The sequence below is a fragment of the Uloborus diversus genome, unplaced genomic scaffold (genome assembly GCF_026930045.1).
Source record: "Uloborus diversus isolate 005 unplaced genomic scaffold, Udiv.v.3.1 scaffold_1303, whole genome shotgun sequence".
NCBI classification, from domain to species: Eukaryota; Metazoa; Arthropoda; class Arachnida; order Araneae; family Uloboridae; genus Uloborus; species Uloborus diversus.
Genome location: NW_026557992.1, coordinates 1 through 52556, shown reverse-complemented (window position 1 = coordinate 52556; position 52556 = coordinate 1). Strand labels below are relative to the sequence as shown.

Below are 52556 nucleotides of genomic sequence, written 5' to 3'. Positions count from 1 at the left end.
TCAGCTGAAGAGAAATAATGATTGAAAAATTTATTCCTTTTACGAATATTTTTCAATATACATTTACAGAAGCAGAGTATTTATTTATTTTAAACTGCTCTTGTAACCAAGATTGCTGTTTTGACTTTTTTTAATCTTGAAAATAAAGATGGAATTGTGTAATCATAGGTACAAGTTGCTTGTTTTGAAAAAAAAAAAAAAAAACTAGAAAAGTACTGTTTTGAGGATATCTTAAGATTGGGTCTTGGAAAACAATACCTAGAAAAAATGGAATTTGAAAACCGGAATATTGAAGAAGTAATACTTTTTATTTAGCATATGCTTATTTAATTATAATTTTAAAGGAGAAGAGAAAAAAAATCTGGAACATGTCTTTGAAACTGAGATTGTTGTTATAATTGCAACTGGAGCGGGGTGAGAGTTGGTTTTCACATTACTAATCCTAATATGGAAGATTATATATTCTGTTATGTCTGCTCCCATCCCCAAAAGCTCAATTAGCACAACAAACCTTTTACATTTTGTAGGGGTGACCCTCCCCCCGAATATCCGGAAGACTCCCCCTCCAAAAGCAAGAGCCCCCCCCAAATAAAAAAATACCCCTCAAGCCCCTTTAAAAATTTCAATGGCGCAATTAGCGCCATTGAAATTTTTACCCCCCCCCCCCCCCCCCCATTTTAGTGTTTTTTTTTATTCAATTTGAATTAGCAGATTTTTTCATCAAGACTTTTGGATGCCTCTAAACCTTTCGCACTCTGCACTTCATTAGACACGGCAACAACATAATATTCAATCCACGATTACGAACTATTTATATTTTTTCATCTGCATTTATGACGGTTAAGATTTTTTTTTAGTATCATTATTTTTTTTAAGTTATTATTATTATTTCGATTATAGTTTCTTGGGAAAAATATATTTCATATAAGACATTCTTACTAATATAGATGGTGTTATATAGTAAATCAACAAAATTTACGGATAATTTTTATCAAATTTATGTATTGGCTGTTTTAACCTCTTCGATTTTTGTTTTAGACACTGTAATATTGAAATATGCAAAAAATACGACTTACTTTTTTGCCATTCGACTAAGCTTTTTGCACCGGAGCATTCTGCAATTTTTCCTTTGTGTACTATTTTTTAAAATTCTCGGAGAATTAATTTTTAAGAACATCAGGATTTGCTTCAAGAAAATCTAAAATTATTTCGGCGTGATTCTTTGTAACGTAAAACGTATTCTTTGAAGAATAGCCATTAGCGTGCCAGTCGTCAAAGTTCGCGCTTTTCCGTCCAAGAATTAAACAAAACAAAACTAGCAGCACTGAAAGGGCATTGGTTGGAAGAAGTCACGTGTACCTCCTGGCCGAACAAACTAATCGAAAAAATTGGCGCCTCTTCGAAAGACAGCTGCGAGCTGTTCAGAATTCAACGTTGCGAGATTTTTTCGATAACATCGATCACGTGACGGGAAATCTCGAAGTCGAAACGTAAGTAGTTTAGAATGACCACCCTGGTCCATGTGGCCCGTTGTTTGCTTAAAGAATAGGACCAGAAAGTTGAATTAGAGTGCCAGTGTCCTAAAGGTGGAGCCGAATATTCAGATATTGGATTCTGAAAAACATGCATTTAATAAGATACGCATCTATTAGTTGATAACAATTTTTTACAACCCTTTTTTTTTAATCGATATTTTTAAACGTTATTAAAAAAAAATGAAATTTTATTTTTGTCTTGCGAGAATAGTTTTAATGTGTAATGCACGGACAATGACCGAGAAAATAAATAGAAAAAAGAGTATTTAAATTATAGTTAAGAATAGACTCAAATGAGGCTCAAAGCACGCGACCCTCTACTGCTACTAAAATTTCCTCTCCTACCGCATTGAAAATTATTCAAACACTTTACAAAAAATAATAATAATAATTCCTAAAAACCAGTAAACTTATCAAAGAGCAAATATTACCTATTGACCCATCTGGATTTTGTTAAAGGATTTTTCGAGTGCTTTTTCCCGATTTAGACAAGGCAATAATTTTTCCTTTTAGCAAATTACTACCGGGAAGAGCCATTAATTCTACACTGTCTATTGCAAAAAAAAAAAAAAAAAAAACAGAAGTATTTTAAGTGTAGCTTTTAATTAAAAAAGTTCTATAAAATATTCTTTTATTAAACAATGAAGTAGTGTTTCGCATTATTTACACATTGACGTTTGAATGATATCCACAAAAAACTGACGGTTGCAATATTGTGTTGTTTTTCTGCAGAGACAGTGAACAAATTTATGCATTTGAAAAATTCATAGACGTAACTCTAATGTAGAAAAACCACGTTATAATTGGTTTGCTTATTTTGTTGAACATTTTTTTTTCTTTTTTTACGAAGAAACCAACTTGCATAATTTCTGTTTTAAAAAAATATACGGTCCCCTAAAGTGAGAAAAAATGAAGTTTTAAGCATAGTGCAAAAACTACTGAATATTTTGAGCTCAAATTTTGGATTCCCGCATAAAAGTTCTTCTAAATTGTTTTTCTGTTAAAATTTAATATGGTTTCAGATCACATTTTTTTCAAAAAATATTAAAATAATTCATAAAAAAACTAAAATTACATTTTAGGTGTTGTAACGGGCGTTTTTATTATTGGGTCGATTCATATTTTGATATAAAAAACAATCTTTGCCGTGCCTAATCTAGTTTTTGTGTTATGAGTAAAAATATCAAAATACGTTTTAACATTACGAGAGGAATTTTTCAAAACTCGATTCTGAAGTAACGGCTGGATCGAATTAAACAAAACTTTGTATACAAAGTTTAAAAAAGGTGCTGATCACAAATATGTGATAGAAAAGGGGGGTTCTCATTGAAAATTTTTAAGTTGATGCTCGTTTTAATATGAAGACGACCCCTTAACAACAATTTTTTAACATAATTATGTAGAACATTTTATTCCTGAAACAATAACACCTTACACGTGTCTCTAGTGTAAATAGTCTTTGAATACGATCGAGTGTTTCGTTTTTTTTTTCTATGACTGTACAAGAAAATACCACCAATCGAACTCTAACTCATCCAGTGCACCTGATTGCCTCTTTGCAGTACGTAATAAATAATATCGTTTTGATAACACTGAAAATATTGGGAAAAGCTCGGAATTCAATTATTAGAGAAATCATTTTTTATGTATCGATATACATTTAAAATTACTATTATTGTTTGTGACCATTATAAGGAATAAATGAATTAATTAATAAAACTTTTGCAAGAAAACTCAGATTTCAGTTTAAAAGAAGAACAAATAAATTTCTTGACCATGTCCAATTTTCCTCTTGCCTCCATTTTTCAGTTAAGAATTCCTTATTTTTTTCGAAGTAAAATTAAAATTACAAATTTTTTGTTCCGCAGTATAAGAAAACAGGAGGGTTTTTCGTGATGATATTTTTTCCTCCACATTCTTAAATCAGTATCTAATTTCTGAAAATCCGTTTCAGAAATTCTCGCTGTCCTAAGTGTTATATTTTTTAAGTATATACAGGGTGATTCTGAATTCATCATCAATATTTGGTGGGGAGGTGGGGAATAGGAAAAGAACACTATTTCACATAGGAAAGCATGGGCGCAGACGTCATGTAGTAGGGCAATATGAATCCGGTTAAATGATGGAAAGAAAACATAACAAGAAAGTGGTAAGAGAAAAAACATTTATTTGTGCATCTTTTGTACAGACTTACAAGAGGTGCTCGAAATTCTGACCATTTGCTAGATTACATGCCTCACAACGACGTTGCATGGACAACCGAACTTTCTGGAATATGCCTGGCGTTTCCCGGATGTTTGCGGCGGCAACCGATATGCGTGCTACAAGGTCCATATCACTGGCAACAGGGGTCTCGTACACCATGGTTTTCATGGCACCCCATACAAAGAAGTCTATTGGAGATAAATCCGGTGACCGTGGTGGCCAACAAACCGGTCCACCGCGACCAATCCATTGAGCTCCAAATTTTCTGGTCAGGTAACAACGCACATCATTTGCGAAATGTGCTGGAGCGCCGTCATGCTGGAACCACATTCGCCGGAGAATAACAGCAGGAACCTCGTTCATAAGACCCGGTAACACAGTCTGAAGAAATATGAGGTAGTTTGCGCAATCTAAACGGGATGGTAGTAAATACGGTCCCAGCAAACAGTCGCCGACGATCCCAGTCCACACATTGACGGCAAAGCGTTGTTGCGCAGCTCGAACTCTCGTACCGTGTGGATTCTGATTAGCCCACACATGCGAATTGTGTATGTTGAAGACACCTTCACGAGTGAAGGACGCTTCATCTGTGAAAAGAACATACGTTGGGAAATTGGGATCAACGGCTGTTCTCTGCATGAACCACTGACAAAAAGTAACACGCTTGGGATAGTCCTCTGCTTCCAGTAACTGCACTGTGTGCAAATGAAAAGGATGTAAACGTTCCTCGTGTAGTATCCGCCACACTGACGATTGTGAAACTCCAAACTGGCGAGCAATACCTCGTGTGCTAGAACTTGGCTGTTCTTCGATAGACTGTAGGACAGCTTCCTCGACTGAAACTGTCCGTGTTGATCGGCGCCTGCCTCGATCAACATTAATACCAGCAAATGATCCAGTTTCGCACAGTTGTCGATGCACACGTGAAAACATTTGATGCTGTGGCACGCGCCGGTTGGGGTAGCGCTCTGCATACATTTGCCTAGCTCTAAGACAGCTTTCTCCTGCGGCACCGTAAGTTAGATGCATATCTGCAAGTTCTTGAAACGTGTACCGGTTCATGTTACTTCTGCGAAGTCACCTTGTCGAATGACGACTGGCTGCACACGGCTCCCATGAACGGCTGCGCGTTCATGGGAGATGCGGACACACACCGCCCTCTACACCGTCATGCGTTCGTTTGTGCCCATGCTTTCCTATGTGAAATAGTGTTCTTTTCCTATTCCCTACCTCCCCACCAAATATTGATGATGAATTCAGAATCACCCTGTATATATAGTAAACGAACATTTTAAACGTTTATATTCATTTTCATGGCATTGCTGTCTTAAAGTTTCGGAAACTTTTTGAGTGTAAAATTTTGTTTTTAAAAACTGACGCGACCTAGAAAGAGCCGTCATGAAATGAACCAATTATATTTTAAAGAGAGGGAGAATGAAAAAAAAAAAAACAGTTCATGGACAGGCTTGATCTTAATCTTTTTTACTTTTTAAAATAATAGTTTTCAATTGATAACACAAGACACTTAAATTTTATATTTCAACTTATCTAAGTACGTTTCAAACGTACTTAGATAAGTTGACGTAAGTTTTCATAACTATCAACGTACGTAAGTTTTCATAACTATATGTAACGTCGAATATTTTGCAATAGCATTTATTAGTCGTTTCGCCTCTCATAGATCATGTTACAGTTAATTCAGAATCTTAGATCGTAATTCTATATTTTAAGATTATACACGAAAGAAAATATTTTCGCAATAAAAAGAAAATGAAAACTGAAACGAGTAACCTACTGTTGAAAAGATCCTTGACTTTATATATCCAATTTTGCTGCCGCTTCAAAATTACTTGTTCACTAATGCTAAAATCTGATCCAAATGACTCTTCGACTCATGTAAATAATAGCAATCGGACCTCTTTCTCTGTCATCTAACTGGATAAAATTTATGATAGTTGTCCTCCTTTGTCCAGTAGAAACCCCTTGCTACGAATCCCCAAGCATCGCAGATCCTTATCCGTAAAAAGCATCTTAAAAGGCGTCATTTAAAGCTATAAAACAAGTGTGTGGTCTACATGAATGCTCCCTTTTTTCTGCTTACCATAAGATAGTTAGTCAAAAGCTCTTGTTACAGTACAAGAATACTTCGAAAGACCCTCATAAAATGCTTTATGGTTAGAATCTTTAGCTTTTATTCTTTGAAAAAAAAAGTGCTCTTTATTTTTTAGGCTTTATAACTATCCTGATATGTGAAAAAACTAATTACAGATAGAAAACGAAAAAGGTTACTTCGATATTTCTCATATTACATTCCAAACACAAAATAAAAAAGTTTTCCAATTCTATGTAAACATGAAAATCTTACAATTTTCAGAAACAACTACATTTGTGAAAAACAAAATTTTATGTGGGATAATATACAAAAGGCAAATAAAAACTATGAATGCTTTTGATGTAACTTGCCCTAGACGCATATGTGCGTCAAGAGATCAAAAAATTTAGGGGGTCTGTGAAATTTTTTGACCCGTAATTACTTTAAACGTATCTCACACACAGGGAAAGATGATGGGTTTTCAGTTTTTTGTTATAAGAGGTCAGTACTATTTGTAAGTATTGACAATATGAACCTAATTCTGAGTATAGTAGTATGTATTGATTTCATGGTGTGGCGTGGGAAATATTAGGGTCCGGTCGGTCCCACCACGTGTAAAATTTTCAAATTAGAAGTCTTAAAAATGCATTTCAGCTTCATTTCTTTCAAAAACTTGCAATTCCACTTTTGGTATCACCCCCCAGACAGTCAAACCCTAGGCGGACAACTCCCCCCCCCCCCCTGCGCGACGTCACTAGTAATAGCTTTGCGTTTTACTTATTAACAACATCGTTGTAAATTCCTTCTTCAAACTCAAACTTCGTTTCGCTCATAATGAACTGTATTGTTTCATTGATACAAAGTTTATTAATAATAACCTTCAGAAGTCAGCAGGATAAAGGGGGGGGGAGGGGGGTTTCGAGCTTCATCTGAGGAAAAACACAGATTAAAAAACTTCCGAAAATGATATAAAGGCAGCATAAAATGTAATAATATAATAATTTTATGCACCCCCCCCCCCGCTAGGGCAATGATGAACTTCCTCCAAATGCTACGCAGCGCCCCCCTCCCGAGAACGTGACCCCCAAAATGAGACTTAAAAAATATCTTAAGTTAACCTCTAACAATTTCAATGCCGAAGACTATGCCATGACCCCCTTTCTCTGTGCACACCTCTGGCTAAAAAGACAGTGAAGGAATTAAATCCAGTTAAAAAACTGGAATATGTTTTGAACACAAAGCTTGTCAACGGTAAAGATCTTGAACTTTTGTTATGATTTTAATTGACAAAATTTAGTTTAAAATCGAAAAATGTTTTATCTTTAAAAATGTTCGGCATCTTGTCCAATAATTCCCCAAATGTGCCCTGGGGACAGGCGCGGATCCACGGGAGGGGAACTGGGGGAACGTTCCCCCTCCAAAATCCCAAGTGTACCTGAAAATTTTCAAAAGAGAGTACGGGAAAATAATTCCGCGTTTTTCAAAACTTGAACTATAAGAAAGGCGCCAGAAAAAGTAAGGAGAGAATTTCAAAAGCGGATCTAAAAAGAGGAACTGCTGGAATGTCCCCCCCCCCCACACACACACACTTTAGAACGTGAACTAAGGCACCAGGAAAAGCAATTAGGCAACAACAGAAACGGATCCATGGAGGGAACTGGGGGAACCTTCTCCTCCCCTCAAAACCCCCATATATACCTAAAAATTTTCACAATAGAGTGTAGAAAAAATCTTCTGTTTTATAGAACTTAACCTCGAGGAAAAGCTCCAGAAAATTCGTCAAACAATAGCAGAGGCGGATCCCTGGAAGGGAACTGGGGGAACGTTCCCCTTCCTCTAAATTCTCATGTGTACTTAAAAATTTTCACAACGTATTACAGCGAAGTTCTCCAGTTATATAGAACTTTAGCTTGAAGAAAGGCGCAAGAAAAAGATAGGAGAGAATTGCAAAAGCGGATCTAAAGAGGAGAACTGGGGAATGTTCCCCTCTTCCCTGCATAAAAATAAATAAATAAATAAAGACAAACCTGTTTAAACTGTTTTTTGCATTTATTTGGTGAAGGATTGATCATTATATTTAAAGCTACTGCAATTCAGTGGCGCTATTAGAGGTGGAGGCTGAAGGGGGGGGGGGACACAGGGCGACAGGATCCGTGATCCCCCAGAAGGCCGAGTAGAATGTTTTTGTAAAACATTTCCTATAATTAAGGAGAACAATAGAACGTACCTTGGAAACAGTCGCCTTTTTTAGTCGGTCTAAAAATAAGAAAGTCTTCATAATGTCGGAAGTCCGCTTCCTCTGCCAATACCTTTAAAGCGCGTCTCAAATCTTGTTTTCAGGACTTCAATTTTAAAAATTTTAAAGGGGAGAACTACCTAACACCTCGCATTCTAATAACATCGAGAATCGTTTAAAATTGCTTTTTTGGAGCTTCAATTTTGAAAAATTGCCAAACCCCTGACGTTACCAAATATGGTCTACAGTCATTTTTTTAAGATGTCGATAACGAAAAATTTCCGGACAAGGGTCCGAATGCTCCTGTAGAAAATCTGAACATTAAAAAATTAAGGTTTTGAAAAATTTAATGGGGAAAGCGTTTAAATCCTTTATCACCGAATATCGCTCAAAAACTTCGTTTTCTAGGACTTCAATTTCGAAACATTTTTTTGGGAAAAGCCCCAGAACCGTACTGCTCGAAGTATTGTCAAAGTTAGTCTGTAACTGCGTTTTTGGAAGTTCAATTTCAGAAAATTTAGCGGAGGGATTTCCGATTTAAATCTATTTTACGAAAAAACGGAGGCAGACCCCCAAAAAAATCCCATCTCTGACCCTACCGTCAAAAAATATCGCCTATAATTGCGTTTTTAAAACTTTAATTTCCGCAGGCGGCCCCCAAACCTTTCTTTTTCGTAACATCACCAGAGGCCGTCTAAAACTGCGTCCTTAAGACTAAAATTTCAACATTTTTTTTCAACAACCGCCCTATCAGATGGTGAAAATTTTAAAAGTGCACCCTCTATAAAACTTTTGTGGTTGAACCACTGGTGCAAATATTATTTCCTTTAAGCACATACAAATAGAAAAATGAACAAACTTTTTAAACTAATTATTTAAGAATTGTACTTTTAGAATTTGTAATGAATACATTTTTTTCATAAGAGGCATTAAGAAGCAGTAGATACGTTGTAAAACTCAATATTTATGGTTATTTTTTAATGAGTAATTTCATATAACTCCCCCACCCCCATAAACATACTTGCTAGAAAAGTTCCCCTCCCAAATCCATAGTCTGGATCCGCCCCTGCCTGGGGAGCCCTGCAGTACTCCTAGGATCACATCAAAAATTAGCTATTTTTTCTCAACTAATTTAGACTTATTTGTGAAACTTTTTTCTATTTTTTACAGAGCCTCTACAGGATAAATAAGGGCTATTCAATGCAGATACACGACTCGTATTTATTTTTGACTGTCAGTTACAAGTCATACTTTTATTTTGGGAAGGGTGCCATGCAAAAATCTTAGTTCGAAAAAGGGCGCCTTGACTCAGAAAAATCTAGGAATCACCGTACAGTCCTGTCCTAATAGTTTTTTTGTGAAGCGACGAAATATTCGACATCTGTCATCGTGTTTATCCATCCACTAAAATATTGCTTTTATGCGGCTTATTTCTACATTACACTATTTTTAATGCGCAGATTTCAAAAATTAACATTATTTGTCTTCTTACTTGCTTCTATTGCAGGTATGATCGTTAGCAGAACAGGGAGTCATGCTATACGCTCTTTTACAGCAACTTAAGAACATTCAATAAATCAAACCATTCTCGTATACTTGACCATAGATATGTGCTGTCACGTTCCCCCTCACATCCCTTTTTTATTGAAGAAACACCATGGGTCTGCTTTTGTCCTCAGAACTGAAACTTGGAGCTGAAGATAAGTCACAAACGATGCCCTGGGAGCAGACCATTTACGAAAAGAGAGGGGATTAATTGCCTTTATGAGGGTAATGAAAGGGAACGTTTATATAAATAAGAAGAACATTGCTTTTGCATGTGAAAATATTCTCATGCAAAATCACTTCTTGGTTCCACATAATTTATTTCCATTTTGCTAAAACATTGTTTTGGAAAATAAGAAAAGAACAGAAGGGCGCCTTTCGAGAGGGCGCACCGGGAAAAGTCCCGGTCAAGTCTATGGCCAGTCCGGGCCTGTCCTCGACTCAAAAAAAAAAAACGTAAAAAAGTGTTCCCCAGTTTTAAATTGTCAAACATACGAAGATTTTTTTTTTTTTTTTTTTTCACATTCTGAGGCGCCCCGATGAAATGATCACAATGATCACCCAAAAAAATTTTTATTCGGCAAATTTTGCTGACGATTCGGCAAATACCATGATTGAAAAACATTTGACTTTCATAAGATGTGTGAAAGTAATCATTATGAAATTACAAGAAAAAATTCTCTGTGGAAAATGAAAGAATGCTAATACGTATTTTACTTTCAAGAATAACAATTTAATTCAAAAAATGTGTTTTATAATAGCGAATTTGCCGCTCCTGAAAAGTTTGCCACCCTAGGCAACTGCCTACTCTGCTGGCCCCTGATAACTTACCAGAAATTTTATTAAAATGAAGTTTTAAAAACGCAATTTTCGGGGTAACGAGACATTAGGTGAGGGGGTGGATTTAGGAATCTCCCTCGAAAATGTTTCAAAATTTAAATTTCCGGGTAATTTTTGCAAATTAGGAAGCTAAAAACGCATTTTGTCTATTTTTGATGATGTACGGAGAAGGGTCACGTTTCGGGCGCTGGCCCCAAAATACTTTTTGAAAATAAAGCTTAAAAACCCAAATATTCTGTCATTATACATTGAGAAGTTAGAAGAGGAGGGGGTGCTCTCCTAGTTCTTCAGATGTCCAACCTAAAAATGCACCTTCAGGTAATGTTTGCTTAACATTAAAGGAAGTGTGAAGGTGCTTAGAATCCTTCCTTCCTGGAAATATTTTGCCTTTGAGGCTCTAAAAATTCGATTTTTAATTATATTTATACATAATTTAGAAAGGGATGGAAGATTCGTGAGCTGCTCTAAAAGAACTCTTTTTAAAGCTATCATCACGATATAAACTAGAAGGGAGGGGGTCCTATCAAAACTCATTTGTAATTGAAGTCCCCAAAAAATTCATTTCAGTTGCTTTTAAGCAAGTTAAGTGATAAGGACTGGATAATCTAGTTTCCGTTGACATTTTTCTTTATCTTTTACTAATCATAAAGCTGAAACTCTGTCTGTCAGGATCTCTGTGACGCGCGTAGCGCCTAGACCGTTCGGTTGATTTTCATGAAATTTGGCACAGAATTAGTTTGTAGCATGGGGGTGTGCACCTATAAGCGATTTTTCGAAAATTCGATGTAGTTCTTTTTCTATTCCAATTTTAAGAACAAAATTATCATAAGATGGACGAGTAAATTACGAAATTATCGTAATGTGGAACCGTAACATGGGAACAAGCCAATTGGTGAGAAAATTCACCATACATTATTTGTAAATATACAGGCGAACCAAAAGACCTTTTAATTTTCTATTACGAGCAAAGCCGTGCGGGTACCACTAGTTCCAAATAAAAGACTTAAAATGCAATTTTTTGCTACATATCAAGGCATTTGTGAAAGGGCATGGGAAAAGGGGGTTTAAAGCCATAAAAAGGAAAATTTAGGCTCTCTTTGGTCTTGTGAACAATAGGTATACTCTGAGAACCGCAGCATTTAGAGATCGTGCAAGTGTCTGTAGATGGAATCAAGAAATGATGTAAAATTTTGGAAATTAAAGTTTCATTTTGAGGATAGGGATATAATTTATCTCCCAATTAAGGCCTATACTTCTTTTTCAGTAAAATAAATGTGTTAAATTTTGTTATCTTCTCATAATATTTTTTTCTAAATTACTACAATCACAAGGCTTTGGGAGGGGCCCTGCCTACCAATACCTTAATACAGCTTCTGGATGATCCGGAAATGATCCTATTAGTATCTTATAATACGTTTTCTGGATGATCGATTTCATCCTTATCCAGAAACGATCTTAATGGTATCCTATAACACACTTTCTAGACGGCTCTTGATCCAGAAACGCTCCTACTGATATCTTTACAATAAAGCTTTCTGGATAGATAATCCAGAAACTTAACCTATACATGTCTTATAAGTCTCTGGATAATAGTTTTCATCCGAAAACTATCCTAGTTATCTTTTGATGGAGCCTCTTCATCTTTCTCATAATTTAAAAAAAAAATGCACAACCGCATACATAACACTTCAATGAATAAAACCAAACCATTTTTTTTAAAGTTCTTGGCAAAATAGGGTTGAATTTGGATTAACTATATTTTTCATTTTACTAATTTTTATGTGTAGAAACACACTGAATTTTTACTTCCGGTGGAGAATCATCAGCGTAAAACCATGTAGATAACATAATCGATTTTTCTATTCAAATATAGTTTTTTAACATTTCAAAATTACTAGTGCACACGAGTAAAAAAAATAGAACTTGTTCAGTTAAAATCAATCGAAGACGAGTTTTAAACGGACTTCAGATCGAGTAAAGTTAAATAGCCTCCAACTTTCTTTCTCACTCACTATATTTCAACTGCACAATTTTGCCTTAGCAATACAAATAAAGAAAATTTGTACTCAAAACAAAACAGATTATATATATATTGAAAAAAAAATGAGTAGATTAGTATAAAAAAAATATCTTCCACATGTCTGAAAATTTTTTTTATCACTATGCCTGCCCACCATTCTAAAGATTTAAAATTTTAAAAAAAATGATTTTTTTTTAAAATAAATTTGCTGCTATTATAGCGAATGCATTTTTGAAATTTAAGAGTTATTTTCCCTCATTGCAACAAAGTTTCAGAAGATGAAATTCACTTAATGAAAAAGTATTTAAAAGTGCTCACTTTAAGTTGGGTGTAATCTTTAAATAGTGTGTAAACATTTACTTAAAAATGCTGATTCTTTTAATCATGAACCTTGTTTGAAAGAAAAGATAGAACGCAACAAGTACAGAAAATATTTTTTATTAAAACAATAGGTAACCAATCGAAAACAACAAGAGGGAGGGGCATCTTGCATTGGGGGGAGTAAATTAACAAGAGGGAGGGGCATCTTGCATTGGGGGGAGTTTTTTTTTGTACTGTCCGAACTTTCTGTAGTCGGCACGATCCTTTGCATGGCGTAGCCAATTTTTCATAACATTTTCCACATCTGCTCTTGTAGTTTGGCCACTTTCTTTAAGAACAGCTTCTAAAAAAAGAAATTGTACATTTATAATTCTAATAAATATGTTCTAAGTAAATCAGATAATAAACCAGGGGTTGGAGTGGCGATAAAATTTTAGGACAAATAACTTATAAGTCTTTTTTAAACTTAAACGTAACTTACAAGTTTGATTTTTGTATAGGATGATAAAACTTTTCAAATTTATTCTTGAAATCTACAATGAAATGCATTCAATTTTTTATTCTTCAACACAGTGACGCATTATGAAGTAGTAGTATTACAACATATCAATAGGATAAATGTATGTCCAATTGCTTCTTTGCTTGCCTTGTTTCATCAAAGCGAATAACAAAGAACGAAAAAATATCCTTAGTAAGGAGGAATTTAAAGTAAGGTGCAAGAGTCCAAAACTTATTATGCACTTAACTTTTATCAGATAATTTAATACTTTTTGCTGTCTCAGAATCAAAAATATCACTGTAAATTACAGATAAATCATGTAAAGATTAAAATGAATATATATGTATTCAAAAGTAAAACTAAGAAACCCTCTGCTTTTGACATTTTATTTTTGAGTAAATTTGGAATAAAAGCTTTGGATTGCTTCATCATAATAAATTTGTTTCCAGTAGAAGACCAAGAACAAGGAATTAAAAACGCAGCTTGATTTTTCAAGCTACTTGTCAACCTCTTATGTCTCACAACATCAGCATGGGACAATACCTGTGAAAACCCTTAATTATCAATATTAGAAAGATAATGTACAAACAGAACAAAAGGCTTTGAATTTATCTTTTTCTGCACGCCCCATATGCTGATCTTGCATCCATTTCTGACTGCTTCTTCAAACCACAAGGAAGAGAATTTCGTTTTCCCCCATGCCATTTTAATAAAACATTCCTATTTACATTTTTAAAGCTAAACGTTAGTGCCTATGTACAAGAAATATTCCAACTTCACTGAACAGAAACACAAAGCAAACTGACTCTTTGTAGCGTAAGAACAAACTAATGCTCAAACTGCACATAAGATAAGCACTATAAAAAAAAATTCCTTCCCACCTGGGGACAAATAATTTAAATTTGGTGAAAATAAATTTTTTGAACAAGTGTCTATATTTGGGTTCTAACTCAACACATTGTATTTCAATTAGCTATGATACCTTTCACCCCCCCCCCCTCCTGCCCCTGGTTCACATATTTTTAAAAGGGGAAAAATCAAAAACATCACAACATAATGCTTAACCTTAAAACTCCTTCTCTGCAAAAGCACAACTTTTTAATTTCTTTATTATTTTATTTGCAAAATTTTGTTGCAGAAGAGAATGAATAAAACAAACAGCTTTTTATTGAGAATGTGTTTTGGTTAACTGCATGCTCCCCCCCCCCCGACCCCCCAGAAAAAAAGCAGCAGCAAACTTATTTCTTTTTTTAGAGAAAATTTCTTATAGTCTACAAAGTTTATTTTATTGTAAAATATAGGCATATTATGAAAAGTTCCATTTTTAGGTTAAATATTATTTTCCTGCGTAAATAGCAAATAAATAATGAAAACTTTAGGAATTTTTAGGACAACTCCTACCCCTCTAAATAAACAATTATACAGGATGCATGTCAGCGTAGGCGTAATAGAAACAGGGAGTTGAATGCCTAGTCTTCTGTGCATTATCACTTATATTTTTAATGCCTTCCAATAAGGAATAATAAATTCAAAATTAAAGGATTTTGAGCTAACTTTGTGTTTGTGTGAAAGAAAATTAGCAAATTCAGGAGTTGAAATATTATTCCCCCCCCCCAGCACTATTATTAACATTATTCAACACAAAGAAAAATGCAGCAGTAACGATCCCTCAAAACTATTGAAGTAATAAAGAACACAATACGCAATATAAAGGCACTTGTCACTTAAGACAATCATTCAAATTAAAACTGTACTATATTTAAAAAAAATCTACATTTATGGAGAAAATGCAGGCTAAAATGCTAATTAATTGAAAAAGTAATGCAGAGAGCTTTTATCATGCTTTTTTTTTACAGGTAATTATAAAAAAAAAAAAGAAAAAAGATGTCTCTGGAGTTAGTCTTGTAGTTTAAAACTCTGGAAGACCAGAAACATATCCATAAACTAACTGAAGTACTTGGGCCTGAGTAATTTTACAATACACAACTGAAATTTTGAATGATCCAGAGTTTAAGCCGTCTCAGTCTAACAGTAAGAAGCGCATGGAAAAAACAGACGCTCAAATTTGGAAGAGGGGCAATATTTTTTTATACACTAAATCTGTTAAATAAATTTGAGGAAAGTGATAGGGTAGCTTAATACACTTTAACACCTCACCGAATTGTTTTAATTTCAATCAAAGTGATAATGCTGGATCAGATAACAATTTATAGACAGAATTTATAGCAATGTTATGAAAATAAATCAACTATAAACTGAAAAACTACTAACCAATAACAAGGTCAGCGATTTTCAGACTCATAAATTTTCTTTTTCCTCCTTTGCTGCCAGTCCACGAAAACAGTTCTGCAGTTTCATCTGTGAATAAATGTTTCAGAATCCTCCTGGTATGATCCTGGAAGCAACTGCCCCCAAAATTCTTGCACTTGTTAAGCTGTAAAAAAGAGTACTTATATAAAAATGGCTTGTTTTAAGTAATGTGCAGAAATTAGAATTTCACAAATGCTGAGCAAACAGCTTTTTGTACTTGACACTTTAAACCAGAATTAATTCAACAATTAATAAAATGCTTATTAACAATATATTCTATCGGAAGTTACATTAGGTTACAAAAACTTGTTTTAAAATAACCTATATAAATATACTGCATTAAACATTCTTCAAATATGTCTAGCCTTGAAACATTTTGATTTTGAATTATATTTTATTTAATAGTTATAGGTACAATATTTCAGTTTTTTAAATAGATACATTAATCTGTCAACACATTTAACCTATTTTGTATTCATTGATCAAGATCAACAATAAACCAGACCTGTAAAACAAGCAGGTAATAATTGTCAACACATAAATTGAAGCTATATTTCAATGAATTCTTTGTGAGTAAATCAAAACATGGGGCAGAATTCATATCAGAACTTCATATTTTACAAGAGATACTATGGAAATATTTAAAAAAAAATATGCTTGATGATTCAAGATTTTACTATGAATATTCAAATTTAGAGGCTCTTAACAATCAATTATCTTCTAAAATTGAATACTAAATTCGAAACACAGTAAAACCAAAAGTGTGGATTCCCCCCCCCCCCCCCTCCCCCCGAAAAGTCCAGGCTTCCTTAATTCTGCTGCCCTTGTTCAAGACTATACATGTAAAGCTCAAAATAGCCTCTAACACTGCTCTTGCCTATGTATAACATTAGAAACACTTACTCACAAAAATCGTTTTGAGTTTTGGATCTTTATGGAAGCCCTAAACAATAAATAATATTCCAAACACTTTCATAAGTAGAGTCAAATACATGTCATAATTGCAAGAAATAAAATAATCATGTTTAGTGGTATAAAATAAAGTTTTACTTAATTTTTAGCTCAGATTTTGCTAACAAGTCTCCCAATAGCCAATTCCTTATCATGACCTATTTTTCCATGGTAGTGCATTGACAAATCATTATACTTTTGTCGAAAAATTAAGCTTACCAAGTAGTTTTTGTTGCTCTCTTCTTCTAGCAACCTCTCTAGATTTTGAACACCTTCAAAATCTTCCAGAGGAAGTTTAACATCTATGTTTGTCACAGCTACAGAAGATTGATCTGAAATACAAGATCATATAAAATTTACAAACAACCTAACTCATATGTGTGTGTGTGCATACACAGGGGTAGAAGTGACCGACTTGTCACATATAGGACATTTTCCGCAAAAAATATAGGACAAATATAGGACACATTATATGAATATTTTTGCTATGAAAAAAGAAATAATACATATCCTATATTATTTATTTATTCTTATCAATGATTTTGTTTTAAAAAAAAAAAACCTCAAATAAAATTATTCCTTACATCTGAAATGACTTTCCTGTAGTTGAAAGAATAATTTTTGAAAAAAACAGTGTACTTTATAAACGAAATAATTAAATAAAATTTGAATAAAGAAAATTTCTATTTTTTCTTCCTCACTCATGATTCAAGTACTAATTCCACTGTTATTTCATTTTATATCTAAACTGAACCCTTTAACACTTGTGCTAAGAACAAACAGAGCTTGAGAAGGATCCTCTTGACGTTTTTCAGAGTCTTCTTTATGCTTGAATGTTTTAGCATGCTGCCTCAATTGCGAAAATCCACTATTGCTTATGGGCACTGAACAGTTGCAAAAATGGCAAAAAGCGGTAAAATTATCTTTTCCTTTAGTTTACCATGCACCAAAATTTGTAGAATTAATGTGCTCCTGGTTCAACAACAAAAAACGGAAATATAGGAAATATACGACATTTTTCAAAAATATAGGAAATATAGGACGATTTTGATGCTTTTCTTGAAAATATAGGAAATATAGGATATATAGGACTACTTCGACCCCTGCATACATTTAACTAGTAAAGCCAGAATTTACAAACACAAATGTGACGACCAGAAGCAAGCTCTGGGCCCAGGTAGGCCTGTTCTCATTAATTTATTAGTCACTAATGAAAATCAATGGCCCTTCTTTAAGCTATCTACCCCCTTGCTCATTACAGCCTCTTCCAATAAGCTGTTCCAATGCTACCCCACTAAAGGAACAATTTTTTTTTCTAATTTTAAGATGAGCCCAAAATTTTGATGGCTAAAACAATGACCTCGTCTAGCTTTCCGTTCAAAAATTTAACCAATTAACATCTTTCATTTTGATAAATTTAAACAACTGAATCATGTCCCCTTTGACCCTCCTTTGTTCCAGGCTATACATGCTGCGCCTTTAAAGTTTAGAATCAATCTATGTTTAAAAGTCTTTTTACTAGCCTAGTAGAGAGCCTTTGAACATTTTCTTGAAAAGAAATTTCTTGAGGTATGGAAATTGAGCAGCATACTCCAAATGAACTCTGATCAAACCTCTATATAAAGACAGAAGAACCCTCATATGTTTGAAATAAATCTATTGATAAACACTAACATTCTATTAGCTTTGTTACTTGCCATACTGCAATCCTGCCCTAAACTTGAAGTAATGATCTACAACACCCAGATCAATAACATTTTCTGCCTGATTAATGACTGATACGCTTATTTTAATGACCTAAATGTAGCTGTTGGCATTTCTCCATTAACTGCCACCACATATCTGCCCATGGGCGCCCATACACAAAATTTTAAGGGGGGGGGGGCTCAAACTTTCCCCATGGTTTAGCAGAACATTTTCCCCATGGAAACTGATTTCAGTACAGATTAGATATTAAAATTTGACATTTTTAATAACTTATTCATTAATAGCTGGAAAATATTTTTTTTTTTACATTTTTGCAAAGAAAAAAAGCACTAAAAGCAAGGAAGTTCATATTTCTAAGGGGGGAGGGCTTGAGCCCCCACTTGCCCCTCTATATGGGTGCCCTTGTATTTGCCTACTTATATGATCTAAATCCTCTTGCAGTTTTATATTTGTTCATTTTTAACAAGCCCCATTACTTGACCTCCATTACATCAATAACAAAACATGTTTTCAGAAATATTTTCATGAATATCATTAATAAAAATACCTTCTGTATATATATATATATATATAACATGCAATTAATTGATCTGGATATCCACAGTTGGAACAAACATAACTAGTCAGCATTGTGAAGGCTACCTATATCTTAATTGCAGCATTATGACACCCCCAATCATAGTTCATTTCAAAAGTAAATGTTTAGCAGTTTTGTATTATATAAATAAATAATAAAGTACTGCTTCTCTCAAATTAATTTATAGCATTATGATAGCACAAAATGGTAAAAATCTTAATGACACTTACTCCTACTGTTGTTTGACTGCTCAACGAGCAAGTCCAATGTCGCTTTAATCTCTTTTACTTCCATCCTTAGCAGATGGAAACTCCTCAGCAGCTTCTGGAAAAGATCTGAAATAAATATTAATTATGAAAATAAATACTTAAATCAACAAAGTTTACTACGCAATCCAAATCAAATTTGAAAGGGATAAGACCATTTTGTATTGTTAAAATAAATTTTTCATACTTTGTTCACTGCTGGAGATCTGCATAGCAGGCGACTGATGAAGCGCATTCTGGCTTGTAGTTGGCGTTGCAGGAGCCATAACAAGTGGCGAACTTTGGCTTGAAGTCCGTGGCAGATGTACCGGTGCACCTGGTTGCACCGGTGCCTTGGGCAACATATTTACAATTTTTGAGGAGGGTCTTTTGGTGAGCAACTCATCATCCAATTCAGAGGACGAGTCGTGAGTTCTGGCCCACCTTTTCCTCTTTCCCCTGCCACACTGCTCCGAATCTGTAGTGGAGAAGTAGACCTTCTCCACATCACTAGCGCCCTCAGCCTTTTTTATCTTTTTTCTGGCATGTTCAAAACTTTCTGAAAAAATAAAAATAAAATATGCTTACCCACAATGAGAAGTTTTTGATTCTTTGCACATAATTCAGAAACACTTTTGAGAAACTCAGAACTTTCTATTGGGATATTTTAAAATTTCAAGCTAATTTTCAAGGTTCACAGTGTGCTTTTGATTGATGGAAATGACCCCATTACTAGTTCACCGCTTTCTGATTTTGAAGTTATTTCATTCACTGAAAACTAACCCTATCAAAAATATTTGCATCAATGTGATAGTAGACAGTCAACTATCATTATTTTGATGCTTTGTACATTTAACTGCCCAATATAAAAATCATTCTCTGTTGACTACTCATTTCATTATGCTTTGTTTTATTTTGAAAAGTTGACATGTAATATTTTCAGTAGTACCAAGACTTAGCTCGATAAACATAGTAGTTAAAATTCAAGGGATCAAAATATATAAAATTTTAGGAGTTTGAATTTTGCAACTAAGCATTAATCTGTCAGGTCGGCGAGAGCTAAGACCCAGCACACTTTCCCTAAAAGATGACACTTTCCCTAATAGATTCCAAGCACGCCCCCCCCCCCCCCAAGTTTCCGACTAGGCAGTCCAGGGCTCTTGTGGGCCCTGCAGTTACCCAGGGTGGCGACAGGAACTGTGAAGAAAAGTTCCCTGACTTTTCCCTGATTAAGTTCACCAAATTTCCCTGATTTACGTTACCAACGATAATGGTTTTCTTTCTTGGTTCTACTTGAAATCCATTGTATGTTTGCATCAAATGCAGTATTTTAAGCGTTTTAAGTTGTGTAAAGTTGTTGAACTAAAAATATATTTTGAAAAGATGCTACTTTTTTAATAAAATGGTTAAAAAAAACCATACCAAGTCAATTTTTTTGGAAAAAAAAAACCCCTACAAAACAGTATATTAAATTTTTCTACATGGAAAGATAATAGAAAATTTATAAAAAAAATTTTACTTCCAGAAAACACTTAGCATAAGAATTTTAAGAAACCATTAAAATCACTCTTAAAAACATATGTGTATTTACGATAAAACTCAAAAGTAATTGAAATTATTTTGAACAAAATTTTCAAACAGTATAATAATTGTTGCAAGAATAACAAGTAATAGTGAACAAATAGAAGTAATGTAGTTATTCTTATATAACTAATTGACATATTTATGTAAAACAGATGAAACCATTTGACATCCATTCATAGGAAGCTTTTCTCTAATCAAAAACATATGTTTTAATGAATGAATACAGCATTTTAACAATAAAAAAAATAAAGATATTTACTTAAGTACACAAGTTAACTCTATTTCAAATGATTTAAGTATGTAACGAAAAAAAAACTTAATTATTTTTGTAACAAACAACTTTGAAATGCAAGAAAAGAAACAGAAAAAAAAAATCAATTAGTTAATTTAAAAATATATAAAAGAAGAATACAACTAGATTATGAAACAAAAGAATCATTTAAGCCTGAAGAAAAGAAAACCTTTATAATCTGAGGCGATAACAAATAGTATAACGGCAAAAAACTAAGTTTTTTTATTGAAAGTTCAATTTTAGCAATTGAATTAAAAACGCGAAGAAGTAATAACTTTTAAGCTTTTATAAGTATTAATTCAAAAACCAAAGATTTCTTCTTGAAATTGTGATTACAGTATGCTAATTATTTCGAGATAATGGAATAAAGGAAAAGGAGCTAAGGCATTAATGAAGGCTTCCTCTTTGCCTGTATGGTTATTTATTTTACGTAGCATTGAAAGCGTGGAAGGAAATTTCAAGCTAGGTAAAATAAACAAACACAGAAGCAATCTTAGGAAGTTCATCCTGTGGTTAATACGTAAGATTCAATACTTTGACATTGAGGAAAAAAGATGCACAAATATGCGGCAGTGTATAATCGCATTTCATTAATTTTACTTTTTTTTTTCAACAGAATTGGCGGAAAATGCGTAGGGAATTAGAGTACTTAATTTTATAAAGCAAAAAAAAAATTTTTTTTACTTCATAAAATCAATTTTCCCTGATTTTTTGTTATTTTTTCGAAATTCCCTGATATTTCCCTGATTAAAAAAGTTCCCTGACTTTTCCCTGATCTCCCTGATCTGTCGCCACCCTGTTACCAAGAGAGAAAAGTCTCTCAGTTACTGAATCCCAATATCGTCATAAATTGTGACCTGCCCCATCACTACCCTTGCAATAAAGGGAAACTCTATCATCGATAGGCAACCGAAACGAAACACTGATCTACTTTCCAAGTTGTATGAAAACTAAGATCAATCTTGGGGGGGGGGGGGGGCTGACCCTCTCCTCTTTGCACGATGGGTCCTGTTAAATGCCGAAAAAAAAAATTTTATCTTCTTCAAAATTTTAAAAAGTTGCACCAAGTTTTCTCTGTAAATCCATGGTAATTTTTGTGGACCTTTGTCAAGAACAAAAGGCAAAATTCCTCGTAAAAATTTAAAAAATGTGACCTTTCAGAGACAATCTTTTTTTTTTAAAAACTGTCCAAGTCTGATTTAACAAACTTTTCGGGCTTTTCTATTATTATTTAGCGATTTCTATAAATGCAGCATAAAGAAAACAAAGCTTTTAAAGATTAATATTTCAAAAAAAAAAAAAAAAACTGCATTATATTGACAACTTTTGAACGTAGATTCAATAGCCAAAAAGAAGACATTTCTAAATTATGTTGCGATAAATTTACCGAAGTTTCCGCAGTTAAAAAGGTGTACCCTTGTTATAATGAAATCATTTCAGATCAAAACTTGAAATCGAAGCAAAAATGCCCTCATCTCATTTCTCTACAATGGTTTTGTTTGCTTTTCTGATTCCTTTGTGTTGTCAATGCCTGAAGGCACTTGAGGGGTGTATTTCGAACAATGAAAGACATTCCTCACTGACTCCTCTGATGAATACTATCTTCCCCCTTCCACACAAATTTCTGGTTCAGCGGTCCCCTATTCTGGATGTCACATAAATCCTGTCAGTTGTAAATCTAGTTTGTGGCTAAAACGTACAACTGAGCAGGATGCTTTCGTCACAACCAGGGTGCAACATTTTGTGCTATCTATTGGGTAAAGGGAGTTTTTTTCCTACACAGAAACACCCTTAAATATACAGAGATATAGATATGTATGCACATACAATATATCAAAAATTATATAATTAAAAAATTAGCTTACTGAAACAGGGTTGGCAAAAACCCGGGTTTTTTTAAAAAAGCTCATAGACCCAGGGTTTTTTTAAAAAAAACCCCAACTAAAGCTGGGTTTTTTAAAAAGAAATGTGGGTTTTTTGTCTTTTTTTAAGGGAAAATGTGGGGTACTTGTAGCATATTGTAGTGTAAGTATATGGACAAAGCAAAAAAATCGTCTTGGAGTAAAAAAAGCTGGGAAATTCAGCGTTTTCTGAAGAAAAGTAAAAAAGACGATAAAACCCAAGAATGGTGAAGTTTCAGATTTTTTAGTTTCCATGATTGCCAACAGTTAAGAAAAAGTTACTTCTCGAGTTATAAAATCTATTGTTCGTTTGTAATTACTACATTTTTTTTTTCATTTTACTTTATTGTATTTCATTTTGTTACGCAAAACTACTGTAGAACCTCAAATAGTTTAAATCCATTTTTACTAAATTTCAGCTTAATCGAAACATTTCTTTGAATTTTATGTTACCTGTTTTTCTATTTCTGTGTACAGAGTAAGAAATATTGAACTTTTTCGTAAGATAATGAAAATACTGTACATCCTATTCTGTTTCCTGTCCGACCGTTTGTGAAACCTGTTAATTTCTAAAAAATATACCTTGTTTATTTGAGATTTGTGACTTGTTGGTTGGCAGAAAATTGGTTTGCTTTAATTCACATGAAAACCTTTTAGCTAAAGTAGTTTCCTCTGTACAATCTACAAATATTGAGAAAATCAGACATGACAGGACTTAGTCAAGATAATTTGAGTTATTTATTGACCAGTTAAAGAAAAAAGTTAAAAATATTTATTTAAAATCTTTGAAGTATTTTTTAATGCTGTTAAGAGTTAAAAAATACAATTAAAGTTCAAAATTCATTTTTTATGTCCATTGGCTGTGGTGAAGAACAAATAAAAAAGAAGTTTAAATTGTTAAAGTATTTAAATTAATTAATTTTTTAAAAACTTCTCGGAAAATTTTAAAAAACCCAAAAGTGGGCTCAATAATGGGTTTTTTTTAAATGGGTTTTTTTCAAAAAAACCCATTGGGTCCAATCCGGCCAACCCTGTACTGAAACATTATTTATGAATGACTAAAACTAAGGGTTTTTTCAAACTTACCTTTGCTGAAAATAAAGCGCAGAGTTTCATTCCTTCTAGTTTTCTCTGTTCTCTGTTAATCTTACAGGGTTCATACACTTTTGGTTAAAAAAAGTTCCCTGACTTTTCCAGGTTTTCCAGGTTGTTTTTTAGAAAATTCCAGGTTATTCGCTTCATTCAAAATTTAAGTTTAAATAGTAATATTTTTAAAATAATTAAAATTGTTCAAAGTAGCGATGCAGAAGAACTGAAACTTCTCCCCTTAGATTTAAAAAAAAAAAACTTGTTTTTTTTTTTTTCGTTTGTTTTCTCTGTCAAAATTTTAAGTTTTTTTTAAACATTTTGTTCAAAATTGTTTTAATTTGTTTACTATTTGTTGAAAACAGAGTACTTTCAAATTATTTTAGCGTTTCTTTGATGTCACGCGTAATATTATAGCGTTTTGCTGTAGTCCTGCAGCAACCTTTTAGCATCCGCTTTTGGTTTACAATACTTTTTATTTTCTTATAAGTAGGTTACACAAAACATATTGAGCAAAATGCAATGCTAAATTTTCAGTATAAATATGATTAACTTGTTGCATCAATCGGCATACCATGTAATGCATAGTAACAAAAATCAACTCCGCCAATCATAGGCCAATGCCAATAATCTTTTTTTTTTTTTTTTTTCCACATATTAAAGGACGCTTACATTAAAATTTCAAACTTTCTTTTCCAGAAAGTAATAGTTAATTTTCAAAAATTCATAACTTTTTGCACATTTAATGTTGTTTTCAATATTACACATTAATATAAACGTCCAATTCTGTTTCTGGAAGTTTAAGTCTACTTCCATTGTGCAAACGATCAAATATGGCGACAAAGTGAAAAATTTAAAATAATAAGTAGATCTTTGGATTTGTAGTATAAAAGTAGTAATAAATAATTAATAATCCTTAAAAAACTACAATAAAAGCAAAATAGTCAGTATTTAGCACATAAGAGTCTAAATCAATTTTTAAAAAAATGTTATGAAGATTAAATTTTGCATTTTTTCCAGAAAATAATTACAAATTATCCGGAAAAAAGGGCACAATTTGTGTTGTTTTCAATAGTTTGCATTGCAATTAACATCCAATGCCATTTTCGGGAACTTAGGCACTTGAAAAAGTCTTGTGTACTTCCATCTTGGGAATGACCAAATATGGCGGCTATGCCCAAAAATAAGAAATAACTTTAATTTGTTGCATGAAGACAATTAAAAAATAATAAATCTTCATGATACTACAATTCATTGAAAAGTTTTTATCACATTTGCGTCCGAGGCAGTGAGGATAAGATTAAGTTTTAAGAACAAAATTTTTCATTTCTCAAGAAAATTATTACAAATAATAATAGAAAAACAATTTGCAGACCATTTTTTGTTGTTTTCATCAGTTTTCAATTAAAGAAAACATCCAATTCTGCTTTGTTTTTAGAAACTTAGGCATTTTTGGATCGTATCTACTTCCATCTTGTGAATGACCAAAGATGGCGACTACGTTTCACACGTAGCTGAAATGATTTTCCGATCAAAAAAAAAAAAAAAAACGATTTCCCCAGATCGACCCTCCCATCTACAGGTTGTGCTTCCGAAGCAGTAAATTGTCTTCTCTCCTGTTGAGTTTGTGCATAATTGCTGTTCACCTGATTTTTTTCCCCTTGGGAACTACTGAGAGCCAAAAATGGCGGCTGCTGAAGATTTTTTGGGTCGCCACTTTTTTCATTGCTTTAAAATTGTTACAATTTTTTTTAAATACATCGATAAAAATGAAGATTAGATCTTATAAAACGAAATTCCCTGGGAAAAAATTGGGAAAAGAAAAATTTTGGGGACACATTTGGAAAATTCCTTGACATTTTTGACTAAGTCATTTTCCCAGATAATTCCAAGTTTTCCCGGAGCGTACGAACCCTGAACCGAACAGAATGTTGTGGCAACCCATCTAAAACGTTAGGCAGTAGAAAGAAATGCGTTCCCCTCACTGACTCCATGCAAGAAAATCTTCGCTCTTTCGGCGCATTTTTCGTTGTGAAAAAAAAAACGTTCATTTTTCGATTGCAGTTTTTAAGTGCCAGCGTCGGTTTAGATAAAAATTTACAATTTTTTTCGTGAAATCACAATAAAAACGAAGACTAGATCTCATAGTACTTAATTCCTTGGGAAAAAAATGGAAAAAAAAAATTTGGAGGACAAAATTTGAAAACTCCCTGACTTTTCCCTGACATTTTTGACAATGTCATTTTCCCTGACAATTCCCGGTTTTCCCGGAATTCCCGGAGCGTACGAACCCTGATCTTAGGAATAAGATAGAAAACAATGAACATCATGGTTATTTTTCTAACTTAATAAAATTCATAAAATTATAAAAATAATAATTCTAATGGCTAACACACAGAATTAATATCTAAATTCTAGAATAAATATAAGAAAGAAAGTGATTTTAGGATGAGATTGTTAAAGATTACCATCGTGATGACCGCGTGGGATTATCAAGTTCCAACAAATTTTTTGTATCAAATCGTTTTGGTACCAAACCATCTAACTGCCGGCATCCACCCCAGTCGAATATTGAGGGTCGGTCAAGCAAACTGAGAGATAGAGCACTAGCGCCACCAGTGGCGCTGGAATAATCCGGTCACTTTTTCGCTCCGCTGCCAAAGGAGACGAGGCTCCTTCCTTTTTGCCACCCTGCTCATGGTTTAGTTTAATGACATGAAGCAAAAATCTTCTGGAAGCAAAATAGTTTACAAAAAATAAATTTAACAATAAAAAATAGACTTCATTTAAAAATATTTATATTTTAACTAATTATTATAAGTGAACTTTTTATTTTACTTCATAGCTTTATACAACAAAACAAATGCCAACATGTTTTTTGAAAATATGCAAGATGAGCGGACAGAGGATCCACAGAGGAAGGATGTCAAAATATCCGCTCCAACTAATTACGACAACGCCGTTTGCACGGCTGGAAAAAATGAGTCTATTTCCCAGTCAACGAATCTCCCGCCGAGCGTTCCAATTTTGGGGCCTTGTACGGAGGTGAGTTCTGGTTCCTTTAATGATTCTTGTCTCATTAAAGATTACTTATCTAAGATTAATTTAATTAAGTTTGAATTATATGATAATCCTGAAAATGCCAATTATGAGGAAATAATTAGTTTTACCAATGATTCAATTAATGCATATTTTGACATTACTTCCTTTAATAAACTTAATGATACTGATAAAGAAATTCTATATGATTTACAAACAATCAGATATGATGCATCTCTGATTAGGTACAACAAACTAAATGCTATTATGTTTAAATTACAAAGTAACCTTGACGAACAGCTTTTACTTAACGGTAAACTGCAAAATAAGTTAATTGCCGCTGAAAGAAGACGTAAAGATGAATATGATTTCCTCATGGAAAAAATCAATGAAAGTAAATTTGCAGAAGTTGAAAAACTCAAAAATAATATTGATTTGCTCAAAAACAAATAGGAAATCCCCCTGAAGAAAAACGGATAAAATCCATAAATACTAACTGTAAACCGCAGGACAATTCCGAAGCTAAAAATTCTGCCAACGGCAGTAAGAAAAGAAAAATAAAAAACAAAAAGCCCAAAAGGCAAAAGAAACGGTTCTGAATACCGAAATTAACACAATTGAAGAAACTATGACTCCAAATATCAAAAATGAAAGTAAAGCTCAGAACACTACTTTAACTGAGCAAAAAAAACCCAAATGATACAAATGACACAAACTCCCAAATTAATGACATCCCTGGGACTCAAAACCTTTTGAAAGGGGAAAATGAAAAATTAAACACTGATTCAGATGATAATGAATCATGCATAACATCTCATGACAAGGATGAACCTGATCCAAACACTTCAGAAAATTTAACTCCTGATAACGAAATAAGCTCATTTCAGGATTCTGAAAAACTAAAAAGAACTCAAATCCCACCCATTTGGGTAGATAACATAAAAAACACAGAAGAAAAACTAAAAATTTTCTCAAACATTGCAAATGAAATCATAACTGGAAAAATTAAGAATGATAAACTATTATGCTATGCACCTAATATTGAAGCATACCATAAACTCAAAGATTTTCTCACAGAAAATAAAATGTCACACCACACTATAAGACTCAAAACTGAAAAAATCATGAAAGTTATCCTATGAGGCCTCCCAATTAGTGCCAACCTAGATTGGATAAAATGAAAACTTGAAGAAAATAATCTTTCAATCATATACCTATCACAACTACACAAAGGACCAGAAAAAAGAAAACTTCCATTGTTCCTAATTCACTTAAATGAAAATAGCTCAAATAAAAATATTTGAGAAATAAAAAAATTTGGGAGATTTTCCAATCTCCACAGAAAAATTGAAAACATTAAACAATATCAAACAATGCTGGAACTGTCAGCAATACAATCACTTCTCATTGGGATGTAATCGTCCCCCAGTTTGCTTAGTATGCGCTGGGGAACACAAAACATCACATTGCAGCAAAAACAATACAAAAATAACCCCCAAATGCATTAACTGTGGTGCTCAACACACTGCAAATTATTCAAACTGTCCAGCTAGACTGGCAATCATTGAAAAAATTAGATTTAAGAAAAATCTAAAAAATAAAAATGAAAACACTATTCCCAGGACTTTAAAAATTCCTCAAACTGAAAATACTAATGAAGTCCTAAACATTCCAGAAAATCCTCTTCTACAAACTCTAACAACCACTATCAAAACAATAATACAAGAACTTGGAAAAATGAATATCACTCCAAGTTCTAATATCACAGCAACACCACCATACTAAATGTTGCTACGGTGACTCGACCTTTCTCTATAATTACCATTAGTAATAAATAACTCATTAATTATCGATTTTTTCAATCTAAAAAAATAAAATTAAAAAGTTAATAACAATTCCCTGAAAAGAGGCCAACCGGCTTTGCAGTCAGTCAATGAGAGCGCTCCCATTGCATTCTCCCAATCAGAGAATTTGAATTTTGTACTAAATGAGATGCATCATAATTCGAAATTATTTAAATTTTAAATTTAAATACTAAATTATCCCAATAGTTAAACACTTAATAACAAATAAAACTTTTCTGAAGCAGTTCACTAGATGGCGCAAGCTTAACTTGTGACCGTGATGATACAATTTAAAAGTTTCTCAACTTTAAATTGACTTAACTGTAATTTTAAAAATGAGACAAGATAAAGGGACCTGAAATCCCATGATCTATCCCCCATTCGACGAATATATGCAAGATGCTTACAACAGATCTGAAAAATTTGCAAATGGAAGTAGAGTATACAACTTGGATGAAACTGGAACATCAACAGTACAGCAACCAAAGAAAGTTATAGCTTGAAAGGGAGCAAACAAGTTAACCAATGTACTAGTGGTGATAGATGTCAACTAGTTACAACTTGTTGTAAGTAATAAGTGCATTTGGAAACACAATACCACCAGCTACGGTATTTCCTCAAAAGAAATTTAAGGAACACATGATAAGCTGGGCTCCTTCAGGAACTCTTGGTTTTGTTATAGGTTTAGGATGGATGACTAGTGATGTTTTTCCTCGTATCATGAAGCATTTCATACACCACAGTGAAACTTCTATTGACAATCCAACACTTTTGAACTTCAACAATCAAAAGAGTCATGTAACCATAGAAACACTCAACATGGCACAAGAAAATGGGGTTAGTACTATAGTTACCATACCGCCTCACACAAGTGACAAATTTCAATTACTAAAAAAGTGGGCATTTATTCCTCATTCAAATCAAACTACAATGATACTTTCGATTCATGGTTGGTTCATGATCCTGCCATTCCATTGAAGGCGGATACAGACTACCATTCCCCACCCCGGAATAAACTTGCGGTTTTGGCACTAAAAATTTCTAAAACTGCTTGGGGATCAATAAAAAGCACTGAATCGACCAGGAATAAGATACTTAGTAGAGCATAAACGTTACTAATTAATTTCATAAGGATTGGAATGAAACAATATTTCAAATATTTACATTTAAAAAAATTAAAGAATTGATAAGATTACTGAAACCGGTTACACTTTATTTATCAAGCGCTAGAACACAATGTGGACGAATAACATGGTCGACGGTTTGGGGGGGAGGGTCATGACCCCTATAACCCTCCCCTTGTATCTGCCACTGTCCAGGGGTCTGTCCAGGGTTTTTCACAACGTCCATTTTTTGTGAAAAATGAAATAATTTTGTGAAAAATCAATTAATTTTGTAAAAATCATCTAATTTTGCAAAAAAAAAAAAAAATTGTAAAACCAAAACTTTCAGAATTTTGCTGGCGCAAATACTGCATCATTGGAACTTAAAGTTGAGTATTTAACTCTATTCTGTTGAGAATATCATTATTGAATGTTTTTCTAGTATTTGGGGGGGGGGGGGATGCGGCATTGCTTTCTTGGAGATGGCCAACCCTCAAGTATCAATATTTATTTACCATTGTACATTCTGTTCAATTGTACTAGAAGTGTTTTTTGTATAGTATTAAAAATAATAAAAGGGATTTCATTTGTTTACTTCTTAACAAAGCGTACTAAACATCAAAAATTCGAGAAATCTGATTTCCATAGTGGATGCAGAGAAATCGCAATCCTCAAAGTGAAGGCATCAAAAGTACAAAAACAGCTTGTAAAAGAAATATTTTTGATAAAATTATTTCAGAATTGTCAAATTTGAATCAAAACACTTCCTAAACTTTAGTTTAGTTACTGGTCTCAACACAAAAAAATGCCCTATTTGTGGTTCTATGCTCACTACAAGCTATATCTTATCAAACTTTATAAGATTGAACTTCTCACTTTAAACTTCTATGATAAATATGATAAACCACACATGAAACAATTATATGATTACATAATAAAAGAAAATATTAAAGTTAGGTCAAATTGAACACAGATTTGCATTCTTTTCTACAGCAAGGCAATGTACCATAACAAAAAAATTTCTACAAGATACAGAAATTTAACACTTAATTGTTTATAACAAGAAAAAATATTTTTGCACTTTTTATATGAAACTTTTTTAACTGACACACTGAAATCAGAGCTCGACCAAAGTCAGTGTTTGACACTTAAATTGTTTTGGTTCAATTTGAAGTAGTAAGGTCTCTGAAAAGATGTGATACACTTATGTATCGCAAACGTCACAAGATTTTAAAAATTTCTTTAAAAAAAAAAGTCCTACAGTTTTGCTTCAATTAAATTATTCAAGCAAATCATAGTTAAATATGATTGAAATACTTTGTTAGTATTTGTCAACGATTTAGTGCTCAAAATGTTGGTTAACCAGCAAAAATAGTGTCTGAATGTCACACCCGTCACAATGGAATAGCCGCAAAGCATTTTCTCTATTTCAAACCTCCTGTTAGCAGCGAGTTTTTAAATAATGAATACAATAAGAATTGCAGCTGCAATGAGTTCAAAACTTATTAAAAGATCCTAAAATACTTCACTAAAACTTACGAATTCGGAGCAGGAACACTGATTTCCAGCCTTGTTTATATCTCCTATCCATGGCTACGGCTGGCTCCGTGAACGCCGATCTGTCCGATGCTTAGTGAAGGAATCGTTATTTTTTTTTACAAGCACTAAGCACTCAAGACAAGTAATTTTTTTTCTGGCGATAAAAGTTCAAACTAAGGAACCCTACACAACGAGGAAGACCACGTGATATGACGTCAGAAAAACTATCACGTGACATCACGTGATCATGAACTAGCCAATCAGATTTGCGTATTTCCGAGTTCCTAGTGAACTCTAATGACATGTCAGAAAACATGGCTCTTAAAAAATGATGGTTGAATGACATTTCCGTTTACTTATGTTTGTATAGCATTGGCAAGATTTATTGTTACGATGTGAAAACATGTGAACTTTAAAGAGAATGATTATAATTGCTGCCGCGATGGCCTCATCGTTGACCGCAGAAGAAGAACAGGTTCAAATTGCTTGTTATAAAAATTCAATAAGTTTTGCTGTATTAAGAGGCTATTTACTTTTTTGTTTTGCAACTTCGCCTGTACTTCATGTTTTAATTACGTGACCAATTAAGACGAAAAGTACCGTTTGTCAGTTTTTTCTTTATGAATTCTTATATAATCAATAATTATCACAGAATTCTTAGATTCATAGAGTAAAAATGCGATGAGTTAGCATTTTGACACTTTATTCATTAAATAGTTCCTTATGTATACATACATGTGTACATGAAAATAAATAGAAATTAATTTTTAGCGATACTATTTATTATTGAATATTTCATTTCAAATTGTTTAAAGCTAATAAATTAATGTAGTTTTATTATTTTATAGTTCGCTATACTTCATTATCAAACGTACACCTAGCAGTTTACAACTTGCTTTGTTTTTGCGTATTTAATTTCTGCTTGCACGTAGAGTAAAACAATATTTTTCAATAATAAATGTAATTTTTAATGACTGCATAATAACAAAAACCAAGGCTGCCCGTGGGGAGTTAAGCGGCTCTGGGCGAATTATGTTTTAGGATCATCAAATTTCTTTGTAGGGAGTGAGTCAACTAATTATGCTTTTGTTACAATTTGTTTTTATGACATCAAAAAGCCATCCTCGTTGCAATTAATTTAAAAGAAATGATGTTACATGGAAAAAATACTTTAAAATTTTAATTTAAAGTTTAAGAACTTGAATGTGAAACAAAAAAATAAAAAATAAATTTTCACCACGAAAGTTAGCCTCATAAAATTATCTTTAAAGAAGTTGCTGTCATATTTACTATAGTACAGTGGAACCCCAATCTTATTTTGTCTTTTTCATACATTATCCCGCTTCTGACATCATTTTCTGCTAGTTCCTGAAAAAGGTTATACTGATAATGTTAAAATGTTCTGGATTTTATGTTTCTTTTTTTTTAATAAGTCCTCTTAATACATTTTTCTATTTACAGATCAAAATGATTTTTCAGCTACTAGACTCGCACAAACTTTTTTTTCTTTAGATTTCTTTTTTTATTTTATTTTTTAGGACAAATTTGTTTCAAAGCTGTTCTGGCATTATTTTTGTTTTGTCTATGTCTGTGAGAGGGATTTCCTCTGGTTGTTTAATATTCCTTCATGACATTTGAGGACTAGAGCTCTTCGTGAAAATTTTGAAGAAGTTGGTGACAGATGTATCTCCTCATCACATCACGAATTCCTTTAGTGTCAGATTTCCTACCTGCTTTCAACGTTAATGCTGAAGACGAAGAAGAAATAATTGAGGGTCTCCCCTCAGCTGATTAAACAATTATTTGCATAGAAACTCTAAAACTGTTTTTAGTTGTAAATGCCGACTAAAAAGTAAATTTCCAAAATATTGTTGGTATAGATCGTGCTATAAATGAAATTGCATGCAAAAGCATAAAACAAGCGAAGAGATTACACATTTTCCCCACTACTTCATTGAATAAGAGTCAACTTTTAAACAATATGCTTAGCTTTTTAACTTGGCCCCGATTTTACGTTTTCCTGCTTGAAATGTTTTTTATCACTGGTCCGACAATGAACGTAAAATCGAGGTTCTACTGTATCTAGTGATGTAAAATACCCGGGTATTTATTTTTAGGGGTAAATACCCAGGGTATATACCCGGGTATATACCCGGGTAAATACCCAAAATGGGTAAATACCCGGGTATTTATTTCAAAAATTTATATTCAACTAAAATACTTTTCTGTATGTATTCCATTATGTATATATACAACCAATCATATACAAAACAATAAATTTTTGCCCAAAAATTGTATTTTGATCACATATTTAAAGAATTATTGTGTGAAACAGCTTATCAATCTAATATGATTTAATATTTTATTTTTATAATACATTAAATGTGTTGGATATGCCTAATCAACGTTGATAGCCAAATTTCAGATATGAAATGCCATTCTACAAAAAGAAAAAAAGCTTAACTGGTTACAAAAAAAAGCAAACATCAATTTTTTAAGGTCCTAGTCTTTTATAACCCAGTAATGTCCCTGCATGACATCAAAATGTAACAAAATGTCGCTCAATTTATTATTACTATTTATTTACCTATATCTTATGCAGAAATTTCCTCCAAACTTAGTTCAATTGTTCAGGTGTATTCTGTATCACACACACACACATATATATATATATATATATATATATATATATATATATATATATATATATATATATATATATATATATATATATACACACACACATAATATACATAAACACTTAAAATTCATTTAAAATTTTTAATCTTTTATTTTAGGGTTTACGTTTAAAAAAGAAAATAGTCACCTTTTAATACTACCTAAAAATTTTTTGCAAAATGCGCAATTACTAGGGGATTTACCCTGCCTTCGGATAAATACCCAAAAAAATATTTACCTTCCCACCCTACAGGGGAACAAATGCAAATGAGCAAGGCAACAGAAAAAAAATTTGCTTTTTTTTGCTTATTAATGTGAAAACTGTTTCTATATTTTCCATGTTATCACTTAAATATCAATAAAAAAAATAACACCATAGTGTCTTAATAACTTCTCAGTTTATTCTTTCAAACATTCCTCATGCTTCCTTTTTTTCATTTTGGATATGACTAACCTAGATTGTAATTTTGAAATCCTGAAGTTCATAATGAATTGCTTATACTTCTCCAATTATGACATTGAAAAGAAAGATTCTTTGGTTCACGATACGTTTCTTTCATGATTTCATCAAGTCTTTCAATAAAAAATATTATAAACTGTGTAATACATATGTATATATCAGTTTTACCAATTATTTCATATTTAGATTTTTAAAAAAAATTCTCATTCACTTTTTTGCATTTTTTATAAAATACCCAGTTTTTGGGTATTTACCCATTCCTTGGGTAAATACCCAGGTAAATACTCAAAAAATATTTACCTGCCCGCTGGGTATTTACCCGATCCACATCACTAACTGTATCACATATAATAGCAAAAAAAAAAAAAAAAAAAGAGCAGATCTAGGGATCAATGCCGTCTTATATTTTCTTTAAATCTTATATTTTTACAAAAAATTTAAAAAACATCCTATATTTCCCAAGTCCTATGTAACAAAAATGTTCTATATTTTTAGTATCCCTGGAACTACTTTCTAAATTTTAAACTAGTATTTGATTAGTGATTGTTGTATTGTCCTCAAGTCAAGGAACTGGAAAAGTTTAGTTTTAAATAGAGGAGGCTGGAACTAGCTGGTTCAGAGAAGGCCTTGGATGATGATGATTGGATTAGTGATCCAATAAAGCTATTGTTTGCAGTTGTGATGTATTGTATTGACCTTCAACTCAGTTACAGCCCTTCCAGTATAACTAAGACCCAAATGAGGATAAATTATGCTATCTGGATATTGTAGCTTTGCCAGAATTGCAGACGTTCGGCCTTAGCTTTGGCCATATTTGATTGAATTGTTTTCCTGGTAAATCAGGAAGGCGTCAAGCTATTACTATAAACATAGCCACGTTTCCTCTAAGGGTCCCTGATTTATTTCAGAAACATGAGTAGTTTAGTGGGAAGGTTTCTGATTCTTCAGAAATATTCCACTTTCATATCAGGAAAGTTAATGACCAGAAGTGAGAAACTTTCCTTCTTTTTGCCTGATATGTTAGTGACAGAAATTAGGCACATTTTCTGCTCATTATTTTCAAGGAAAAGTGTGATGAGCCCAATGCACATGATAGAAATTCAAAGTAACCATAGGGTCCAAGAATGAGTTTGGACACTAAAGACTAAAAATAAGAAAATCTAGAACAAATGAAAAAGAAAAACCTAAATTTAATGCAGTCCTGAAAAAAACATCTTCTAAAAATAAATTGAAAGGTTTCAAGGAAAGTATTTCACCAACTCCAGGCCGTGATGGGCAAGCAAAACTGCAGATTAAAATTGGCCCCCTCTCCCCCAACCCTCCTAAATGATGGGCCTGTATTTAATCAGGCCTTAAAGAAAAAAAAAAAAAAAACAATAATTACATAACCCCTTGGTATTTGCTGAGCATGAGTTTGAGCAGTTGATGAGTTGTCCAAGCACAAGTTTAGACACTAGACTAAAAATAAGAAAATCTAGAACAAATGAAAAAGAAAAACCTAAATTTAATACAGTCCTGAAAAAAAAATCTTCTAAAGATAAATTTTAAGGTTTCAAGGAAAGTATTTCACCGACTCCAATCTGTGATGGAGAAGCAAAACAGCAGATTGAAATATGTCACCTCTCCCCTGACCCTTCTAAATGATGGGCCTGTATTTAATCAGACCTTGAAGAAAATACAAATAATAATAATAATAATTATTATTATTATTTAACACCTGGATATTTGCTGAACTTGCATATAATGTGTAACATTAACTTTATATTAACTTAGTCTGTTTCTGTTTCAAAAAAAGGGCTTCAATCTTTCATAGTTTATCAATATTTTTGTAATCTATTTCATTTTTCCTATAGTGAATCAATTTCATTATTCTTTCTTTTTTAAATAGGCTGTAAAAGAGTTCATATCTGTCATAAACGAGTTACGATCAACTCAGAATATTGGACCTTTATCATGGAGTACTGCTGTGAAATTTATGATGGCTCGAAAGTTCGATACTCATCGAGCTTTGCAGTTATATGAAGCCCATGAAGTAATTTTTGGATTCTTATTTTTGGTTTCTGTATTATTAAAGATGCACCGAGACCGAATACCATATTTTGCTGAATACTGAATATTCAGCTAAAATTCTAAGCAAATATTCGGCTGAATTCCAAATACCTGGTTAAAATATTTTAACTGTAATATTTGTATTTTATAATTTATGCCACTTTAAAGTAGTGTGCCTTTTTGAAATGCAAATTCATTTTCTTTTTAAGTCCCTTATCCACATTAACCATATAATTATCCATTCAAAATAAATAAAAAATGAAATAAATCATTGCAAAAGCAATTTATATAGTAAATGATGAATTTCATTTACAGTTATCTAAAATTGTGCATAAATTGATAGTCAGTTTCTTTCCTAATATATAATTTGATAACTGATTATCATAGTAATATGTTATGCGTTTAACAAAGAATCTTGTAGAACCCCTAATGTTCCACACCATAATTTACTATATTAAACTTTGATAATGATTAATTTAATTAGAGGGTATTAAAACGGAACTTCATATCGTGTAAAGCTTCTTAAATTTGCAAAATTTAATATTGAAGTGTTTCCTTTAAATATTATTATATAATCATCTTTTTAATAATCACATCTGTACCTATTGTTCTTTTTCTGATCTCCCAAAAAATTAATGACCAAAAAAAACTTTGGTATGTATTTGAGTATAATATAAAAGAAAAAAAATACTGAAGTAAAAGTGTTGGACATTTTCTATCCATGTCACATGGCAGCAGTTTAGACAGCAACTATTCCTTTCCCCAAATTTACACGAAGGCGATTACTTCTTTTTTAACCCTGACACACAAAGGAAGGGGGTTATAAGTTTGACGTGTCTGTCTATCTGTGGAACTAGAGCGCCTCAACGGATTCGAAAGGAAAGTTGATTGAGAATGTTCTTAGCTATGTTGCATCTTTGGATGACATTAATTAACAAAGATATTAATTAAAACCCTCTAAACGGTTTTTCATGATTTTTGCAGTGAAAACATAGTCAAATATTTTAAAATTTAATACCAAAATAAAGAGAATTTTTTTCCCGCGTCTAATAGAATGTGTTTAGAACTTCCATGTTTCATAGAATTCAAATTATAAGGTTTTTAAAAGCAGATTTTAGTAACGGCTAAGCCTTAATTCATACGATTGATAATGAATTCATTGTTGGCCGACAAGGAAATAAAACACAATGATTTAAAATTTTTATCTGTTGCCAGTTTCTATTTAATAACAAATAAAATACTTGACTTTGATTTTGAATAATATAAGACTTTTAAAATAAATTTCAGTTTTCTCTCTTGATTCTAAAGTTGCGACTCAGTCGGGGGTTTTTAAAATTTTTAATTTTATCGTTGCTTGTTCTTGGTACTAACTAAGATATGATAGACGCTGTATTCTTTTGTTGTTTTTGCTAAGAAAGTAATCTTATCTTTGTACCTCAGAGCCAGATGGGCGCAAGTCACATTATGGTAATTTTACTGGAGAGAGGAAAAACTTTTTTCTGGCGCATGCTAAAGAGGGGACACGCGTTCTTTTAACCTGGTAAAAAATTGAAAAAAAAAATTGTTAAAGAATTACGTTTACATAGCTCGATGCAGAATGGGCTTATACGTACTATGCACTAATAATCAGAAGATCACAATTTTTGGACTTAAGTCAGTCTGGCTCTGAGGTACAGAACTAAGAATTTGGGGCCCATACGCAACATTTTAAGGGGGTGACCCTTATATATTTCCCTTATGGTTTAACAGGATATTTTTCTCTTGGAAACTGATTTCAGTACAGATTAGACTTATTAAAATTTGACATTTTTAATGGCTGGAAAAGAAATGTTTTTACATTTTTCCAAAGAAAAAAGTACTTAAAGCAAGGAAGTTCTAATTTCTAAAGGGGAACTTGAGCCCCCACTTGTCCCCCCCCCCCTTATATGGGTGCTCATGCATCACCTCCTATGTAGAAAGCCCAATCACTGGTTTCATCACATGACCGAAAAAGTCTGACTCAGAGAAAATTTTCTGATGAAAATCGCTTTAATTTATGTCTCATAACATACTAAAGCTATTATTTTGAGAACAGTAGTTCACCAAACATATTAACATTGTTCAAAGAAGAAATCAAAAGTTTATTTTCCAAGTTAATGCTCTTTTTTTTCTTTAAATTGAGCAAACATATAAGAAAGAGCATAGGGAATAACAAAATTACAGTAACCAAATGCATTGTATCATATCCGCATGATTTTTAAAGACTCTTATTTGGTTCGAAAAATAATGTCTTAGTTATCAGTATCATAACGAAGTAAACATAAAGGAAAAATTTAAGTTTTAACATTATCATAGACTCATATTTCAACAAGAATGACATGTTTTAAATTTTCCAATCCGCTTTCTTAGAAACATTCACGTACTTAGCAACGCAATCGCTATCACAATAAAGTATTCTAAAAAGTGTATAACTGAATATGAAATGCATTCTGCATAAATATAAAAATATGCATATTAATTACGTAGATCCTGCGCCTCTATCTGTAACAAAAAATAACCAAATGAATATTTTGCGAAACAGAAAGCAACATTGAAAAAAATTTCAGTTGTGGGTGAAATATTTTCTTCTTGTTTATGTACCTTGGTGACATAAGTTTTATCTCTCTCAATCAATTAAAACAAATCTTTAGCTTTATTCTTACAAATTTCCATGAAGCTAGTAGCTGCATTCTATTGAAATTATTGAAATGATGACAAAAAATTTAGTGATCAGAATTTCTTTCATTGCAAAAATGCAATTTGTGAGATGGAACGAGCCATTGATGGCTTGAAAAGGAAAACAAAATTTCTTACCTGTTTTTATGTTGTAAATTATATCCATTATAGATAATTGAAGTTCTAAGATTTTCATTTCTTTTTTATTCTTCATTACAGTGTAATAGTACAAAAATGATTTTATGTTTGCATAATTAATTTTACTATAAAAAGGAGTTTTACTAAATCCAGAGTGAACTCTACTGTCAGTAGTATTAGTGAAAAAAAAAAACTTAGAATTCGAAACTTAATTTGACATTGGCGCTCGCATTGGCCAGTGCTGAGAGCGCTAAACAGCCAAATAAGGATTTTTGAGTCAGCTGGTTTTTAGCACGTCATTGCTCATTTAAGGTAACCGCTGAAGAGGCCTTCTTGTTGGTAGTGATGGCTCATGGCACATATTAACTTGGGCATTAGATTAAAAGAAATTAAATGTCCTCAGTTTTCTGACTTTTGCAAATATTTTTGGTTATCCTCTAACAGATGCTTTTAAAGCAAATGCATTTTTCAGCATACAACGCTTGTAATTAACCCCCCTCCCCCAGAAAAGAAAAATGAATCAAGTTCATATGTAGAAAACTTAACTTTTTTAAATATAAGTTGTGTGCTTTAAAATCTTGCAATTTATATCATTATGCATTTGAAACAATTTCACATGTGTTGATGTTAATCCTTTTGCAGATTATTAGAAGAAAAGAAGGCCTTATAAGATTTGATCCTAATTGTGACCCTCTAAAGTCAGAGTTGGAAACTGGAAAATTTACTATATTAGTAAGTGTCTTTTGTTTCATATTTTTGTGTAAACAATAATAATTAATACATCAAAGTATTTAAGTGAATAAAAAACTTTTTTTTTTTTTTTTGTGATGACTAACAAAATGCAATAACTTATAAATGAGCAAAATGTACCAGCTCAATGAGCAATTAAAATCATCTATGATTAATATTTTCAAAAATGACGAAAAATGTTTTGTTAAAAGTAACTATATTCAGTACAAGTGATAAAGCAAAAATATTAAGCAAATATTATGACATTTCTGTAAACAGATGTTTTAGGTTTACACAGAAACCCTCAGTGCAGAAAAAGATTTGAACTTTCAATGATGAATATGTCAGCAAAGTCACTATGCTGACAATATTTTAAAGTAACCGTTTAGTTTTATTTGTTTCAATGAAAATGTTTGTTATAGAAAACTTAGAAGAATAATGATTGTGAAATTACTGTTTTTGCTATAAAAAGCTTATTTTACTACCCATAAGGGTTCAATGTTCTTCCCAGGGTTTAAGCTGAGTTCAATTGCAAAAAAGCTAAAATTGGAAAAAAAGAGCTTTTTAAATGCCTCAATGGGTATTTCATCTCCAGTTGAAAACTAAATTCAGTCTTCAGCTATGGCAGCTTTTAAAAAGTAAATACCCAGCAGCTAATTGTTTATTTTTTAAATTTGACCAAAAAAATTTTATATCCTACTTTTTTTTTGAGAGGAGACTAGTTTGATTTTCCAAACAACATGCATTATCTCCTTTTAATAATGCATTGATTAGGTGGAAATAATGCCCATGGACAGTGGCAGATCTATGCAGGGGGGGGGGCTAAGGGGGCTATAGCCCTCGCCCCCTTGAGGTCTGAACTTACACTAGATAAAATCGAAATTTCAGAGACTTTTTGTACTGCAATACATTTGCGAATTTAAATATCCATTACATTTAAATATAACTACTATATATAGTGGCAAATTAATAGTAGGGGGAGGAGACTAGGACACTGCAGCCCCTCCCATAGTCCCATTTGGTCAAAACTTAAAGATAGATGAAATTGTGATCTGCAATTGAATGAAAAGATTTGTTGGAAATAGTTTTGTTCTGCATTTTTTTTTAATTTGAAAGTTATTACTTTTAAATTAAACCAGCCATATATATTTAACTTATTTCCCAGGTTAAGTCGGCTATATCCCCCCCCCCCCCTCCCTCCTTCCATGAGGTCAGAAATAACTCTAAACAAAACCGAAATTTCAAAGATTTCAAATACGTCAATACTTTTGCAAATTTAAGCATGCATCATAATTAAATAAATATATACACTGTGGCATATTAATGGTGAGTGGGATGGGGGTGGGGGGCTAAAGGAACTGTAGCTCCTTCTCCCATTCGTTAAAAACTTACAACAGATTGCAATGTGATGATTTGCAATGGCATGGATAGCTTGTAGGAAATAGCTTTGTCCTAATGCTATCAAGGTTTTTTAATCTGAAGTTATTAGTTTCAATTTAACTCAGTTATATATTTTACTTTGTTCTCAGGTTAACGGGGCAATAGCCCCCTTCCCCCCACCTATGAGTTTAGAACTTACTCTAGATAAAACAGAATTTTTGGAGACTTTAAATACTGCAGCACTTTTACAAAGAGAGCCTAAAACTGTATTTAGGCCTCTAACTTCGAGAAATTTTGTTGGGTGAGCCCCTGCTTCCCCCTAATGTCATCAAAGATTACTTAAAATTGCATTTTTAGAACACTATTTCCAAATATTTCTGGAGAAAATTTTCTAGCTTTTTTTTTTCCATATACATAATGTTTACCCCTTTTTTGGACAAACATAGAATGAATTTGTGTTTTTGCGTTTCAATTTCAAACTACTTCTTGTGTGAAACTTCTCCTATCTATATTTAGCATCGCCTAAGTGAGCTTTAAAGTGTTTTTAGGATGGAGAAGGGCTCCTGAATCTCCTTCCCCTAACAATACCATAAAACAGCGTTTCTTAAATTGTGTTCCGCAGAACCTCAGGGTTTCACGGAACTCTCTCAGGGGTTCCACAAGACTTGCATGTGTTCATTCAAGTTTGTCACTTAAAAATTGATAAAAATAATGCCTTTTCAATATTAAGAACAAATTTACTATTTATTACTTTCGCATACTAGTCTGAGCATTATTATTCTTCAGAGAAAGCCGCTATAGAAATAACTTTATTTATTGCCAAAAATAATGCAAATTTTAGGCAATCAAAAACAGCCTGAAATTGTGATTTTTAGATTTCGACTGTGAATATTTTCCAAGATCAATCCCAAAACACCCCCTTCTTAAACTGCATCTTAAAAACTTCAATTTCGAAAAAAAATCCGGAGGCAACCATTGACCTAATATTCCCAATGATAGTTTATAAAGGGAATTCAATGTTAAAAATTTTTTGAGAGGGTACCCCAAACCCCCTTTTATACAACACTAGCTGCGTTGCCCGGCTTTTGCCTGGTCTACCATGAAAATAAAAATTGTGTCAAGTAAAGTATATTCAACAATCAGGCGTAAAAAAATAAATAAAAAAACATCATGATTTCCCTTCCAAACAATGACGACAGATATTAAAATACTTTTAAGAAATTAAATCCAGAAAGATGGATAAATGCGTAACCATGGAAACACAAAATGAAATAAGTTTAAGGAATTAAAATTCGAAAGAAAATGGTTCACAATTTGAATGGAATCGAGATTTCTTAAACTTGATTTAAAAACGCTGTAACTTTTTTTCCTTTCGAGATAAAAGCTTATTTTTTCGACCATAGGTCGAGTTTGATCGGGAGTAAAAAAGGTTGCTTTTTCCAATGGTGCCAAAAAGAAAGCTGTGGGATAATTCCTTCAATTTTTATTGATTTATTTAATGAAGAAAGTAGTGCCTAAATTTCACCTAAGCCTAAAAAAATTCGAGCTAAAAACGCAAATAACTCCTGCCGTAATAAAGTTAGAGCATTGAAACAAATTGCATAGAACGCGGAAAATTCTACCCTTTGTGTAACGATGTGTAATATTATTATGTGCAAGCCATTTTTTACCCCCATATTTGAGAATTTATGTGAATATTGGACATAAATTGGAATAAAAAAAGAACTATTCATCGAATTATTTTTGAACTGGTCTGCAAACCTTCTCAGGACCTTAAAGGAACAAACTCTGAAAATTTCAGCGCAATCGGCCGGGTAGTTCTCGAGTTTTGCGAGTTCAAACACACAGACGCTTTTTGGGGATTTCATTTTATACTATGTAGAGATTACCAACTATTGCCTAAAATTACAATTTTTAACCTCAATACCAAATATTCTAATCTTGATAAATGCCAGTATCTATGGCCGCAGTTAAAAAGACAATTTCAACATTTAACGAGTAAGAACTAATTTATGGAGCAGTACTGGTCAAGAGCATCTAATTGGTTTAGCTCTGTCTGATATCAGCACACAATGGCATCGGAGTTTTTAATTTATAAATAACTTTTAAAATGTTAAAAAATGAGACATTTTGCGTTTTAAGGTTTAAAAACTGCTTCTGGGTGAATTTAAGAGAAATCTTAACACTACTGCAAGTAAAATAAATCAGTATTTCTCTTCCTAAAAAAAATATTTTAATTATAAAACTCAGGCATGGATTCTGAGGTTATTTATCCCTTTTCAAATCACAAAAAGGAGCATATTGGTATTTTACAATGGCAAATAATAATTACCAGTTATCAATAATAAGCATGATCTAGAATAAAGTCTGTTTAACTAGCGATTTAATGACAAATAATTAATGTGATAGTCTATTTGAGGAAAGAAGCTGGGCCCCTCCAAAACCGAATTTGGCCATGCCCAGGGCCCGTCTAACTAAAAGGTAGGCCCAAGGCCGACAATAATTTGGAGACCACTTTGAAGGCTCTATAGCGGAATGCAATGGTTGATTTACAGGTTTGGGACCCACAACAATTTGGAGACCACCTTGAAGGCTCTATAGCGGAATGCAATGGTTGATTTACAGGTTTGGAGGACAATCGGAATGCATTTTTTGAGGCCTCTAGTCTGTCTTTCTATCCCTTACTATGTTCATTAATGAATCTCCTTCGGGGCCTCTCTCAATTGTGACATGGTAAATTCGCTACTGGCAAAATGAAAAAAAAAAGAATCCTATTAGAAAGTTTTTTTTTTTTTTTGAATTAACAAGAACCTCAATCCCATCTCACCTAACTTTACCACCAAAATGTTCCGAAAATTGTGTTTTCGACATCATTTTTTTCAAATTTCTACGGGAGGGTTCTAAACCCTTTCACGCATCCGCTTCTTTTTACTATACCTTTCTTCAGCAAAAGCTGGGGTATAATGTTTATACCCTACCTTTTATCTTCACTTTTTCAATAGAGATACCATGTTTGCACACCGTGTTTTGCGAACGTATTTTTATCTACCAATGTGGTAATCTACTCAGCTTTATATGAGATTTTTGCCAGTGCATGGTTTTAGTTACTCCAGACTCATAAGCACAAGACTAGAGCACAATCTCTGTATGCTGTAACTGACGTTTTCAGTGTTTGCTTGCAATTCAGTCTTAGCTCTGACCATGGGGTGGTAATTTGTAGCTTTATACTGAGGAGCCATATCCAACTGAGGAGCATATAGTGTTTTCAGACCTTTAAAATGTTCGCGAGACTATTTATTTTATTCAGTATACTATATAAGTTTATTTCAAATAAAAGAACATATTTAAAGTCTTAAATTTTTTTGCGAGAGGGACCCCTTGTAGACAAAATTTCATATTGTTTAAACATGAGTGTCTGGCCTTCTAAGAGCGTCCCCCCCCCCCCCCCCGTGATTAATAGTGCCCGAAAAAACGACGAAAATTACCCTCGAAAACTGACTCCTCACTTGGATCAAGGTTAGCCCCCCCCCCCTTTGCTCGAGTTCTAGATCTGCCACTGCCCATGGAGACTAAGTCTTGTTGAACCTTATAGGATTTCAAACATGTTAGGTATGATTTATCATAAGATTAAGTTAAAATCATCATGCTTGCACCGTCTCTCTCATTGTGCGTAGCTTTTTTTACTTATTTTTTGAATGAAAAAGCAAAAATGCCTTGCTTCACTAATTGAGGTAGTATTTTCTCATTTTGTGAAAAATGCAACCATAGCAGGAACTCTGGTTCTTCTCGTGATTCAAACTATTGAGTTTTAAATTTTCCGAACTTTAACTTGACCCAAACCTTTCCATCAAAAATATAATTTTCCATTCTTTAGTTCTTATTTTTGTATTCTGTTTGGTAGTTCTATAAACTCTTCTACTTTTATGCTTGATTCAATAATGAAAAATAATTTAAACAAAATATTTTCCCTAAAAGTGTCTTTAAATTAATTTTTTTAGCCCACCCGAGATTCTGGAGGTGCAGCACTTGCTTTATTTACTGCTGGTCGCCACAACCCATTTGGGAATTCACATAATGTTACACTTCAAGGCGTTGTGTATCAATTAGATGTAGCTTTAGAAAGGTATGTTTTCCATTTATTTTCAAAAGGTAAAGTTTTCATTCAATGTTTTTAGTTTTCTACCTGCATCAAATCTTTATAAGGCAGTAGAAAATACAGTCGGATCTCCATATATCGAAGTAGCAAATTGACGGAAAAAAAACTCGATACATTGAAACTTCGATATATAGAAACGATCTTAGTTTCTCATAAAAATCTCCTGAAACATTAAAATTAAAACTAATTTTCGCCAACTGTAATGCCGATTCATATTTTTGAATACGTTTCTGTAACTTTCAGTACTTTTATTACGACTTTCCGATTTCTCATAATAACATGGACTCTGCTTGCAAAAGTACTAATTTACTAAAAATGAGATTTTGGGGCCTTCCTACTTCTTCATTCTTCAGCAATTCAACTTGATCCGCTTTGTAACATTAGGGGATTTTCGTTTTGACAAGGTAATCGAGAGAAAAGTAAAAAATCAATCTACTTAACTTGAATAATTTTCACTGAAGCTAAAAAGCCTTGGAATGATAATCAACAGACGGGAGGGATAACTTGGAAACTGATTTTACTGTTTTACTGGTTGCATCTAAGATTTGAAATAAACTTGAAGGAATTTATAAACTCCGAAAAGTTAACAAGGACCTATCTACACACCCTTCAATCCTAGATTCCTTATGAGTTTTGTAGCTATAGTAAACATTCGTCGTATTTGTATTTGTAAAGCAAAAAAAAAAAAAAAAAATCTGCGAATGTCTCGAAATGTTTTTTGATATATAGAGATTTTTTCGATGTATAGAAACAATTTTTCTATGTAATGGACATGAAATTTTTCTGGGACTTCGATACATAGAAAATTGTGATATGTGGAAGTTCGATATATGGAGGTGCGATTGTAACTTCCCACAGAATTCAACAAAAACTAGTGTCCACAATGAACTATTTGACCATCTCTGATTATTTCATACTGACATTAGTCATAACAGAGAGAGTATAATACATCAATATTTAAAGTTGGGGTAAAAGTTAAATATTTTTTAAAGCCTAAATAAATTACTCTAGCTTTAACCAATGTTTTTTACTGTAACACTTATGTGTTGTGAATGAATAAAAAAATTGCCTTATAAAGGGTAAACTTATCTATAGGGTGGAGTGACCAATCAAGGCATTTCAATCAGCCGAGGTTGAAACGTTGAAAGTAGAACTGAAACTATAGTTAGTCTAATTGGTTCATTTATTCACTTATGAACAAAAAAAATATTGAATCATTTGAATGCCTGTAATATCTAATGTATACTAAACAGTAAAATTTATATTGTCTCACTTTTAATGCAACCTGCTGTGCTATTTCATATGTATTTATGTTTTTTGTAATTTTTTCTTAACAGTTTTCAAACACAGAGATGTGGTGTTGTCTTTATTTACAACATGAATGATTCTAAATATTCAAATTTTGATTATGAACTCAGTCAGAAAATGCTTACTCTATTAAAGGTATGTTTTGTATAATTGAAAATTTTTCTATGACAATACCACCCTGATTTAATCAAATAATATTGATTTTATTTTGCTTCTCTTTTAAAAATATTCATTCTTTCTGTTGTAGTAAAGAATCAGAACTATTACATGGCAATTATTTTCAGGAAAGGTTTTGACACTAGTTATTGAAGGTTATGTTTTGTTTCATCATAAAATGCTTACACAAACCCTATATTTTGATGAACCTTCTTTGAACTGAAATTTTGTTTTTGATCCAGTTTTGTCAACTCTTTAGGAGTTTGAATTTTTGTATTTAACAACAGCTTTGACATAATCAGGATTGCCAAATATTTAATTTTTAGTTTAACTTAAGATATATTGCTAAAAACTGCCGGGAGTGTCTCGTTACGTGTTTGTTGAGCCTCTCAGCTGTACATACTCAATCAATGTCCAACTAGCCAGAAGATAGTCAGTCCATGGAGGTCAGTTTTTGCATTGGTTCATACATTTGCTCCTTTGACTGCCTTTGACTGCCGACAAAACTAATTGCTGTGATGCATTGGTTCATACAGTAGAAATCCTTTGACAAGGCTTTATTAAAATTCTGTTGTATAAAATTTAATCTTCCAATATAAGTAGAGATTTTAATAGTAGTGGCTCCTGAATTTGTGCATATAAATACATGAACCCACAAGAGAAATGATGAAATGTATTAATTAACAATTAAATCAAAATGAGATCTAATGTAGGGCCATATTTTTGACAATTTACTGGATGTGTGCCCTCCCCTTTCAGTATACTAATATGTAGCTAAAGTATAGTACTGCTGTTTACCATTAGAAGTACAAAGCACTTAAATCTTCCTCGATCACATATGTGAATGGTGAACCACCCGTTCGAGTCTTTATGAGATAGAAATGGACACAGGAGCAAGAGGAGAATCGCATCGCTGATACTTTCCCATTTGCAGATCTTCAATTTAAAAAAAAAATGTAGTTGCCTTTTTTTTTTTAAGCAATCACGATTGCTTATTGCTTTCATTTGACTGTTTTTAGCGTGCTATCATTTTTCCCACCGGCGCGGCGCCACCCTCTGCCAGCACCACCCGTCGCGTCGGCCGGCCTCACGATGCTGCTCCTCTAGCGAAAACCGTCTCCAGGTTGTGTCCATATCCTACACACACACGCATACATACACGCACCAACACACACGCACACACAAAAACATACACAAACACCACCATACACACACATACACAAACACATACGCATGCATACAGACACCTACACATACACACAAATACACACAACTGCCCACACATTCATGCCTGCACACAGACACAAACACATATGCTTACATACACATACCCCCCACGCACACAAACACTCATACACACAACTACCCACACACTCATGACTGCACACAGGCACAAACACACATGCCTACACACATACACATACCCTCCCCCCCACACACATACAAACACACACTCGTATTTGTGAAAAACATAATTTGAATTCAAGATGACAAAATTCAAATTAATTTTTTTTTTTTTTTTTTTGGCATTTGACTTTTAGTTAAATTTTGCAGCTCAGCCTTGAAAATTTTAGACGATGTTATATTACCTCTTTTTGCCAGTTTCAACTTTCATCAAGATTCTTAAACAGGGAGGCACAATAAGGTGGGCCAAAAAAAACCATTTTTTTAAATTTCAAAGTTGTAATAGCGAATTATAAAGAAAACAAAGGAAAATTATGATCGCGCATGGGGCCTAAAATTTGACAAAATGTAAAAAAAAAACATTCATTTTTGAGATTAAAAAAAAAAATTGTGAATTAGACGTTTTCTTAATGTAACAGTTTGTAAGGTCTTAAAACAAAGCCTCAAAACATTGTGTTTAAATTTAGTTTTGATCAGCTAATATCTTCTGGTCACGCTTAAGCCCCAAACTTTTTCAAAATAATGAAAAAGTTACATTTTAATGGGTTTTCGGTATTTGATGAATAATCAGAATTTAAATAAAATAGACAAAGTATTTTTTTAGTTGAACAGAAAAAAACGATTTAAAAAAAAAATGCTGCCAGGTTCAATCAAGGTTTTCCAGTTATGCAAAGGCTTAGAAACTCATGTATGCAGAAGTCGCAAAGCAATCCAGACAACGTCATACTTCTGTCTGGGGTGCTCCCTCCACACCATCCTCGCCTTCCTAGAACCATGTCTGCGGTCTCCCTACATTGTTTTTTTCAGTCTGCATCTCTCAGTAGTGATTGTAGTGCAATATTATTTAGTTCAATCTACTAATTTCTTTCTGTAACTCTTGTAAGTTTCTGTCATGATATATGCCCGTGCAATGGGGAGTTTGTCTCCTCCATTTCAATGAATTGCCATTCTGCCACAAGTTTAAGCTTTTGGATCGCAAGACAATGGAGCCCAGTACCTCTAAAGGGCCAATTGGTCTTGGTAAAAAGGTAGTTGGCTGTCTAGAAAATTACTTTCAAGCAATTCCCAGTGCCACACGCAAACTATTGAACCCTGTATAAAATTCATCACGGTAGTCTTAGGAAAAGTTTGTGGAGCTGAATTTCGAGAGGAATTTATAAGAACCACTCTTAAGTCCAGATCATCCATGTCCAACTTCACCAGCAAAAAGGTCTTCAAATTCAGGGATTGAGTCGCCTCCAATGTGTGATTTGATGTCGTTGTCGTCACTGATTTATTATAACAATGGGGAGAAGATAATTCAAAGTACATCCAGTTGACAATTTCTGAGTATTCTTGCACATTGAAGTTGACTTTTGGTGGTGTGAATGTCTGTTTTCCTTCTTGGATCTATCTGTCTTGCCTTCAGAATTCTTCGAACCCCGAACATTAATGCATTTATTGTCATCTTGAGTCATGGCTAAACAGTAGTTTCTGGATAAGCGAAAAAACCCCATTCCGTTCGATCTCAGGGTGACAACATAAAGCAAAGGTTATGGCAAGTACCTGATATATTGTACTGCTTGGTTAACAAGTTTTGAGCCGTCTTAAGATGGTTTGATTTCAAAACCACATTGGCCTGTATGTTTTCGATATAAACTCTACTAATTTTCGGAAGTTCAAATGCTAGGCTTACATACACAATCTGAGAGTTCTATTGCTTTCGTCAACCACCTCGATGTGATAAAAACCTAAGATTTTGTACAGCCAAATCTTCTTTACAAGTTCCTGATACAGTTGCCTTTGTAACATCAAATAAATGTTGCTGAATGTGTTTTGGTCAACCTCTAGCACCATGCAATCAATACTCTGAAAGTCAACTACCAGAAGATTCTGGCAGTCTACTACCTTTGCCCTAATTGACCCTATAGAGGTACTAGACCCAGTTGTCTTGTCATCCAAGAGCTGAAACATGTGGTGGAATGGCAACTCATTGAAATGGAAGAGACAAACTACTCATTACACAGTCATATTTCATGACAGAAACCTCTTCATCGTCTAAAATGGTTTTTAACACTACAAATTTGAAAATTTTCCGGCGGAGAAATCCCCAGGCACACCCTTTACTTCGGAGTTACTATACTTGCAGATGGTTCATATGGGCTTCCTCTTAGATCACACGTAATATACAGTCGCTTTAGAACACAGTACTGATTACAGGGATACCATTTTGAGAGACAGTATATGCAAACGTTTGTTAAGAAAAGAGGGAAAATAATTGGAAAGGTTACAGCCTTTATGTTAAACTTGCGTCGTCTAGTGAAAATTCCTTAAAAAATGCTCTAGTTAAAGTTGTGATAAATTGATACTTTTAAAATTCAAAAATGTTCAAAAACATCGTATTTTCCAAATGGCCCTCTCCGAGAATTGTGTCGGGATCCTCCCTTGGAACCTGACAGCTTTTTTTCTATCTTATTTTCAATTCAACTGAAAAAATACTTCATCTATTTTATTTAAATTCTGATTGTTCATCAAATACCGAAAACACCATAAAAATGTAAATTCCAAAATAATGAAAATTTTTTTTTCATTATTTTGGAAAATTTTGGGGCTTAAGCGTGACCAGAAGATATTAGCTAATCGAAACCAAATTTAAACACAATGTTTTAAGGCTCTGTTTAAAACGTTACAAACTATTACATTAATAAAATGTCTAATTAACAAATTTTTTTTAAAATCTCAAAAACGATTTTTAATTTATTTTTATTTTGTCAAACTTTTTGCCCATGAGCAATCGGAAGATGTCAATCGATTTCCATAATTCTGTTTTTCTTTTGTTTGTCTTTATAATTCACAACTTTTCCACGCTATTACAACTTCAAAATAAAAAACTGAGTTTTTTCGGCCCACCCTAATGCACAACCTTTTTGAGACAGGGCCACAAACACAGGAACTGATTAAGCTGGGGCCCCCGGGGGGGGGGGGTTGCTCAAATCATCAAAACGCATACTGAATTTTGCACTGTATTGCAACCGCAAGTCTTTAAAATTGGCACACAAATATATCTATTGAATAGTTTAAATTGCATCTTTAATTTTTTTTTTCCAATTAGGGTTAGTCAAGACTTAAAGAGTAGTAGCAAGGTACCAAGTTCGAAAAATGTTTCCATCTCTTCTTCCTATTTTTGGTCTTATTCAAATTCATGCAGAAAAAGTTAGTTTGGAAGGAAAGATGAAAAAATCATCACATCGAAAAATGAGCTTCGCTTAAGTCATTGAAACCTTTTTTTTTTTTTAGCAGCATGACTTTTTTGTCTATGAGTACAAAATTATTGGCGACTTGCCTGCAAGTCAAGGGTGCCCATATGCAAAATTGTAAGGGGGGGGGGATTCAGATTTATATATATCTGATATATATTTTCCCCATAGATATTTTCCCCATGGTTTAGCAGGATATTTCCCCATGGAAACCAATTTCAGGACAGATTCGAGTCATTAAAATTCGACATTTTTAATAACTTATTCATTAATGGGTGGAGAAGAAAAGTTTTTATTTTTGCAAAGAAAAAAAATACTAAAAGCAAGGCAGACATAATTTCTGAGGGGGGGGGGCTCAAGCCCCCCCCCTTGCCCCCCTATATGGGCGCCCTTGCTGCAATTAGATTCCAAAATTTTGGATGAAGAAAGAACACTGAAATATTTTTTAATTGATGTCTCTGCTAATTAAAGTCATTAAATTATGCCACCTAGCTAAACACAATGTCTGAAAAATTACGACTCTCGATACCTGGTGTGATGGGCAGTTCTCTTGCATTCTCAAGGAGTCAGGATGACATGTATGATATATTGATACACTCATACTTGAATAGCATAGATACTAATCCGGCTCTTTTCTGACTATTTTGAATGATGCACCATATTTTTTAATCATAGTCAGATGATTATTTTCTTGTT

At 33.0% G+C, this 52556-nt stretch overlaps 1 protein-coding gene and 1 long non-coding RNA gene across 5 annotated transcripts; both read right to left on the bottom strand.

Annotated features, from left to right (window-relative positions):
* Positions 1 to 12942: 12942 nt before the first annotated feature.
* Positions 12943 to 19417, bottom strand: LOC129232687 (uncharacterized). 2 transcript variants are annotated; one of them, XM_054866816.1, is made up of 5 exons: positions 19292 to 19417; positions 19069 to 19173; positions 16774 to 16886; positions 15565 to 15727; positions 12943 to 13137 (listed from the first exon to the last, which is right to left on the bottom strand). In XM_054866816.1, exons 1-5 carry the CDS (start codon positions 19368 to 19370, stop codon positions 12980 to 12982), a joined length of 618 nt encoding a protein of 205 aa, XP_054722791.1. In that variant the 5' UTR covers positions 19371 to 19417; the 3' UTR covers positions 12943 to 12979. The 2 variants fall into 2 exon arrangements, with proteins under 2 accessions (XP_054722791.1, XP_054722792.1); XM_054866817.1 differs by having other exon boundaries at positions 19069 to 19162; positions 19292 to 19405.
* A 94-nt stretch (positions 19418 to 19511) lies between these two features.
* On the bottom strand, positions 19512 to 31556 carry LOC129232689 (uncharacterized). Of its 3 annotated transcripts, none has more exons than XR_008581383.1 (4): positions 31472 to 31556; positions 26415 to 26674; positions 23947 to 24006; positions 19512 to 19642 (listed from the first exon to the last, which is right to left on the bottom strand). It is a non-coding gene; the product is annotated as an uncharacterized LOC129232689 (long non-coding RNA). The 3 variants fall into 3 exon arrangements; XR_008581382.1 differs by having other exon boundaries at positions 26415 to 26677; positions 31472 to 31535; XR_008581381.1 differs by lacking the exon at positions 31472 to 31556 and having other exon boundaries at positions 26415 to 26988.
* Positions 31557 to 52556: the final 21000 nt, after the last annotated feature.

Coding starts and splice junctions, on each gene's coding strand:
- LOC129232687 (XM_054866816.1), bottom strand. CDS start 19,370: ATGGCTCCTGCAACGCCAACTACAAGCCAGAATGCGCTTCATCAGTCG. Junction 19,174..19,291: donor GATCTCCAGCAGTGAACAAA/GTATGAAAAATT, acceptor TATTTATTTCAG/ATCTTTTCCAGAAGCTGCTG. Junction 16,887..19,068: donor GCAGTCAAACAACAGTAGGA/GTAAGTGTCATT, acceptor CTTGTATTTCAG/ATCAATCTTCTGTAGCTGTG.